Here is a 62,561-nt window from a genome sequence, read left to right as displayed (position 1 = left end):
TGAGTTTGTTAACAGAAATCAAATTGATCTAGCGTTGCTCCTTACTAAAGATGGGCATGGTTTAGTGATTCGTGCTGGTTCATCCTTTGGATGAACAAGTGTTCAGTGGTTCCTAGCCCTGCCTCCTTTAGTGGGCACCCACTCAGAGACAGCGCCTTAGCTTCCCTGCCCTGCCTCCTCCAGGCACTGCCTCTGAGTGGGCAGTTGCCAGAGGAGGCAGGGCTGGGAAGTGCCAAACACCTGTTCAGCCAGAGAACAAACCAGGACAAATGAGCAGTTTGGGTCCATCTCTACAGTTGCACAAGAAATGCTACCAGAACTGTCCAGCAGTCTTCCCCAACTTAATGTCCATCTAACTGGGAGATGATGCAAGCTGTAGTCAAGCACATCTGGATGATGCCAAGTTGGCGGAAGCTGCTGAAAAATCAAAGCCAGGATCATCCAATAGTCATGTGTGACATCCTAGCAAATACCCTGGTTTTGATGGGTTGCTTTAGGCTTCACTGGTCATGTAAATATTCCAGGTCTGAATGATGCAATTGTATTTGTTTACCATGTAGAATGCTATGAGTGAGCGTCTTCTTAGAGCCTGTGCAAAAATATCCATGAATGAGCTATGAGCGATTGCCAAGCAAATCTCTATATGGGCAGCGTTTCACCCATAAAATACTGAAGAAAATAGCTTTTTTCTGCAACCCTTATTTATTTATTTATTTATTTATTTATTTATTTATTTATTTATTTATTTATTTATTTGTTTATTTATTTATTTATTTAGATCCCGCCCATCTGGTCTGGTCGACCACTCTGGGCGGCTTCCAATGAGGTGTCTACGATAAAACATAAGAATTTTACAAACAGTCCACAACACATACAATAATAAAACAAATAATAAATGAAAGAAAAAATAAAGAAAGAATTAAATATTGACAGGAGGGAAGGCCTGAACATACAACCATGTTTTTCGTTGACTCTTAAAAGTGCTCAGCATAAACAACCCTTAATTTCTTTTTGCATGTATGGTGAGAAAAGGAGTAGATATTTCCATTTAGAAAGAGCAGGTGCAAGCAACAAGAAGAACATTTTTAACAGGAAGGTGAGAGAAAAATAACTTGTAATGAATGAATCAGTGCTTAAGTCCTATTTGCCCAGCTCCATGGGTTCAACAGGGATAAGATAATCAGCAGTGGCAAATAACCACAGATTGAAGGCTTCCTTTGGGGATTTCAGGCTACACATGACTTTATACACCAGTTGTGTGCACCCTAAAATCACTTTTAGGTAAAGGTTCCCCTTGACAATTTTTGTCCAGTCGTGTTCGACTCTAGGGGGCGGTGCTCATCCCCGTTTCCAAGCCATAGAGCCAGCGTTTTGTCCGAACACAATCTTCTGTGGTCACATGTCCAGTGCGACTTAGACACGGAACTCTGTTACCTTCCCACCGAGGTGGTCCCTATTGATCTACTTGCATTTGCATGCTTTCGAACCGCTAGGTTGGCGGGAGCTGGGACAAGCGACGGGAGCTCACTCCATCGCGTGGATTCGATCTTACGACTGCTGGTCTTCTGACCCTGCAGCACAGGCTTCTGCGGTTTAGCCCACAGCGCCACCACATCCCTTAAAATCACCTTTAACTACCAGCAATTTGTCTTTGATCAGCAGCAATTTGCTGATGACGACGACATCACTACTGTTGCACGTGCAGAGCTACACAGCAGGATTTCACCCAATATTTGGTTGCTAGTGGGTATTGTATCAAGGCGGTGAGCTTTCCTTCAGCAGTTCATCAGCCATAATCCTATGGAACAGCACAGTCACCCTGAGGAAATAGGCTCAGCTGAATGGTTCCTCGCAACAGGACACAAGCACTCAGCTGGGTTGAACAATAGGTTTATCTAGCCCTGCATCCCTCTTTCCCACAGTGGCTTCATGGATAGGGTTGCTCGGTCAGCAGCATCTTGTTCCTGGAGACCAAAGCCTGAGACCGTAGGCAGGTCTTGAGCACAGGTGCAGGGTCTACCACCACTGCTGGACATGACTGTCTCTGGGTCGGGGAGTTGCACAAAGTAGAAATTTTGTGATTAATCTAAAGTCTAATGGGTGAATGCCAGCAATAGCAGTAGCAGTTCTGGAGTCTGCAAGACTGAGCATTCTAGAAATGAACACAGACATTCTTTTTCATTTACATCACTGATCACCCTTTCAATCTAAGCATTCTTTCAGATGCTATGCTCAGATCTCAGAAAGCTTCTTCTTCTTCTTCTTCTTCTTCTTCTTCTTCTTCTTCTTCTTCTTCTTCTTCTTCTTCTTCTTCTTCTTCTTCTTCTTCTTCTTCTTCTTCTTCTTCTTCTTCTTCTTCTTCTTCAACTGCACCTCCCAGAAATTACTTTTCAGAACACAACTCCCTCCACCAACATTTAAATTCAGAAGCATGACTTTCCCCAGACCTCAAGCTCTGGGTGGTTATACCCGTATTTTTCCGTGTAAAAGACACCCCCGTGTATAAGACACCCGCTGCTTTTCTAACCCAAAATTAAGAAATCTAAGTGGGACTTAGCAAGTGGAGGGGAAAGCAAGGATCAAAGCCCTGCAGGATCACTTTGATCCCTGCTTTCCCCTCCACTTATTTTTGTTCTCTCCTCAGCTTACTCCTTATACAAGGAAAAATATGTTATATTGCTTACCCCATTCCTAGCAGGGCGAACTGAGGAAGCACCTTCCAGTCATCCTTACCAGGGAGCTCCAAAATGTAATTAAATAGAGGTACGTAGAACAGTCCAGGTCTTGAGAATTGACCAAGAAAAGAGCATTGTTAGAATTTTGTAGGCCATAGCTTTGGGTGTGTCAGTTTAAACTCTGATCGTGTATAGCTGTGTTGACTGCTGTTCTTGGCATTGCACAAGGTGGCAAATTCCAGAAGAGTCCAGGATGATCCTGGATACCAGACAACTCTGTCGGGAACATACCCTGCACTTTATAATAACGTGCACTCTTAGGAATGCTACAGAAACTCTGTAACCCAGGGAGGCCTGGTTCCTGGACTAGCTTAATGAGCTGTAGACACTTAAAACTGTTAATGTTCTGAACAGGATCTCCATGTGAATGCTGAACTTATACTTTCTGGACCAGGAGAATCTTAGAATATGAAAAGATAGTTTATTGCTGAAAGTTTACATGTATGTTCCTGCTCCAATACTCATGGGAAAATGATAACATAAAACTTTAACTGTAGTTTCATTTAATGGTGCTGCTGGAAAATCCACAGATACAGTATATTACACAGGTGGCAATCTTGCAAAAAGTCTTTTCAACATCAATGCCTGATTTATGGAATCCTCTTTGTAGAGAGACTGATGCAACATGAACATTTAACAATTGTTATGGTGGACTGGGCATGTCCCCCCACCCCAAAATTACCCTTTGAAATCTTTAAACCTTTAATTCTATGAATTTTGTCCACTAGTTTTATTTTTAACTTCCTCTTTGTGCGTTTTTTTAAAAAGAAATGCTTGTATTTCAATACTTTATTTTAGCCTTATTTTTTCCAAAATGTTAAACCATTATACAGACTTTATATATAACTAGCATCCCCATTTAAGGGAGGGGATTAAATATTTTAAATACACAAACACCTATATTAATGATTTTTGTGCCATCTTGGCTAAAATTCAATGAGGAGAAACTGGTTATTAACTCTTAAATAATAACTTTTTCTCCACCTCCTCCCACCTATAGGGTTTTCATCTGTTTGTATTCGATTTGACCTTTTAAAAAAGTTTGGCCAGTTTTTTAATGTTGAGAAAATGTCATGCTGGTACTTAAGTTTATATGTTATTATTAGGTATGAAATCATCTTTTTTCCCCTCATTTGCCGAAATATTTAACTGAGATAGTTTCTAAACATTTATTTGTTCATTGTTGCACATAGCTGATGAGTGTGATCTGCCCTGAAAATATTCTTAATCATAAAACAGAATACAAATTCTTAGATACACAAAGTAGAATATCAGACCATGGACAGCTCCAGAGTTTTTGATACTTTGCTCTCTCAAAATTGAAAAACTTTTTAAAATCAACCCCTTATAGCTCACTGTAACTGATAATGAATGCACCAAATTCCACATCAGTGGAAAATATACAAGACTATAAACTTTTTCCTTCCCCTTTTTTTGCTTATTTTTCAAAGCCCTAGATAGAAAAAGATTTTGTGCACCAAAGCTCATTACTATCTGTAAATATATTTACTCAGCATGAAAAATAAACACCAATCACTGAAGTGAGAATAACTGGTCTAACTGGAGTGGCTCACTAGCCTGAAAAGGACAGATAACACTACAAAAGGAACATAGGGCCCCTGGTAAAAGGAAACACTCAGAAATACAACCGAAGGTGTTGCTGGAAATATACTACACTTCTCTCTTGAATTGCATGGGTTTCAGCATAATGGTTTTGGTTACACATTCCCTCCCCCAACAAATATTCCACTAAATTAAAAAATATTCAGTAAATACTGTACTGCTATTCATCTCCAGGAAGTGACCTGAGCAAAGTGGATCTTGGACTTTCTGAGCTCCTGTTGTTGGAAGTGCAGCTGTTCCTGGTCTAACAGCGGTAGCCCAGATGGTTCCCTCTCCTGGCATGGTGGTACCATGTGGAAGCAATGGAGGGTGCTGGATCATGCCAGGAGGCTGATTTGGCTCAGGGGGAGTCATGATGGTGTGCTGCTCAATGGAGCGGGGAGGAGAGACCACACCTCTGCTTTCCTCCCCTGAGAGAGGCTTTTTCTGTCCTTTCGCTGCGTGTGTGTGTATGTCTCTCTGTTAATAAACTCTTTCTGATTTGTAGTTAAGTTTTTGGGGGCAAAAGAATGACATATGGATTTTGAACTACACAGGGGTTCGGTACCCCTAACTCCATTGTTGGTGAAAAGAGAAGTGTAATGACACAATAAAAGAGAAGGACTTCAATTTGAAATATATAAGGTGATGCCTTTATTAGACCACTAAAAAAAAATATGAAACAACCAGCAAGCTTCTGTGGACCAAATCTACTTCTTTAAGCCATGTGTTGATATTGCAGAAAAATTATTATAAATGAGAGTCCAGAAATTCATGGCAAGGTACAGCAAGTTCGGACACGGGCTGCAAACAAGCTTTGGGGGTGTGTATGTGGTTTCAAACTGGTGAGACTGGACTGGAATGTTCCACTCAGTTCTTCAAATAAAGAACTACCAAAACAATCTTGGGAGATGTTACATAAGTGGGTAACCATGGGTTGTTCAAACAAAGCAAGAAAGGAGTCAGCAATTACATAAGCATGTCCTGATGCCATGCATGGGGTCGAGCATAAAATGGAGGTGCATCAATGGTTGTCAATTATTTTGAAACCAATTACAGCTGAACTACAAGCTGCTGAATGCTGGTCTGAGTTATGCTGCAGGGTCAAACGTTTGCCTTGGAATGGCACATTTTTTTCCCCACAAGATAACAATCTGCTTTCATTAATCATTCCCTTAGTCTTCCCCTCCTCTTCTGGGTTGAAATCAAAAGAAAGTAACAATACATAAGTGGGTAAAGAACCAATTAGGTAACATGAGGGACAGTGTGGAGAAAGGAAGCGTTAGCAGGACCTGATGGAGGAAGGAAACACATGCGCCTTCATTCTTAGAGAGACTTAATTGGGAGTAAGTTATGTTGAAATAATTGATGCTGACTTCTCTTCTGAATAAACTTGCTGCTGCCCAGGCTGAATCCCATCTGAAGGAAATGAGGAAGTGAGTAGGCCCCCTGCGAGCAAATGTTTCAAGATGATTCTGTTTATAACTACGGGTTCTTCGCCTTTCTGCAAACATTAGGCCCTTCTATCTTGCCTGTCTTGAATCTATATAAAAGACAAAGCTAGGAAAAGGCCTCTGTTTAATCTTGAGCCCTCCAAAAACCCCCAGCTGAGGATTCTGAGATTTATAGTCGAAAATGCAAGAGTAGGTGACGCCTTTATTAGACCACTTGAAAAAATGGGACAAAGATCAAAGCTTTTGTAGGACAAGTCTACTTCTTCAGGTCACGTACAGCAGTGGTCCCCAACCTTGGGCCTCCAGATGTTCTTAGACTACAACTCCCAGAAGCCTTCACCACCACCTCTGCTGGCCAGGATTTCTGGGAGTTGAAGTCCAAGAACATCTGGAGGCCCAAGGTTGGGGACCACTGACGTACAGTAGTGATAATCTGTGGATAGTGCAGAGAAATTCCCAAAAAGTTATGGCAGGTAACACTGCCAGGTGTGCTTCTTAGAGGTGAGTTGAAATGGCCTTGTGTGCCATCTGTTGAAATGGCCTTGTGTGTCATCTGTGTAGTTCCAAGCTTCACCCTTGTTAGCATTTGGCTGGAATTTTCTGCCCAGCTCTCCAAACAAATGACTGCCAAGCAAACTGCAGGTACTTCTCCCCATATATATTGCTGGCTTTTGAGACTTGGGGTGCTGGGGAAAAGGCACCAAGGTAGCAGCCTCTGTCATAGTGTTGGGGTTAAAATTTGATGTATTCACCAGGTAAGAGAATTTAATTAAAACTAAATTGATGGTGTTACCTGGTGAGTATAAGCAGGCGTTGTCTTCAGTTTGCATTCCCGCTTGGCTGATGTCAAGAGCCCATGTCGTCCTACAGGTCACGGGTGGCCACTGACAGTAACTTTCACAGTTCAGACCAGGTGAAATGCAAAATGTTTCCTTTCCAAGGTCAAGCAAAGTCCAAAATATAACCAAAATTTATTAACCTTTTCAAGGCCTAAAAGAGAGAGCACACGCAATCTGGGTTGGAACATGAACTTCCTAAAGCTGTTTGCAGCATGTACCATTTTTGACATCTGAACACGGAGTAAAAGCTCAATAATTGTTGCACAAATATTGCTTTCCCCATCTAACAGTTTTCCAGATGGATAGCTGCATAAATCTGTTGCAGCACAAACAGGAACAATTTCTGTTGCAACTTAAAATGTAACACATTTATTATATTGTGAGTTTTCATCATGATGAGGTGAGATAAAGTAAATGAAAGTTTACACTATACTGTAGTAAAATATTTGGACTTTAAGATGCCTCAGAATTCTTCGTTGTTGCTGCTTTTTCTCAACTGCAGGGAAGTGGAATGTGTGCTTTGCAGAGATGCGTGCAAGGATAAGTGTTCCGGCGGTCAATTCCCACCCCACCCCCCGGAACCAGCCTGGTCCACTTACCGGGCTCTGTGCTGCTGGTGCTTCCCTGCTTCTCACTGCAGCCAACTATTCCAGCAAGGAGGTAAGAAGACACGTCTCCCTGCTCAGGTGCTGAGCAGTCAGCTGCAGGGAAGCGCCCGCAGGACTGCGCCAGTGTTGTTGGATGCAGGTGCCACACGGAGCCTGTGCTGGTTCTGGGGGAGGTTGGGAATGGACCGCCAGGACACCTGGCACATCGCTACTGGGAAGCTTCCTTTTCAAACAGGAAGTTACGCCTATCCAATCCATGAGGCCTGCCAGCGGGGCCTCCTTTCGAGGTGAACACAATTTAGGTCTCCATCAGGTCTGGCAGGTGGGACTCCCAGAATAGAGAATTATGGGATTTGTAATCCAAAATGTACATCCCTAATGAAGGGTTGAATGCACAGTTCTTGTATTTTCTAATTCCACTCATAATTTGAATGGAGATACTGGTAGTCAGAGTATGCCACTTCTGCTTCTTAGCATCACAGTTCATGCAAAGCTGGTGTGTGAATTTTTTTTTTTTGTTCCAGTCAACATTCCCTCTAATTTTCAGCCCTGCTGGGTGAGGTTCCGCCCCTTTCTTGCATGGCTCCACTCCCCTCATGCATGTGAGACTCTGCCCCCCCCCGCCAGGAACCAAAGAGGCGTAAACTTTTGCTGTGGGTGCATGGAGGAGGAGTCCTATGTGGAGGGGATGGAGTCATGCATGCTGGTGCACCCATGCACCGTAGAGGGAACTTTGGGCCCAGTATGTTACTGTGGCTGGGACCCAAAGGCACTCTGATGATCTCTGCAATTTTTTTCTTAATGAAAAACACTTAGTCTCATGGCAAGCAGATGAAATTCAATGACACTGTTTGCAATACAGTGATGCCTCGCAAGACGAATGCCTCGCGCAATGAAAAACTCGCAAGACAAAAGCGTTTTGCGATTTTTGGTGACTCACAAGACAAATTTTTCTATGGCCGTGCTTCACAAGACAGATAGGAATGCATTAATTAAATTTCAATGCATTCCTATGGGAAACCACGCTTTGCAAGACAAAATTATTGCAATACGAAACAACTCACGGAACGAATTATTTTCGTCTTGCGAGGCATCACTGTACTTTGGATGACAATACAAAATGCCTACACTGTAGATCCAATTTGGTGTAGATTCTCTGTTTTTCATGATCCAGGAGGCCTAAAATGTCCCATCCTGATAACTGAGAGTTAATTTTAAAAGTATGGAGGGTTGCACAAGAGATATGATTGTGATTAATCAAATTGTGATTGGGCAGCTGGGTTTCCAAGGAGTAGAACAGAATGATGTCTTTTCCATTGGCTTCCCAGGATCAACTCCTACCTCCTGCCTCTTAGACACCATTGGTCAACTGCTCAGCCGTGGGAGTAGAGGGGAACGACCTTTCTACCAGCCTGATTTGACCTGTTCATCTTTACAATATCTCTCACTGGTCAACTTCAGTTCTTCTGTTGTAAAAGAAAGATAGGATTTAAAACAACAATGCTATTTTAAACTCTTGGTTGTTGTTGTTTTTTTTTTAAAAAAATACTGTAAGCCACCTCGGTTCCTTTCAGGAGAAAGGTGGGGTATAAATAAGTTTGTTGTTTAGTTGTTAAGTTGTGTCCGACTCTTTGTGACCCCATGGACCAGAGCACACCAGGCCCTCCTGTCTTCCACCGCCTCCTGGAGTTTGGTCAAAATAAATAAGTTAGATAAATAATAAAGAACGAAAATATCTATATAATTGCATTCCACTCCCTCTTTCCCAACTGGCTGAATAACATCTGTTCGGTGAGTCCTTCAAATCTTTCATGCTGCTACACCAATGAAAGTTAGCTAGGTAAATTATACTAGTGGCCTTTCGCTAATGATTTGGTGGCGGCGGCTGCCACCGCTCCTTAAGTCAATTTCAAATCAATACCTGACATTCAGCCAATCTCACCTTACCTAACCAGGAGTTACGGAAACTTTAACTCTTGCTTCAGCCTATTCTCTCTCAGTTCTTTACCATTTAAACCATTGCTTCTGGCCTTCTCCTCCTCTACTCATTCCTCCAGAGCCCAGCACAGACGTGACATCCACTTTTAAGATGAATTAATATCATAATATATAGAAGCCACCCATAACTGAGCAGTAGTAGGTTGATGCTCTGGTTTCTTATTATGGATGGGCTCAACTTGTCATTACACTTGATTACTTCTGAGGTAAATGTTCAAGCTTTACCTTTGCCTGAAACCCAACACTCATGTTCTAGTTTCCTTTTCTTATGGTGATGCTGGCTTGGTTGTTGTGTGTGACACAACCTCGCTCTTCGAATGCCCCTGTTGTGTTGGGTCACTGGATTTGGGTGGGGATATTAATTTTCCACAAAAATGCCTCCCCCCTCAACAGAACATCACTCTGGGACATTGCAGGAAATTTACAATGACCCTGTTGCCCAGCATCGCTCACAGCCCTGTTGCCTGCCATCAGGTCAACTTTGCCAGGCCTTCCCAGTCTTGGAATGGAGTCCATCAGAACCCTTTCTGCTAAAGAAGCTCTCAGACTCATTCTTCCTCAGGCTAATTTCCCAGGCCCCTATCGCTTCAGTTCTGCTCTTCCTTTTTAAAACTCTTCTGTTCACCTTTCTTTTGTAAGCAAAGCCATAACTGGAGATTTCTCTCAGGACCCCAATCTTTAGAGGACACAACAAAGGCCGGGAGAGAGGGGAGACCCTTAGGGAGAACGTGGCCCTGAGAGCTGGGGAATATGAGGGAGGTGCTGGAGGTAGAGAAGGAGACCTTATGAAGAGAGGAGAGGGAGAAGGTAGAGCAGAGAGTCCAGACTTGGGATGGCTACCTGCTGTCCTGGTAGAGGAGGTTGAAGAAGGGACCTGGGGGGAATTCCTCGGAGGAACCAGATGAGGGATTCCAGGGGGAGGAAGACCCCACCCTGAGTCACCAGGGGAGTGGGATTACATTTACAAAGAAGACCTTTGGACTGGGGCATCGGTCAGCTCTGAGTACCTAAAGGGAAGGCAACGAAGCATCTCAATCCCCAGCCCCATTATTGGGAAGAATGGAAATAAGGAGCAAGAGACAGTGTCCCCATGAACCCAGATGTGTGTATGGGGGAACTGACCATCATCCAGGTTCGACCATGCTAGCAGGAGTGTCAGGGTCAAGACACTTAGACAGAGGAGGAGGAAAGGAGCTCCCTTTGCTGCAATCAATGTGGACATACTGCCCCTTCTTATTGTAAGCCTTGTAGTTTTGGCCAATGTGGAGTGCCACAATAGGAAAGAGTGGATTAGCAGCTCTCGGACTCTGACTTACGGGAAGTGAAGGGAACTACCCTTCCCTGCCCCGAGAAGTCACTCAAACATTTATTTGTACTGCCAGCTAGGGCTGGTGGGGCTCACACTGTGTATTTACATCTGAAGAAGTCCATGAAGGCTTATAAGAAATATAATCTGTTAGTTTTTAAGGTTCCATAAGAACAAGCTACCCTCCCGCAAATAGACAAACAGGTGTGTCTGTGTATGAGTAGTCGTCTCAGCTTTTACTGGTCTGTTACCTTTCCATCAGCCCTAGCTACCATTGCTAACTGTTAGATCTTACAGGAGTTGTTGCTGAAAAATTTAAGAGGAACCTTGTTAAGGAAGACTTAACATAAATGCAGCTGAAGAGTGCATATTAGTATTATACGCAAGCCACCTACTACTACCCACTTCCCTTCTCCATTAGAGCAGCAAAGGTGAGAAATACTGTATGTGGTCTTCCAGCTGGTATGGGGGCTACAGTGCCCATCAGCTCCAGCCACCTTTTTTGTCGTTGTTTAGTGGTTTAGTCGTGTCCGACTCTTTATGACCCCGTGGACCAGTACATGCCAGGCCCTCCTGTATTCCACTGCCTCTCAGAGTTGGGTCAAACTAGCCACCACCGCTGTTGCCTTTCCATTGGACCATTTCAGCAACGTGGAGAGGGGGGATCTGCTGCTTGGGTAACAGCCTGTCCTCCATATCACTTTACCCAGGCTTCATGCTCAGGAGAGGACACTCCTCGATTCAGAGCATGTTACCATAGTCTCTTGAGACTGAAGGATGCCTAACCAAAGCCACCACAATTCAAAAGCATAAATTCTTCGGTGGTCAGCCTTCTTTATGGTCCAGCTCTAAAGAAGGCTGACCTCCGAAGAATTGATGCTTTTTAATTGTGGTGCTGGAGGAGACTCTTGAGAGACCCCTGGAGTGCAAGAAGAAACTTATCCATTCTGAAGGAAATCAACTCTGAGTGCTCACTGGAAGGAGAGATCCTGAAGCTGAGGCTCCAATCCTGGCCATCTCATGAGAAGAGAAGACTCCCTGGAAAAGACCCTGATGTTGGGAAAGTGTCAAGGCAAGAGGAGAAGGGGACGACAGAGGTTGAGATGGTTGGACAGGGTCATCGAAGCGACCAACACGAATTTGATCAAACTCCGGGAGGCAGTGGAAGATAGGAGGGTTGGCGTGCTCTGGTCCATGGGGTCACGAAGAGTCGGACACGACTAAACAACAACAACAGCCACCATAGCCAATGCAGAGAAATGATGGGAATTCCCTCCCTGGAGGGGCACACTTTTGTGCGTGTATGAGTCCAGTTATGTCAGAACTGACTTGTGGCGACTCTGATAGGCCTTTTGCACTCCCAAGTCAACGAAGAGAGGACTTTAGCTCTAACAGGATCTTTACTGAACATGCCTAGAGGCTGCTCTATATACAGTACAACAAAAGGGCAACTGTAGCGGCTTCAGATTACTTGTTTCTGGCAGGAGGCTCAGATCGGGGAGCGCAGCCACCCAGGGAGAGGCCCTAAGAGGACCCCTTCCTTTCCCCAAAGCCTGAATGCCGTATCATTTGCCTTGCATTTAATTGAAACTTCGGGGGGGGGGAAGAGAGGTAAAACCACCAGCCCGCGTTCCACGGCCAAGGGAGGAAAGTCCCGCGCGCACCCCGCCCCGCCCCCTCCTCTCCCCGCGAGAGCCCCGCCCACTCACCCAACCCGAGAAATTTCCCAGGCTGCCCTGCGCTTGGAGGGCTCCGCTGAAATTAGCCTTCTGTGGGAAGAGAGCGTTTTAAAAAAATATTTAAATGAAGGGGCGGGGCTTAGGGCCTTCCATCTAAGGACGAGGAAAGGCGATAGGAGGAAAGGGAAGGAAAAAAATAGTCCCGCCTCCGGCTTGGGCCCCGCCCCTCCTCTCCCCTCCTCCTCTTCCCCACCCGCTGGTCTGGCGGCTCTCAGTTGCCGGCTTCGCCACTCGCGTGACGACGACGGCGACGGCGCTGCTGTTCTTGCCTGGGTCCCTCCTCCTCCTCTTCCTCCGCCGCCGCCGCTGTCTCGTGCCGTGGCCGTTGGGGCTCCGAAAGCCCCGCTCGCTCGCGCCTTCTTCTTCTCCTCCTCGTCCTCCTTTTCCTTCTCCCGCCTCCTTCATGGCCAACTACATCCACGTGCCGTCGGGCTCTCCGGAGGTGCCCAAGCTGGACATCGTCGTCAGCGAGGAAGACCCTTCGGGCCGAGGCGGCGGCGGCGGCGGTGGAGGAGGCGGTGGTGGTGGCGGCGGCGGCGGCTTAGGGTACCGTCACGGAGCCCTGCAGTTGCTCAGCCGGCTGAGGCCTGACTGGAAACCCGAGGAGGTGACGCTGAAGGTAATGGAGGTTGCGAATGGGGGGGGGGAGGAGAGAGAGAAGAGAGGCGGCGGGAGATGAGGAGGGAAGAATGGGAAAGAAAGAGATGAGGCAACCCGTTTGCTCTGAGGGGAAAAGAAAGGGGGGTAAGGGCCGGTCCTGGTGAGGGCGGCGGTGGGAGGGGGGTAAGAGGGGCCAGCTATGGGGCTTCGTGGGGATGAGGAGGGGAAGGGAGACGGGGAGGAAGAGGCGGCGGGGGTTGGGTGGGGAGGGGGGGGAGACGGGGATGACGAGCAGCCATTGTGGCGAGACGACGGGAGCGAAGAGAAGGGAGGAGCGGCGGCGGCTGCCGCAGCAGCTCCCTCTCTTTTTCTTTCAGCTTTTACCTCAGAGAGAGAGAGAAAGAGAGAGGTGGGGGAGGGAAAGGAGGAAAGGGTTCGTTGGGGGGGGGAGGCGGTGGTGTGGGGAGGAGTGCCAGTTTCTATTCTGGTACCACAGCCCGAAGGAGATGGCGGCGGGTGGGGAAGGGGATGTGCGGAGAGGGAGGGGGAGGCGGGAACACGTCTCTCTGTGTGTGTTGTGAGTGTGTGTGTGAGAGAATGAATAAGCGGAGAGGAGTGGCCCGCCGCTTTCCCAGAAAGCACCTCAGGCCTCTCCGCCGCGCCCCCCTCCTCCTCCTCCCAGCTACAGGCACCTCAGCAAGAGGAATAAGGATGCAACCTGTGCCTTCATCTTGATCGTGCTGTGAAATGGCAGCGAGAGGGGTGGGCGGTGGTCGTCGTCCTCGTGGGGACACGCGCCTTTCGTGTCTTTCAGCCTTGCTCTTCTCCTACACTACAGTTTTATTTTCAGGAGGGCGGCGGTGGCTTTGTTCGATCGCAGCGGCTGAAAAAGTTGGGATTCCTTCCCTACGTCTCTCTGTCCTCAAGATTTGTTTGCTCTAAATAAGTGATTCCAAACCTTTTTTTATTCTCCCCCCCCCCCTTCTATAATAGCCAGGTAACTTGCAGACCTGCCACGTTTGCATATAAAAGCACACTCAAGGCGATAAAGTCATCCCTTCTGGAAGGGAGGAGAAAACAAGATACAAGAACCTGCAACTTACTTTAATATCCCTCTTTGAAAGGTCTGGGAAGAAATTGTTTAACAAAGGGCTACACACATACAGTATAAGGTGTACCGCAATCCCTTAGAAAACATTTTGCAACCTCTTTGGGGATCCTGACCCCTAGGTTGGGAAACATTGCTCTAAATGAAATGGGAAGTTTGAGGGGTTGCTTTGAGTGCCATACTTTGGGAAGGCAGAGTATATCTCTGATAAATAGTATGTAGAATGATTTATTTCTGTGTGTTCTGCCCTACAGAACAGTCCCACAGTTATAGGCTCTGGAGGTAAAAGGGGTGGTCTGCAGCAAATGAAGCATTTAAACCACCTTGAGTCATCTTGACAAGAAATGCTGGATATAAATATTTTTAAAAGCAATAATAAATATAATTTAATTGTGGACATTTGGTTCTCTGCATTTTCAATGAAAATTTTGTAAGCACAGAAATGTTTACCCAGAGTGATGTGAATGTTGAGTCCTAGACAATCATACTTGTCTGTTCATCATGCCAGTTTTGCTTTGCAACTGGATCTGATTTTTATCATAAAAACTGTTAAAATTTGGATGGTAGGAGAGAAGTACTTAGTCTCTTCCAGAGTTAATACTGCAGTTGGTCTTCTTTTCTCTGACGTAAAATGTCGATTAATGCTTTCAGCTCATTCCCCTTAACTGAGCATGGGAGCAGATTTAAGCTGCCACATTTGCTCCATGAAGATATGGTGTTGAAACTTCATGTGTTAGTATGGCCTGGAGCAAAGGAAATTGAATTTTGGCTTTTTGCAGTGTGAAACAGTGTGCAGATATAATTGTGTACTCACATTTTTTCTTCTTCTCATATCTCCACTTAGTCCCGTTTCTGTTTCTTCATATAAAATGTTTTTGCAGGAATGGACTCAAAGAGGTGACCATATGTTGAATATTAAATATGCCATGTGACTCAAGTTGTATTTTGAAAGTATTTGAAATGAACGGTGTGCACTAATCAGATTGAGAAATACTGGGAAAACACAGCAAAATGGCAAATAAGTGTTAGTACAATCAGTGGTTAGTGTAATAATGCAATCATTAGTCAGCATTGTCAGTGACAAGCAGAATGACAATAATATATATATATATATATATATAGCTTGAGAGCATGGACTGGAAACTTAGGAAGGTGAGAGCTACCTGATTTATGTTATACCCCCGTCCTATTTAGTAATCTAAGCAGCAAGGGAGAGACTAGCTGACTAGATAAAGGGTGTGGTAAGTGTTGCAGGAAGCCATATTTGCAGTATATCTTAATTTGACAATTGCAAGACTTTCTTGAAAAAGCCCTATCTTCTGAACTCCAAGATATTGGCAGTTACAAGTAAACTAGTCTCCACATTCTGTTCTTGGGAAAGTGCTGAAGCGTGTTATGGCATCCAAGCTCCAGGAGTTCTTGTGTGAGACAGGTTATTTAATGTCATTTCAGTTCAACTTCAGCCCTGGATATAGGACAGAGACTGCTTGGGTTGCTTTGCGGACATACGCCATGAACTGCATAGGGGAGTTCACTATGTGGGTTCTGCTAGACCTCTGTGGTTTTTGCTACCATTAATCATGAGCTTTTTTCCAGCTCCCTTTCTGGAATGGCAGCTCCAGTCCTTCCTAGGAAAGTGGATCGGGTACTCCTGTTCAACAGGATGGATGTTTGCCTATGTAGTCCTTCAGTGGACTGTCTTGTTCCTTACATTTTTTAGCATAAACAAATCACTGCGAAAGCTTGTCTGGCAGTCTCATACCGCTAGTATTCTGGTAACACCCACTCTGTCCCTCCTTTCTGTATAACTCCCAAGGATCAAGCCCTTGTTTTAACCAAATTTCTCATATCAGTAATGGACTGGATAAGAGCAAATAAACTGAAAGTTCATCCAGGCATGACTGAAGTACTCTTGAAATTGAAATATAGATCTACTAGATGGAGGCATGTTGCCTTGAAAGACTCAGGTTCATGTCTTGGATGTACTCCTTAGGTGACCCCTAAGACTTTTCCCATGGCCAGGATTGTTTATGGAGTCAGTGATGATCTGTCAGCTTCTATATAGTCCCAGGATGGCCCAAAAAGGAGAGAATCTGTACCTAAAATACCATGGAAAGGATCTCCATAAATCGAAATTGACAGGAGAACATATAGTTATTGTTGTATTGTAGGAGCCTTTGAATGATTTTGGTTTTTTTTTTTTTTTACTTTCTGCTCATTATTTGCTTTATTTTTAAATACATCTGAAACAAGAGAAGTTAACTTTTTAAGAACAAATATTTAAAAGTTAAATAGGTAAGAGGTTAAATAAAGCAGATAAAATGGTCTGTAACAATAGTAGGGACGAAGTGTTTGTAATTCTCAGATTCATAGTCCGAGGGTTTACCTAGAATGTCCCAAGCAGAACTCTGGGACTGGGAGAAAAGAAAGAAGGCAAAAGACAGGTCTTCTACCACTGTTTTCTGTTTCACAACACACACTTTGGGTGGAAAACAAGGGAAAACTTCGCTTGTACTGCTTGTTGTGTATTTACTCACTGCTTCACAGGAAGGTGAAGCATATAGCTTCACCTATAGAATCTAATAATAGTGAGGCTATAATTCCCATTAGGACGGGAATTGCGAGCTCCGCTGGAACTACATAGAAAGCTGGACTAGATTAAGATGAAGGATGAGTGAAAATTGGTTGAAGAAACATCAGTAATTAAGACCTGCAGATGACACCATTTTGCTGGTGGAAAGTAGCGATGACTTGCAGCAAGTTTTGTGAAAGTGAAAGTGCCAAAACAAGACTTCAATTGATCATTAAGAAGACAAAAATTATAACTACAAAAGAATTATACAATATTGGCAACAAAGAAATTGAAATAGTTAAAGATTTTGTATACTTTGATTCGATCATCAATCCTATTGGAGACTGCAGTCACGAACTCAGAAGAAGGCTGAGACCAGGAAAAGGAACAATGTAGGAATCAGTAAAGAGCAGAGCAAGTACAGTATATGGATGTGTTACTGAAGACCAAGACCTAAATCATTCACACTCATGTATTTCCAGTCATCACGTACGGGTGTGAAAGCTGGAGGAGAGCTTTGCGGATACTCTAGACCACTGGTTCTTAACCTTGGGTTACTCAGGAGTTTTGGACTGCAACTCCCAGAAGCCTTCACCACCAACTGTGCTGGCTGGGGTTTCTGGGAGTTGCAGTTCAAAAACATCCGAGTAACAAAGGTTAAGAACCACTGCTCTAGACTGCCAGAATGACAGACAGGCATGTCCTAGATCAAATCAAGCCTGAACACTCTGGGAGTGTAAATGACAAGACAGGCTTTGTATGAGATGGAAAAGAGAAATGCAAGGAAAAGTTGAAGGCAGCACAGAGGAAGACCAAATATATAATCGATTGACTCTGTAAAGGAAGTCACAGGCTTGAGTTTATAAGAGCTGAGCAAGGCTGTTGAGGACGGGAAGTTTTGGAGATTGCAACTTGATGGCACATAACAAATTGGAACAACAAAGGACTGTGAGATTAGTAGTTTTTGAGAGCAATGATGTATAGAAACGAAAAAGCAGAGAGACAAACATGTTTCCATAGAACCTAGCAGCTCCCACCCATTCCTGTTGCAATGGCTGCAGAGAACATGCTGGGCATTAGCTTATGTACTGAAACTCCTGTGAGGACTTGGATTTTTTTTTCTTTTTTGGCTACAGATGTCGTAATTCTGTCTCTGTGTGTGGTGGTCTGTATTCCTAGAGATTTGTGGTACAGTACTGTACAGTAGTTGTAAAAATTCCTGTGCTTAGTAGTTCTGCAGCAACCTCTAGTGTCTAAAGGATGTAACTACAGGCCTTAATGAATACCCCAGCCATATTGCAGCAGTTTGTGTCATAGTTTTTGTTTTCTCTATACATTAGGGTTTTCATATGTAAAACAAACCAATATTGCTTTCATGCATATTCTACATTGTTGCTGAATCTGCTACTTCTATCAGCATTATGAGGAGAACTTTTCATTGTGTTCCTTTCTCACTGGTTTTCTTTTTTCTTTTGAACTCTTAATATTTTGATTAAAATACCACTGTGCTAAGACAGTAAGTAGAATCCAGTTGCTTATGTTCAGTGATTTGAGTGCAGCATCAGTAAGAGTGGCAAATTGCAGATAGGTGTCTTCATTTGTTTGGTATGGGCTCCAGATCCCCAAATTTCTATCTGGGAATTTCATCTACCAGACCCATCCCTGAATTGTGCACACCTGAAGAAAGACTGGGTTGGAAGTCTTCATGGCCTAGGATAGGCTGAGCTCCAACTTTGTTTGCTTTTAGAAAAGGAAGTTGCCCTCGTGCTCGCTACGGACTGAGCATAACTGTAAAACCTTCTAGCCTAGCCTAAGATTTGGAAGCCAAACAAAAATAAATGCAGATGCCTAATTGCATTAGTTAAGAAGTTGCCCCTCAGTCACATGTCTGCTTTGAGTGTAAAGACAAATAGCAACTCCTACAAATCAGTAGAATCCTTGTATCCATGGGATCAGTTTCTTCAGTTCTACTTATCCATTGGATAGCTTAGTGGTTTAGGTGTCTGGTTGTGGTTGCAATTCAATTCTCCCACTGTGCCTCCTGCAAGTAGAGCCAGCCTGTGTGGCTTTGAGCAAGCTGCATAGTTTGAGGGTACTCCCAGAAGAAGGGAATGGTAGGCTTCTCTACCTGGAAAATGCTGAAAAAAGCCACAGAAAGTCAGAACTGACTTGATGTCACATGATTATTATTATATATATTATTATATATGCAACATCCAAAGTGGCAGGTTTTGTGGCCTTTGTCCCACCTTATATGTTGTTTATAGGGTTTGCTAGTACTGTATATGCAGTTTCAGGCATTCATAGTAGATGGTGAATTGGATCCCCGTGGTTATGGGAATCCTACTGTAGTATTGTTTGTGCTGTTGTAGTTAGACCATTGTATGCAAACAATAGCCATTAGCTCTTTGCATTAGAAAACATTGTTTTTTTCCTGGAAAATGTTGTGCTGTCAAGCTTGGATACTGAGACCAAAGACTAATTTGTAAAACCATTTCCATCCCACAGTCTCATGAAACTGGTATTCCAGAGCAGTGTACACTCAGTCTAGTAAAATTGTTAGTATAAACCAGCCTTCCTATCTTGGTATCCTCCATCTATGTGATGAAGGAGTGTTATTCAGACCTCAGATTTCCAGAGGTTTCTCCAGAAGTAATACATAGGCTTCCTAATTGCTGGAAAGTTACAGAAGTTTGGTTTTATACAAAACAGGTTCTTACTAAAAACTTCAAAGTTGTTTTTATTCTGTCTGAGAAAACAGAGCAGTCTTTATATTATTCAGACAAGAGAGACTATTGCTAGCATATTGATGTCATTCATCCGTATTTTCATAGTTGTAATTTTTGAAGTACTGTGTAAGTACCCTCTACTTACGGAACGGTGGCTGCAGGTCGAAAAGTCTGTAGGTCGAATCTCCTTTGACCTACAATGCATTGAAAACCAATTAATGCCGTAACTGGCCATTTTTGTTCCATTCTGGTTTTTTTCTGGTCTGTAGGTCGATTCTCCGGCTGCAAGTCGAACCTAAATTTTGCGGCCAGAGAGGTCTGTAACTCGAAAAGTCTGTAAGTCGAGGGTCCACTGCACCAGTCTGCACAGACATTAAACAAAATGAAACAAAAACAAACAAAAAAATAAGAGAAAAAAAGACAAAAATGTTGTGGCATCTTAAAGACTGCTATAAATGTGAGCATTCATGGATGAAGTCCTCTTCCTCAGACATAACACTATATGGCAGTCATTTATGCATAGCCCCATGACCTGATGGGGATACAGAGGAAAAAATTACAATGTTTGGTTAGTATAGTAGAGACAACTTGCAAATTATGTGATTTAGTGTCAGGGTGGACCAAAATCATTTTTAATCAAGTGGAAATAAATCACAATTTAAATAAAAAGTCATTTTTAAAATTTAAATCAAGTCCACCCCAGTCAGGGTGGCATTTCACACTTGTTAATGACCCAAGACTCCTGATTGATACTCAGTTCTTTTAAGTAGATTTCATTCTATTTGAAGCTTTGTTGTTTTAAAAAGTAACAATGTTTTTATTTTTGATAAAAGAACATCATGCTGTGGATCAAGCTATGGATGTTTTCTCTACCGCCATCAGGTCATGGGGCCATGTATAAATCATTGTCATATAGTCTCACTTTTACATCTGAATAAGTGGACTTTATTTATCCATGAAGCCTCACGTTAAAACATAGCAGTTAATCTTTAAGGTGCTACAACATTTTTGTCTTTTAACATCTTTTTTGTTTTGTTGTTTATTTTTCATTTAATCCAGGTAAGGCTATGGTGTGGTTTATATTTGGCAGAATGATGTTTGTGATTACATTCATGGTAGGAGATTTAAACCCACCTCATTGAGCCAGCTACTATAAGCTGTTTCTTGGCTATTAAGGTCCCCTGTATGCCTACAACTCTGGCCCCCCTCCACACAGGTCTTGTCCTAAAAGCACATACAGTGATGGTTTTCAGCCCTTTGTTTCCTGATTGCAGAGGAACCTTATACGAGGGGTGGCATTGTGCACAAACAGGGCAGAACCCTAACGAGTGAGGCTGAAAATTAGAGGGAACATAGGTGGCTGTTGCCAAAAGATGGAGTTGATTATTGTGTAAACATTTTGAATCAACATACGTTATTGTTCCTTCCCAGGTATTTACAGATGGCATCACCAATAAGCTTATTGGCTGTTATGTGGGTGAAGAAATGAATGATGTTGTCCTTGTTAGAATTTATGGAAATAAGACTGAGCTGTTGGTTGATCGAGAGGAAGAAGTGAAGAGCTTCCGTGTACTGCAAGCCCATGGCTGTGCACCACAGCTTTACTGTACCTTCACTAATGGCCTGTGCTATGAATTCATGCAAGGCGAAGCACTGGATCCAGAGCATGTTTGCAGCCCTGAGATATTTTGGTAAGCCCTTCAGCACTTCTGAATTATTTTTGATTATCTTGTTTCCTCAGATTCTTCTTAGTAGCTGAACAGTAATGTAAGAGTCATCGCCACTCTACATCTTCTTTTGTCTTGCTGATGGTAGATGCCTTTATTGTAAATTAATAAATGTTTGAGTAAAGGACAAGCCTTCAGCATAAATACTTAGAGTAAAAACCTTTTTGTTTCTTTACAGTGATAAAACACTAATGAAACCCAGCAATTCTTCTGTTTTCTTGGCTAAAACACTGGCCTACATACTGGTCATGTGGTTTAAATATTGTCACTCCCTTCTCTGTGACATGCTTTTCTCACTGCTACCAAAACCATTCACAACTTTCTCCACACAATGGGTCATTTCTCATCAGTTTTCTAAACTAGTTTTCTATTGCTTCTTTATCTGGAACAGTTGAAAGCACTTTTGATTTTGCTTACTCTAGCTTTGTTCTCTATCTTCCAAAATATTGCCATTATTAACCTTTTTCTCCCTGATAGCCATCCACTAGAACCAAAAGGTTCTTTTTTAACACGTTATCCCTTGCTCCCATCACTGTATCTGGAGCTCTTCTAGAATTTTCATCATGCCACATCTGCCCTTTCAACTGTGATGTTGTGAAACATAATGCAATTTAATATATTCACATAACAATGAAGTCTTAATTCATTTTGTTATGTTGAACTCAATTTTGATAGTCTTACGGTTTGACTTTTATCAACAGACCTATTTAGTCATCACAGAATCCTATTGATGTTTAAGGTATGCATAATTTGGTGCAGGTGATTGCTAATATACTGGGGCATATCCTTTTTACTAGTCTGGGGACAGTACCTAATTACAGAACCAAGATGTGTTCCAGAACTTCAGCAGTTAGTTAAGCAAAATGTGTGCGAATACCAGTAGGATTTTGACCGTTACAGGGTTGCCACTTTCTGGAAAGTCAGGGAAATGGATATTGGTCAGGAAAAGATAGGGAAATTGGTCTGAAGTCAGGGAAATTGTGATTAAAATATATTTAAGCCAGTGGATTTTTGACCTGCTGCTGCAAGAGCATGATCTGTTCTTGTGGCAACTGGAATGCGGAAGTAGCAGAATACAAGTAAAACTTAATGATGCCCTTTCCCAGTTCCACCTTTTCCTCAGCTCCATCCCAGCAACCATCCTAATGTGTTTGTTGAGCCCTGTTCCTGCATGATTTACAAGGTCTGTCTGTAGCATTTGCAAAGCAAGGATAGTTTAAACGTTTAGCAAGATACAGTACAAACTTTAAACATCTGCTTTCATCCCTACCTGCTAGTACTGCATTTAAATTACATATAGAGATAAGCATATTTTTGGGTCATTCTTATGTATGGAATGGACATTTTGTCTCCTGCTAAACCCAGCGCAGAGTTGCAAATGAATTTTGATTCTGTTGGATTTCACAGTCTCCCATGCATAGAGGTTGCAAATGAGAGTTGTCTGCTTCTCTAGATTGCAGAAATTATCTGCAAGCATTTAAACTCGACCTCTTTTCTTGCTGCTGATCTGCTTTGGAAAGTTCCTACTTGCTAGAAAACAAATCTCCTAAGTCTTTGTGTCAGGCCAGTGGATTCTGTGTACAGCTGTATCTAAAACCACATTTTGAAGAGGCTTCTAAGGGGACGGTGTGGTGGCTGGATTTCAAACATCATCCTGACTTTGTTCTATGGCTGTCACCAGTTGCTGGAGACAAATGCAAAGGTTATTGTAAAGTGTACTACAAAACCTTTGAACTAAGTAATAAGGAAATTAGAGCTTTGGAGTCTCATGCATAAGGACCATTACATCAGAAGAACTTGAAAATTAAGTTAACAGTGCATCACAATATGTTGAGGTTCAAAGCCTAGTACAAGCTCAGGTAGTAAAACCAGAGATGGTGAAGAGACAGCCTCTGTGAAAACTGGAACAAATGATCAGAGTGATGAAAATGTCAAAGAATTACCTACCACACAAATTAGTATGGCTGCATATATAATCAAGGACTGTGTTAGGACAGCAAAGTGTCCGTCTGGGCTTTGCAACTGGTGATTAGGAAGATGTCATTTACGTCTTATAACAATATCAGTGGGTTATTCAAGTGAATGTTCTCAGATAGCCAGATAGTTCAACAGTTTCATCTTGGAAAAACAAAAGGAAAGTATGTTGTTGCTTAGCACCATATTTCTGTGATCTTTTACTGAAACAGTGCCAAACAGTTCTTACCTGTTTTGATGAAGCTTTGGAAAAGGTGGTTCAAAAGGGACAGATGGATTTAGTGGTTTGTTTCGGGATGATTACTGTCATAAAGTTTCTACATGGTATCTGACTAGTGTTTTTCTTCAAACTCCTACTGCTGAAGACCACCTTCAGATGTTTCAAGAAGGCATGTCTTGTATATCAGTTGCAAAATTATTGCAAGTATCTATGGATGGGCAAAATGTAAATCGCCTTTTTCTGAGAAAACTAAAAGAAGAAATTAAAACCAAACTTGACTATAAAATACTACACTTGGAGTATTGCATACAGTTCTGGTTGACGCACCTCAAAAAAGACATAGAACTGGAAAAGGTGCAGAAGACAGTGTTTGGGACACCTTAGAGAAAAGGCATGAGGGGCGACATGATTGAGATGTATAAACTATGCAGGGGATGGATAGAGGGGAAGCTCTTTTCCCTCTCATGCAATACTAGAACAAGGGGACATCCACTCCAATTGAGTGTTGGGAGAGTGAGAAAAGACAAAATAAAACATTTACCCAGCATGTTGTTAATCTCTGGAACTCTTTGCCACAGGATTTGGTGATGGCATCTGGCCTAGATGCCTTTAAAAAGGGGGATTGGACAGATTCCTGGATGAAAAGTCCATTGCAGATTACAAGTCATGAAGGGGAGGTATACTCTCCAAACTTAAAATGAAGGTACCTCCAAATGCCAGATGCAGGGGAGGGGTATCAGGAGACAAGTATCTAGTTGTTTTGTGTGCTCCCAGAGGCATCTGTTGGGGCTACGGTGATATATAGAAAGCTGAACTAGATTGGTCCCTGGCCTGATCCAGCCGGGCTTATGTTCTTATAAAGGAGAAGGAAAAGAATTGATTAACTTTGGAACTTGTAGCCTTCATGTACAAGGGCCTTTTAAAACAGGATTGCAAGCAGTGAAATGGGACCTGAATTCAATCTTGTGCAACCTGGATTATCTATTCAATCATTGCCCAGCTAAGAGGGCATCATACACTGCTATGACTAGAAGCAACTATTTCATTTCTCCTGACGTTTTGCTCCACTAGGTGGTTGGAGAATGTTAAGTGCCTTGATAGTGCTATGACTGTTTTTGATGACATTAAGAAGTATGTGAAAGAAGCAAAACTTTACAGTAAACATGCAATTTGTATAAAAGCTGCAATGCAAGATCCACTCATGAAGTGCAAAATGGCTTTCATGAAAACGATTGCTGGAGATTGAGCCATTTCTGCAAAGGTTTCAAAACCAATAACCATTGGCACCTTTTTTGTATGAAGAACTTTGGAAGCTAATTAAGACGCTAGTGAGCTGTTGCATATAATCAGAAAAGCTGTGACATGTGTCATATGGTTCCCAATTGTTAACAGTTGACATGAAATTGAGAACTTGCTTGACAGAGGCAAGGTTGACATTGGCTTTGCAGCAAAGAAACTATTGAAGAAACTAAACTGAGTGAACATCAAGTGGCCAAGTTTTGCCTAGAGTGTTGAAACATGGTAGTAGCTGTTGTTTGAAAGTTGAGAGAAGTCCTTTGAAGTTCAAGATTGTGCGTGGCCTATCAGCATTAGATCCTACTATCATTTTATACAAGCCAAATCTTGGAATCACCAGAATAGGGGCTGTTGTTGAAGCTCTACATGTAGCAAATCAGATCAATGAAACAGTATAGGAAAAATCAAAGCAACAGTACACTATTTTAACTACAGCTGCCCTCAAGGAGTTCAAGGCTCAATTTCAAGCATACAGTATATTGCAAAACAAAATGATGAAGTTGGACTGGATATGTTTTACAGTGGTATTTTGATGTCCAGTTTCTCAGACCTGTGGACTTTTGTCAAAATGTGCCTTATTTTGTCTCATGGTAATGCTTCTGTTGAAAGTTGATTTTCAGTTAATAAGTCACTGTTAATTTGGAACTTGCATGAAGAACTTTTTTCATCTTTTTGTTCTTTAAAAACTGATTGTTTGTATTCTAGTTTCTAACTTGATTATTACGGCAATTTCAAAACTAAGTTTTGTAATGTGGCTTCAGAGAAACCATTTTAGATAGAATATTTATATAATTTTTAGCATAGTTTTAAAACAATAACAAAAATGTTATGTGATTTGTTCGCATTTAGAATTTACTTAAATTGAAGTTTGTATCCTGGTGTAATTTTTGGTGCAGTTATAAAACAGATGTTGCTGCAGTTAATGTTTAAAGAAGCTGATATTAAATCTCTGACAAATATTTTTGCTGTTGTGACTTGTGTACTTGTAGAGTGGAACATTTCATTAAGACTTGCATTAATGCAACACGACCTATTCATTTTTAAACTTGTGGTTATATTTGAATGTTGGTCAGGGAAATGAAAAATAAAATTTCAGTGGCAACCCTGCCCTAGTCTGACTCTTTAGACCACTGAGGAGTATATGTGCGGGCTTTGTATTCATATATGAATATGAAGCCTACTGGCAAAGGTGGCCTGCCCGATTACCAGACCACTTACCGCATGGCACATGTGGCCAGCATAATCTGCTGTGCCCTCAGTTATAAGCCTTTACCAATCTGAAAGTAAGGTTGGAGATAGATCAAAATTGGGACACACCACTGTACCTCCTAGCAGTATGGTGGTCTTCTGGATATGGCACTACACTATCTGCAACTGCTCTCCCTTAGTGATACATGAAAGGATCTTGCTTTTATCATGTTATGTAGTGTATGTAATCATCATTATTGGCCATCAATATCTTTAACAGATTGGTATAGTCCCCTTTACAGTATTCTGAGTTGGTGCCCAATATTAATTTTATGGCAACAAGTTCTATAACCTGGGGAGGCTCTCTGAGTTGGGTATCGGTGGCTTGGCTCTAGCCTGGCTCCGTTCCTTCTTGGAGGACCACCCCCAGAGAGTGCAGCTTGGGGAGAGTATTTCGGCCCCATGGAGTCTCAATTGTGGGGTTCCACAGGGGTCGATCATCTCCCCAATGCTGTTTAACATCTATATGAGGCTGCTGGGTGGGGTCATCAGGGGATGTGGAGCATCGTGCCATCAATATGCTGATGACACCCAGCTCTGTATTTCCTTTTCACCAACTGCAGGTGATGCCGTCCTGTCCCTCCAGCACTGCCTGGGGGCTGTACAGCAGTGAATGCAGGAGAACGGGCTGAGGCTGAACCCAGACAAGACGGAAGTTCTGAGGGTGGGTGGCCCTGTGGATGGTGGCTTGGGAAACTCCCTCATGTTTGGGGGGGGGGTGGCCCTGGCCGCAAAGAGTGTGGTCCGCAGCCTGGGGGTACACCTGGACCCGATGCTCACCATGGAAACGCAGGTGGCATCGGTAGTCCGTACCGCCTTTTTCCACCTTTGGCGGATTGCCCGGCTGCAACCTTACCTAGACACGGGGGTGCTCACTACCTTAATACTTGCGCTCGTAATTTGTAGATTAGACTACTGTAGCGCTCTACGTGGGGCTTCCTTTGAAGCTGATGCGGAAACTTCAAGTGGTGCAGAATGCAGCGGCCAGACTCCTTACTGGAGTGAGAAAATACCAACATATCTCTCCTACTCTGGCCATGCTGCACTGGCTGCCCATCCATTTCTGCATTGACTTCAAAGTGTTAATGCTTACATATAAAGCCCTAAATGGTTTAGGACCTCGATACTTGGCGGAATGCTTACTCCCAGCTAGTTCTACCCGTGTCACCCGCGCGAGCCAGGAGGTGAGGCTGAGGAGCCTGACGCTGAGGGAGGCCCGGAAAGAAAGAACTAGAAACCGGGCCCTCTCGGCAGTGGCTCCTCATCTCTGGAATAACCTACCTCCGGAGATTCGCGCTACACCCTCGCTGGATACTTTTAAGAACCAACTAAAAACATGGATGTATAGGCAGGCCTTCCCTTCCAGTTAATTCCTGTCCTCTTTCCTTTTTTTTTTTCTCTTTATTTGATATATTTTTATTTTTCCCATCTTATAGACTCATTTAATTAATTAATTGTTATAATTTTTAAAAGAATTTATCCTTATGTTGTAAGCCGCCTAGAGTGGTCAAAATGACTAGATAGGCGGGGTATAAATACAATAAATAAATAAAATAAAAATAATAATTTTAAAGGTAATATGCTTGGTGTTTTCTGTCCTTAATCTCCTATAAAGACTATAAATACAGTGGTGCCTCGCTTAACGATGTTAATTGGTTCCAAAAAAACCATCGCTATGGGAAAACATCGCTAAGCGAAACACCATTTCCCATAGGAATGCATTGAAAACCGGTTAATCCGTTCCAATGGGAACGGATTGCCGTCCTTAAGCGAAAATTGCCATAGGAAACATCGCTAAGCGAAACAATGTTCCCCCATTGGAATGCATTGAAGCCTATTCAATGCATTTTAATGGTTTTGCGATGTCCGTTTTTGCTATTTTTAAAGTGTCTTAAAATGTTCAAAAACTGTTTTAAATGCTTGGCATCGTTAGTGCACCTTGTAAAACCTTTGCAAACTTAATTTGGCTTTGTTTTGACTCTTCGTTAATGTTTGGTGAATTTTTTCTCCCCCATTGGAATGCATTGAACTGTAGGTCACACGGAACGCTGTTACCTTCCCACCGAGGTGGTCCCTATTAATCTACTCGCATTTGTATGCTTTCGAACCGCTAGGTTGGCGGGAGCTGGGACAAGTGATGGGCGCTCACTCTGTCATGTGGATTCGATCTTACGACTGCTTGGTCTTCTGACCCTGTAGCACAGGCTTCTGCGGTTTAGCCCACAGCGCCACCACATCCCTATCTTAAGATTTGGCAAATGTGGTGTTGAATAGCGTCAGTAATCTCTGTCTTTAAGGCTACAGTTTGCTCCTATAGCTGCAGTTTTTGAATTCCTACAAAGCATAATGTATTGAATCAGTCTGACTTGAATGACTTTGCTGACTCTCTTGCCTTCCTTGCTGTGACCTCAAAAATATCATTCAAACAGATTGTTCTGTGCACGGAACAGAAACTTAATAAATATTTGTAATTATCATGAAGCTTTATTTTTACACATTGTCAACTTCCATTTATTGCAGTCTAATAGCGAGACAACTTGCTAAAATACATGCTATTCATGCCCATAATGGATGGATCCCCAAATCTAACTTGTGGCTGAAGTTGGGAAAATACTTTTCTCTTATACCAACAGAATTTGCTGATAAGGAGTTACAAAAAAGGTAGGTGTCTACACCTGGGATGGGAAACATGTTGCCCAGGGATGGGTAATCTCATCTAAGCTAAGAACAAGTTCTATTTTGACTGGGAGCCCAAGAGCTAAAAAAGTGAAGAAAGTTTCAGTACAATCCTACACCCCAAAACAGTGGCAAAGATTCCAGCTGCATTCCCATCTTGTCAGCAGCAGTTTGAGTCCTTGTTCAAAGTTGTTCAGTGGTTAACTGTTTGTAGGATATGTTTTTATGTTGAAAACAGTTAGCTTTGGTAGATTTGATTGATTCCGGAAATCTTGATTGAGACTAAATTCTTGGTTGCTGACTTCTGAGCTGGCACTGTTACTGCCAATCAGTTATTTTAAAAAATGATACAGTTACAACCATTTAAACCTAAAATATTCTACTGCTTAATACTTTCATAAAGCTGTGCTGTGCTTTCCGTGTGTTCAAGCTGTTGCCTGACATGCAAACAATTGAGCTATGCTGGTAAGAAAAAGGTACACATGGTAAGATAACGATTTGGCTCCTTCCACTTGGCTTTGCATGCTCTCACGATAACTTCCCCAACTGCTGGATGCAGCAACCTTTTCACTTTCTGAATTGGAACGTGCTTCCTCACTTGGGCTTAAAGTATTTCCATAATTTAAAATGCTAGAATGAAAACAGACATTTACCCAAAGGTAAATGCAAAGGTATTCTTGTCTCTGTGCCTCATGAATACAGAATTGTGTTTGCAGTTTCCTTTAGAATATTCTACGTCCTGAGTATTTTGTGGCAGGACCACTCATTTAAACTTCTTTCTTTTCAAATTTGAAAGGTTTCTAAGTGATATTCCAAATCCTCAAGTCCTTCAGGAGGAAATGGCATGGATGAAGGAGAGGCTGTCTAACTTAGGCTCCCCAGTGGTACTTTGTCACAATGATCTGTTGTGTAAAAATATCATCTACAATGGAAAACAAGGTAGGTATTGAACACAGCTGTAAGTAACATTTAAGGGTTATTATGTATTACCTAATACACAGCAGTAATTTGTGGTGGGTGGTTAAGTTCAATTGTGCTTTATTTTGAATACCTTCTTATTGCTTGTAGTTTATCATTTGTTGTTTGATGCAACGTTGCAGTGCTGTAGCAGCTGTTGTATAAAATATTTTAATAACTGTATTTTATTTAATACTTAAGGGTTTGCAGAGAATAAGGATTCTGTAATAGCAATCTAATATTCTACTACAGTATGTTGACAGTAGAAAGTTCAGGACAAAGTGTTGTCTTAACTATCCTTGATCCAAACTTATTCTTTCAACAGCCTTGGGAGCAAATGTCTCCAGGTTACTGTATATTATCTCTGTATTCTGATTTGTCAGATATGTTGATGACACCGAGGAATTCTTCATGGTGAAGTATCTGGAAAGATACTTTCCAAGGCTCTGTTTATATCCTGCTGATGAGGTACATAGGTATCTTTAAAGTTGAAAATTTGTTTGTAAATATATTTGAGGTTGGAACTACTCTGGAAATGGGCTAATTAGATTTAATTTTATTATTAATTATTGACTTTCTAAAAAGAATGCTGGGTTCTAAGAGTAGAATTATCTGTAACTTTAGTTCCAACATTAATTGCTGAGTTTGGTGATACAATCAAGTTTGGCTATTAAATGATGCATTAACTAGTGCAAGTTATATACCAGCCTTGGGAATGCATGCTTCCTCCTTCTCCAGAGTGATTTTTCCTCTCTTCATGGTGTTCATCATGGTTTTTGTGTTGCATGTGCACAAATTCAAGTAGTCGCATTATAAACCAAAGTTATGAAAGCATGGTATGAAATTGAGGAATGATGTTTACATATGAACATTGCTTTTTTGATTGTGTGACTTAAATTATAATTAAGAAGAAGAGGGAAATATTCTTTAGAATGTGAGGGAGTGGTGGAACATGCATTCCTAAAATGTGGGTCTGATTTCCAGGGAGCTATTATTGTCTCACTCTTAGTGGTGTCTCAGTGGACTCAAACTGGGATGTTTATATTGCAGAGGAAGTAGCACTCGGGTCCTACAGAAAAAAAAGTTTCAAAGAGTGTTATGTCTTGAAACAGATGTTTGATTTATTCAGCAGTAAAGTTAAATATGTGACCATGAATAAATGTTTGGTTAGGCAGATCACACATATAAGCTACTCATTATTTTGCAAATAGTTTTTCTGCAACTTTTCTTCATTGCTGATGAAGCAGACTCTTAGGATACCTAGGCTGTCATGTGCCTTGCATTTTGCTAGCCCAAATACATTTGTAGTAAAACATGATTTAACCACTTTGTGCAGAAACAAATACTTCGTATATGTACCATATTTTTAAATATGTTTTGCACAGTTAAAGTTTTTAATTGTTTTTACAGTGTTACATTTCAATTGATCAAAAACTTCCCAAACACTTTTACTGAAGGGACACGAGTGGAATTGTGGCTCATCCCATTGATCCATCTGTGAAGTTCCAATCCTGGCCAGAAGTTAATACCTTGTGGTTCTTCTGCTGCAGTGTCTACTTCCACTGATGTGTCAATTATTCCTGGGAATCTGTCAATATTGCACACTTACAAATTGATTTTAAAGTCCCAAAATATGTTTGGGAGGAAATGTAAATGTGCTTGATACAAATAAGAATTACTTAGATCTGAGGAGAATGACTATTCTGTAAGGACCCTTTTCATGGTGGAACTTTTTTATTAAGTGCCATGACAAAATTCAGAATTAAACACTCAAAGTTTCAAGGCTTGACATTTGCTCGTTTGAAACAAATCTGTCATTTTCTTTTGTAAACAGAGTGGAGAATAAATCAGTGAGAGCAGTACATCATTTAAGAGCATTTCTACAAAAACCAGTGTGTGAGTGTTTAGCATTTGGGAACAGGGAGGGGGAGAGGGAGAAATCTCAGTTTGGAAAATTGTTTGCATTAAGTGTATGTAGTAGCTAGACTGTATCAGTTAAAGATAAAGTGTTTAAGGATTGCAGCACAACACATACACAGTAAAGGACAGATGTCAAGTGGCTATGTTTCTGTGTGACAGTTATAGTAAATAAATGATGGACATTACTATCATTTGCTAACTCTCACTTCATGACATCTTGTGAATTAGCCCTAGTGGTGCTTAATTTTTCTGAAGTGCAGAAATGTTGAGCATTGCTTTAATCTTGGAATATGTAAATCATGAGTAATATACTAAACTGTGTATTGTCTTGTACTGGACAACAATGTTTGTAGAAGTGGTGCAAGTATTAAGAGGAGGAATTAACTTTTGCAGTGGAAACTCAGCTTTAACTTTAACTTAAGCCAGACATGAAGTAGGATACAAATTCTTAAATGATATTTTTAAAATATTATTGATGTGCTAAAAACGTTTTGCAAGCTATTTGATTAAGAATAAACACATTTCAAGGATGCACTTTACTCTCTCTTCTGGAGCAATTCTCCTGAATTCCTTTCTCCTTTTGACTACTACCACTTAGAGCCTTTAATTTATGAATGCAATCTTAGGAAGTAACTAATTATGCCACTTTATCAAATTTCCTTTTTATTTCTATCTCTGTTGAAAATGGGCATCTGTTCCCTGCTCAGATCTTAAAACTATACAGACTTTGCTTGATACGTTGGTGATGCCATCTGTTTTGAACTCTTCAGGAAAAATTGCAGATATACAGTCTGTTCTGTCTTCCCCCCCTCCTCTTACAGATACATTATGCCTTTCCTCCAACAAGCTCAAAGTGGTTTCCCAGCTTTCCTTCCCATCCAGTTTATCTTCACTATAGTTGTGGCGCCTAATGAGTTTCCAGTTTAGCACTTCAGCCAACCATATCATGCTGGCTGTTCTTAAAGAAACATTTACCTTGGCTTATTAAATGATTTGCCACATTTGTGCTAATCATGTTCCTTTCCTTTCATGAACGGGTTATCTTTTTTCTAGAACGTTGTGTAAAGGCTCGGTATAGAGTTGAGTATTCAAAAATTGAAATTGTACCAATTTCTCACAGTATTTGCATGGTTAAATATATTAAGTTAAGCATCTTATCTTACTCTTGGATAATGGCAGTAGACATTCTGAAAGTTATTTTGAAACATTTATTCTCTAGCTTAAGTAAGTAAGTAAGTAAAGTTTTATTATGCGGTCATAGACCTGATTATACAAATATAAAATACAGAAAATAAATACATAGTATAGTATAAAATCGTTCTATCGCATTTTGCAAATTGTCATAGCTGAAAATAAAAACTTAGCCACGAACTGTGTGATTGTTTGATTCTCTCCAGACAACAGAAATTTCTCAAGCTTAATTTTTCATTATTGTGTTTATGAATTGTTTCCTAGCTTGGGCCAGTCTCTCACAGATCTTACATTTTTTAAAAAACAGTTCATTCACTTCACTGGAAATTTGATTCTGTTTAAAGCACTCTAGAAGGTGAAGCTGCCTTTCTTAATTTAGGCCACTGGTTTTGAGGACATTGAATATATATGCAGTTTCTGTAATTGATACCTATCATATCTATAAACAAAATAATATTTGCATCTAACTCTAGATTCCAGACTCTTAAGAAGCAGCAGTGGAAACTTTGTCAATTCATATTTAATTGTTTCCAGAAAGAAAGTAGTGTTGTACTGCACTATTCTCTGTAATTTCTGCGAAATGCATTTCTGTATAATTTCTATGGTTAATCCACTTGCTATCTTAGCTAGAGTAGGTTCATTGAATTAGCTTGATGAATTTTACTCAGCACTTACATTAATCATTTTGATTCATAAGCCTACTGTAGATGAATTTGCAATCAAACTGTATCATTCTCTCTTACTACTTTGCACTTACAGATTTCTTATTCTGACAGGCTACGTAAAAGCCATACTTCTGTAGAATAGATTGTCCAAACTTTCACTAAATGTTCTTAAAATACCTGTTAACCTCCAGTGCATTGCTGAAATCAAGGAGAATTCCATGTCTTTAATTCATCCCAGGATATCTCTCATATTACACCTGAGATGTAGAGTGGAGAGTTGCAGTTGGAAGGTGGAATTGGACAGAAACAGCTTGTGATAATGTCTCTGCCATATTGCTCCCTAAACCTCTGACTCCACATATTAGGTGCTTTCTTTACCTATTGTTTATGAAATTGGTTAATCTAAGTGGCATTCTGTATGTTTCTTCAAAACCATTTTCTCTAAGTATAGCTTTATTCATATTTTAATATTATTTTCTTATAAGTGGTATATAATAATAGAATTGTAGAGCTGGGAGGGGACCGCAAGGGTTATCTAGTTAAACTTCCTGCCAGTTTAGGGATTCACAGCTAAATTGGTTATCCAGTCTTCTCTTCATTTAAAAACTGCAAATGAAGCATCACCTTCCAAGGTAATTCATTCCACTCTTGAACAGGTATTGCTATCAGAAAGTTCTTCTTAATGTTTCATGTTTCAGTTAATTTTAAAGCATTGTTTCAAACTCATTTTCCCAAGGACCTGAGGATCCAAGTCTTATGAGAAAGAATGGCTTTGCTTCATGAATCCTACTTTGTAGTTTATTTTTCAAAAGACACAAAGAATAGTTGGCTTAGACATTGATAAGGTTATGTTTATCTATAGTCCTATGTCTTTGGAGTCCAAAATAAAAGGGAGCTGTGCATCTTGAAGATTTGTATTTCTTGCAAAACCTAAATTTAAGGCTGAGTTCCACTGTAATGTGAGTCTGGAAAAGGAAGAGCAGTGAAATGCAGAACTTTTCTATTTAAAGTTTTGTGTCTTATCAAATATGAGTTTGCCAAATTTTCTTCATCTGCTACAGATTAGGTATGCCATTGTTGCTGCCAAGTGGCGGCGTGCACCGTGCTACTTAAAGGCACTGACTGGAGGTTTATCGCATCACTTGTTCGCATGCACCTCCCCCCTAGGAGAGCACGGAGCCTGGTAACAGCCTCATCTGTATCTTAGCTTCATTTTCTTACTTTGTAAAACTGTTAATTATAACTGGAAGTTAGCATTTGAAAAAAGCAGAGGTTAGCTAATGGTGATATCAGCACTGTAGACATATATCCTAAAACATAACTTGAGTGCAAAAAATGTTTATCTTAAATAACTGTCTTAATACTTCATATATGCGGGCCTCTCACCTGCCATCTCTGTTGTCTTGTTTTTTAAATGCAAACATTTGGTTAAATGTATATGAATGGGCTGCTTTTAAAAGTTAGCACCATTGTATGGCTAAAAGGCATTAAAGTGGAATTGGGTGTGGAGTTTTTATTGATACATTTTATAAGATTGAATTGAGTGGTTTAGGAAACAGTGATCATTTAGAACATAAGAATTTGTTTCATCATTTGCCTTTAGGGTATAAATTACTCTTTGGCTTGTTTATATGTATGTTGGTGTGGAAGACTCCATAGAACTTAAAATCCTGAAATGTTCTAAATACCTTGTTTACAAGGCTTTAAGAACACAACTATGCTACATACATGTATTATCTTCATCTGTTAACCATAACTGATTCATGGAAAATGTAGTTGTGGCAAGAGTGCAAAAGAGGTTAGAAAATCTTGGCCCTCACATACAGCTGTTATTCTCAGGGTTCTATTTGAAGATGGAGAGGCTAGTTAATCTATGTAGTGTAAACAAGTATTACTGGCAACATGTTCTAGCAGTGGGAACACCTAAATACTTACACTGACACTGCACCATGTTTAAACAAAATGCTGTTTACTACCACACTCTAGCATATTTTCACTGATAGGTTATTAGTAATCTTTGCCATCTGAATGTAAGGTATACACGTTAATTTGGAACACCTGATTTTTAATTAAAATCTGAGCACATTAATATCTGAAAAGGAAAATGTAGATAATTATCTCTGAATACTACGACTTATTAATATGCAGGCTTTTTGTTCTGATTGGAGAAGTACTTGCTTCAGAGAGTATGTGCGACAAAGTAGATAAGTAGTAAATTCTTACAGAATGCAATCCTGTAAAAAGGAAGCAATGGCTGTAGACAGAAATACAATATTGCATACCATCCCTCATGGAAAACTGCTTATAAGGCATATTTAAAAATGCCTCTAAAGATGCTTGCTGATAATACAATAGCATACAATCAGTAATTCTCATTATTGGAGTTTGAACATACAGTAATTGATGCCCGTGGTAGGAAAGCAAAAGTGCTGTTAAGATTTTAATCTCCATTTAGTGGGTATGGTCAAAGCAGTTATGAATGTCTATCTTTAATAATAATGTCATTGTGTTTAGCAAAAACACAACCTTAATCCTGGAATGTCTTAAATATGCATGCAACTGACCACATCAGACTGGAACACACTGGCAGATATTAAAAGGAACAGTGAAGATTCAGGATATTTTCCCATATTTACACTTAAAAATTCTATTCTTTGTGTCTCGTGTAGGTGACGTTAAGTTCATTGACTATGAGTACTCTGGATATAATTACCTGGCTTATGACATTGGGAACCACTTCAACGAATTTGCAGGTATTTTAGCAATTTGTGCTACATGTGTGAGAGATTTTGATTGCTAGAGGAATATGGACCTCTTTTCCCTCCTCTGCTTCCCCAAGAATTTTTAACAGAAATGTGCTTATTTAACTTTCCATTTTATCCCTTCTCAGTGCATCTTTGTGTTTGAGGTGTGGGAAAGACTACTTGTGGTTTGAAATACATTAGGACCCCCATATCCACTAATGATTGGTCCCAAGGCCCCTTGTGGATGCTGAAAACCATGGATAATAGCAAAAGCTATATATACAGTAAGGGGGGGGCAAGAAAATATATTTTTATATGTATTACCAGAACTGGCCACTAGAGGTTGTCAGAGACCATGCTATATACCGTATTTTTCGCACCATAAGACACACTTTTCCCCCCACAAAACAGGGGTGGAAAGTCTGTGCGTCTTATGGAGCGAATAAAACATTATATTTTCCTGTTTTCCTCTCCTAAAAAATTGGTGCGTCATATGGAAAGGTGCGTCTTATGGAGCAAAAACTACGGTATTCTTCACTAACAAGTATTCATAGCAGGGCCTCTGGCTCCATCTAATGGCCTGTTTTGGTATTGCATATGACAATTTTTTCAGGATTTTTTCTTTTAATATTTTAATATTTTGAGAATGTGGATAAGTGAAACTGAAAACCACATCAGTATCACAATACATGGCAAAGGAACAGCATATTTTAACTCATAACCTTGTTGCACACAACATCCATAAAGTATGTTCTTATGTTAGAAGTTGCAATTTGGGTTGTCAGCTGTCTTGTTCATCAGAACTTTTATATATGTTTTGTAAGAATGAAAAAAGTACAAAAGAAGCCCTGTTAATGAAAACTCACCAGTTTAGGTTAAAAAGGTAAAGGTTCTCCTTGTTAATTAAGTCCAGTCGTGTCAGATTCTAGGGGTTGGTGCTCATCCCCATTTGTAAGTTGAAAAGCCAGTGTTGGTCTATAGACATTTTCCATGGTGACCTGGCAGGCATGACTAGACACAGAACTCTAAATTAAACAAAATAATGCTTGCAGACATAGCTGTGATGTACACTATGTGCTGCACAAGAAATATATCTCTTAAGGTTTTTTGCTTTTTGTGAAATAATACTTTAGGTTAGATCTCTTCTGGCTTAGTGTGCCAAAATAAGTACAGTGGTGCCTCACATTACAATGTTAATTTGCTCCAGTGAAATCACTGTAGAAGGAAAATGTCGTAATGCGAAAAGAAAAAACCCATTGAAACACATTAAAACCCGCTTAATGCGTTCCAAACGGCTGTAAACTTACCGTCCAGCGAAGATCCTCCATAGGGCGGCCATTTTTGCTGCCTGTGCAGCAAGGAATCTGCCCCAGAAAACAACGGGGGCCATTTTGTTTACCCGGCGGCCGTTTTGAAACCGCCAATCAGCTGTTGGAAAATCGTTGTTTTGCGAAGAATCGGTTCCCAAAGCCGGGAACCGATCATCGCAAAGCGAAATTCCCCCATAGGGAACATTGTTTTGCAATCGCAAAAGTGATTGCAAAAAGTTCATCGTGATACGGTTTCATCGTTAAATGGGGCAATCGTAAAGCGAGGCACCACTGTAACTTGATTTCTGTATTTTTATTGGTAGCTTTGTGTACTATAATTTCCTCAGTGTTCCTATTGGTAAATTGTTGAATGTCACAAATTTAGATTTTTAGGCATATTGGTTAACAATTAAAATATAGTGTGATACTGCAGAAATGCATAAGCTTTCTGGAAGTGTTAAGTTTTCTTGTTTTCTCTTTTCTTTTTAAATACTGTTTTAGGAGTCAGTGAAGTAGATTATAGTCTCTACCCAAGCAGGAAGCTGCAAGAGCAGTGGCTGCGAGCCTACCTGGAAGCTTACAAGGAGTATAAAGGATTTGGAACAGATGTCACTGAGAAAGAGGTTGAGGTGCTTTATGTACAAGTCAACCAATTTGCCCTGGTAAGTTGAAGATTTGTGTGATGTTTAGACATTCCTTTTACATATAATTTCTTTACCACTAAGTATATATTCTAAGTAATACACAATACCAGTACAAACTAATGTGTAAACATAAGCTGAAAACAAGCCCCCTTTAAACTTTCCATTAAGTGCTTAGTGTCTGTGGTAGGATTTTAAAAAGTAAAATAAAGTATTGCTAGGCCAGTGGTTGCCATTTTTTTTAGTTGCAATCTTTTATAATAGTCAAGGAACCTGTGAACCACCTTGCCCACCACATTTGCATAAAGAGCCATTTTTAATAGAGTAAAACCATGCCTTCTCAAAAGGTAGAAGCTTCTTTCTCTGCCAAAGGGCCTGTTTCTCATAAATGCATATACCTGTACATGTTAACTTTAATATCTGACTCTAAGGTCAAGAAAGAAATTACTCAATAAAGACAAAGACAACAGTATAAAGATATAAAGTGTCCTTTGACACACACACACCAGAAAATACTTTACAATCTCCTTGGAGATTCCAAACCCCCAGGTTGGAAAACAGTGTGTTAGACTTTTGTTACCTGGCTGTCTTAATACCAAATCCAAACAAGCTGTGGTATGCAGTCTGTGAAAAGTCATAGGGATATGTACAAAATAAGGTGATGATGGTGTTGAAACATATGTGGTACACCGGCCATTCTAAACTGGGGGACATTCGCAAATTTGAAGGGGCCTCAGATTGAAAACAGTTCTTCACATACCACTTTATAAGGTTCATTATTGGACTTACACAGTCCTGGGGTCAGGAGAGCCTTTAATAATCACTGCATGGGTTTAGATAAGGCTTCCCTGGGGCAAAATGGAGACCCAGGGAACCTGAGAGCAGGAGATAGGAAACTTTCCATCAGTTTCCTAAATTCAATATTTTTACCTGTGCCCGATTTGGGTTACGCTGGCACAAAGCTATGCCTATAAGATTTTGCCCAGCATGTAAGGGGATATGTTAGGTAGGAGAAACAAAAATTGAATTGTCAGTAATAAGCAGAATGATTAAGAAGTGCATTCTTTATGTGGCTAAGGAAGATGATGTTGGCATGGTAATGATTTAATAGTGCTAAATGGGTTTTTTTTTTTTTTTTTTTTTTTTTTTGAATCTTATTGCAACTTTGGTCTTTAAGCAAATGCTACAGGAACCTATGTCTGTCTCTAGTTTGAAGTTTTACCAGGAAAACTTTTAAGCATTAAACAGTACTTTTAGCATTCTGGAAAATTGCTGTGGCAGATAACGTAGAACCAGGATTTCAGCCATTGTGAAGATTGAAGACTGGTTTTTCAGTGAAGTTTTATCCATAAACCTCACTGTGTTTCCAAATAGAAGGTGAAGAATCCAGATGCTTAAAGTTACACCAGTGTAAATCAGATTTGGGTCTGGAAATAATTAATTAAAACTAATTGAAACTTCCTATACCCTCTCCCTCTTCATGTTCCGAGTCTCCCTAGGGCTTTCTTTTGTCCCGGGGAAGCCTTTGGAAGCCTCAGTACAGGAGAGAAGCCTTTAATAGTAAAAAAACAATTTTAGTGCTGTCAGCTGGTGATGATTTTTGACTGTTAAACACTGATATCACAAATCATTAGGTTCCCAAAGTCTTCTCCAGGACAAAAAGAATTCCTAGGGCATCTGAAAATGAGGGACAGGAGGTTTTCAATTAGTTTTAATTGTTTCTGTCACGGGATTTGGTTTACATCAGTACAAAGTTGTACAACAAGATTTTGCCCTTGGGGTTGGAACATTTTTTCCAACTCCAACCGAATCCCGCTAGTACATGTCGTCTCCGGAGGGTACCTTGCGGCAGAAAATTTGTCCTTGCTCTGTCATAGTTGGCCACTTGTGCTGCAGTTCTTGTTGAAGAAAGCAAATGCATTTTTCAGAATCATAAAGTAGACCTTCTGTTATGGGAGTCCTCTGTGATTTTCCATTGAGAATATTGTAAGAGTAACCAATATTGTGCAGTTGTTATGAACTCAAATAGTAAGTAGGTGCTATAAGATCCTTCAGTTGCTATATGTACTCAACTGTTCTCTGAATACGTTGTCCGTTATGATAGTACTAATGAGATGTTGGATATAGACGTTTTTGTTACTTATCATTGATGTTTGTTTCTCTCCGCAGGCCTCTCATTTCTTCTGGGGATTGTGGGCCCTAATTCAAGCCAAATATTCCACCATTGACTTTGATTTTCTAGGGTAAGTATCTAAGACTCAGGAGAATGTGTGCAGGATTAAAGTGTGTGTATAGATATTTGTTCCACATGTATCTTTTCAAGGGAGGTCGACTGTTAAGTTTGAGATGAAGTATTTTAGGTTAAAATTATCCATAACTGACTGTTTCTAAGATAGAGGTTTCATATTGATAATATTTTACAAAGTCACTGCTTGAAAACTTTAAAATAGTTTCTATCATTTAATTATTTAACATGTGCTGGTTTTGTGATACTGCCTCACTTCAACCTTTGTGTGGGTAGACCCTTTTCTAGTGTAACCTACTGTATTAAGCACCAGGAATTCAGCTACAGTGATGCCCCACATAGCGACGATAATCCATGCAGCAAAAACCGTCGCTATACAGATTCGTTGCTATGCGGGGAAAAATAGCCCATAGGAATGCATTAAAACCCATTTAATGCGTTCCTATGGGCAAAAAACTCACCTTAAAGTGAAAATCCTCCATACGGCGGCCATTTTCGCTGTCCGGTAAGCAAGGAATCCGTCCCTAAACACAGCGGGTGGCCATTTTTATAACCCGGCGTCCATTTTGGAACCGCCGATCAGCTGTTCTAAAAACATCGCTATGCGAAAATCGGTAAGCGAAACAGCATACCGATCATCACAAAGTGATTTTTTACCATTTAAAACATTGCATTGCGATCACAAAAAAAGTCGCTATGCAGATTCGTTGTTAAACGGGGCGCCCGTTAAGCGAGGCACCACTGTAGTTTGTAAGAACCAAGATGCTCACTGTGTTCATTTTGGCCTTTCACTGGATGGAATGTCTTTGGAACCTAGATCAATCAGTCCCTAGCTGATTTATTGTGGCTTATTTGTTGTCTGATGAAGAACTATTAATTGTATACAGTATCCACATATCACAGCTGAATTGGACAGTGATTTCTTAAATATGCCAGACATTAGTTATCCACTAGATGGCAGGAGAAGCTAGAATTAACTGCCATAATTTTATATTGCAAAATTATAATAAACCATGTAACAAATAATGCAGTGATTGATTTTATATTTCTGTTTCCTCCTAATAGGTATGCAATTGTTCGTTTCAATCAGTACTTCAAAATGAAAACTGAAGTCATGACATTAACACTTCCTGAGTAACAACTGGAAACTGGTTATCCACATTTGATAAGATTCCTTCCTGTTTTTGTTCTGAGTACAGATAATGGAAAAAGCTAAATCTTCGTTAGTTTTGTAATGTTCCTATGGTGTTTTTTTCTTTTCTTTTCATTGGTTCTAAACAACACTCTTTTAATGTGAAACCTAAAATGAAGATCTTACTATGTTGTAGAAGGAGTAGAGAAACATTAGATTTGTAAAACATAGGGAGAAAATATTTAATCCTTTCTCTTGTAACTTTTAACATGGTATGTGAATTATTTATTAGGAATGTAACATTCCATTGCTGCTTTTCATAAGTTGTCTTTAAGGGAGGAGGTGTAAGGCTATAAGGTTTTTGCATCTCACGTTACATTTGCGTAATCAGTATAAAACCATTCAGTGGCAAATTGTACAAAATCTACCAATTAACAGGAGCAATTTGCACTGAAGTGTGTGTCACATATACTGATTAGAGAATTAGGACAGATCAGACAAAGTAATTTTCAAGCTGTTACTACTTCAGGCTCTGTCTGCATACTGCCCCAAGGGTGGGTTTGCCATCCTTGTATTAACATACAGATGAACAACTGCAGAATCTTGCATACATGCAGAAGGAAACTTGCTATCATTTAATCCCTGAATAAGGTTTAAATTGGTAGAAGACAGCTTTTAACTTCAGATGTAAGCTTTAAAATACCACAGTTCCAGAGTGTAATGTCACTTCCTCCCGTAAGGATTTTTTCCAAACACTTTGAACAGTTCAACATATAATCTGGCAATAGACATGTTTATAAGATACTGTAGTGAAGCCAACGGGATAAACTGCTCAACAATACTGTAGTGTTTCAGAGCAGAACTGTACTGTTGAAGTTAACAAATTGCTTAATCTTTTTTGCTCTTGTAATTTTCCTTGCCTTGATTTCTTGTCTTGAGTCTTTAAACCTATTTGTTGCTAGACTGTCTGTTTTCTTTGCCAGATGATGATGAACTAACTCATTACTCGCCAAAAGCTTCAAGGTTAAAATATCATTATTGAAATATATGGTGTTTGAAGAGTAAGGAATTGATCATGGACATATTTTTCTTTTTTTAAGCTATCCTACCAAGAATGGTTTGAATTCAAAAATGTGAAATGAAACAAATGTTTACTCAGTGTGTATGTGTGCGTGTGCGTAAGTGTGTGTTTAAGAATGGGGAAAAGGCTTTAAACTTTGAGAGTCACTGCAGTGAATTGAATAGTTACACAGCTCTATTAGTCTGAAACGTTTCAATTTGGTCACTTAAGTGCCCATATGTACAAAGTCTGTGTTTATACACAGTGTAATCCCAAATATACCTTAAGTAGAAATATTATGGGGAGCCTGTTGCACAGACTCCACAAGAATATTTATTCAGAATTATTTTATTGTAGTGTGTAAAATAAACATCTGCTAAAATAAGCCTGCCTTGTTTGATGATACATGCAGCAGTTAACATGGATGGAAAGTTCACCCCAAAGATCACTGAATGGTCTCTGTTTAATGATACAAAATCTCATGATTTTACGTATATTTTAGGTGTAATTTTAACAAGCCACTGTATTCACATACCCCACACAGGAGTGGTTCCATTAGGCAGAGGAACCAATAATGGAAAGTAGACTGCAACATCGAACTTAGTTATTCTTAAAATTTTAATACTACTAGTAAGCTATGGTAGATGCATTTTAAAGCACTTATTGGTGTACTTTCTTGGCAGTTTGTCTTGTTTAGTGTTAAGCTAACTCGTTAGAGGGGAAAATGTATTTTATCAGGTAAAGGATGTTTCTAGAGCTCTAGAAAATTCAAACTGAAATCACTCCTAAAAATTGAATTCAGTTTTGTTCTTTGCCTTCATTTTAGCATATTATTTAATCCATAGCATTATAAAATAATCAGTTCAAGGTGGTATGTTTCTAGAACGAAGTGGCTTCAAATGTTCACATGTAGAGAACAAAAATATGCACACTGAAATACTGGAAGTATATGGAATACTTTTTAATGGCAGTTAATTTGTTAGTTACATGAAACCTCTTCTGAGATTGACTAGAGAGAGGAGGATATGCAGGTGTCTCCTGTATTTCTAATTGTATGTGCTGAAGTTCAGTTGGTAATTTTCTGGAGCAGGGGGAAGCCAGGTTGTTGTTTATGCTACTGACCGAAATGTTGCTGCTTATCACAGTAAGTTGCAGCTAGAGGAGGCCATTGAAACAGTGAGGATTGGGTGAGTCAACCCCTTCATAAAATCTGCTGATTCAGATGGGCCTTGTCTGGTTGAGACTTACTTTAGTGTAAGTTGTAAGTAGAACAGGTAATTCAGTGGAACTTGCAGACTTGACTCATCAAATCCCCCGTTTCAGTGGGCCTACTTTAGTTGCAGTGTACTGTGCTAAGCAACAGGCTGGGCAAACAATTTTGTTATTTTTATAAGCTAAACTTACTATATATAGTAATTATAAACTTACTGTTCCCAGCATATTCTGTAGAAAAATGTTTTGAACATCCTTCATCTATTCTAAAACAATGTTACTAATGCTGCAGGTCAGGTTAAGAAAGAACACCCTATTTTGAAGACCAATATGTGCAGCTTAGGCTAGGGAAATGATGTAATATCTGTGGTTGTATCTCTTCATTTGAGACTATCATGTCCTCAGTTTCTACTGAGTTCATGAGGTGGCCTTGTAATTTTGCATTAATTTTCCTCAGTTTGTTCACATTTCTTGAATACTTGAACTCTTTCTTTTCTGGAGCTATAGAGACAACCTTTTGTAATTTTGGTTGTAACTTGCCAACAAACTTATCTGTTGCCTTTTCAGCTAAAGATTCTGAATGCCATCACCCATGATGCTAGTAGAAAATGCTACAAACATAAAGAGGGTTATTAGCAATGGCATTCAATCCTGCATAACATCAGCCTACAGACCGTAGTGGCCTAGTAGCTTTTGTAAAGCAGAATTGTGTGATTTTTTTTCCATTTGGCAATCAGACCAAGTTAACCATCATACCTGATTGATCCAGACATCATAACCTCCAAGGTAATAATGGTGGATTAAACATTGGAGATATGTATTGTTTTGAACTCTGGCCTGGGGTTCTCATTGTGAATTATGTAGAAGGGGTAGCTTAGCTTGTTGATTTATGGTAACCGGGTCTGACTGTGTATATAAAATAGTGTAAATAACCATTTGTAAATTAGTGTGAATTGTATGGTACCTTGCATTTAAGAACTTAATGTATTTCATTGTATTCTCCTTTTGTAGAAATTTTGATGCAAAGAAAACCTAATTCTTGAGATGTGCTAACCTCTTGTTGTTAAATTGACCACAATCAAGGGGAAACCCCATTGAGAAACAATAGGATGCAGTATCTAGAGATATACATTAGATTTCATAATGTATCTTTCTCCTTGTGCCTGTAGTGTCTGCTTTCATGTTTGCAATAACTTCTGAGAAAAACACCAATCTGAAAATGAAAATATTACCACAATTACGGGCTTTAAATGACAGTGCCCACTATTCTTCTAAGCCCATTGGATAATTAGAAGAAAATGCGCTTTATCACTTGAGATAAGTAATGAATTTCTGCTCTGGGGCCAGCTAAATATTGCAGTTTGTTAGTGCATAGATAGATGGCTTTAGCTGAAGAAGCTTGCACAAGTTCCTTTCTTGGAAAATAGAGACTCTTGTGCAGGAAAGAAAAGGATCAAAAAAGCTTTTTTAGATAGGCAGGGCTAATGAAACAAAAATATGTTAATAATATGAACCAATCTGTGTTTTAATTTGGCATGCCCCTGCAGCAGATACACAGTGAAATGCTAGAAGAAAATGAAATGAAATGTTTATGTAAAAAGAGCCTTTTTAGAAGAACCTCTGTTAGTATTTAGCCTGCTAAATGTTTAGCTGTTCCTCCTTTATCCAGGGTTGTGTATCCTCTGCCGCATTGATTTTCTGAAGACGAAGCAAAAACGTTGTGCAATCCATTGGGCTGGGGGAGACGTTTTGAAGGTTGTTAAAATTGCACACATACAGGTTTAGTCTATTTTTCCACTACAACATAATCTCTGGGATCACAAGTCTCTTTAAACGAATCCAATTTCTTTGCTATGGCTTCCATCCCTGTACTCCTTGTCAATGGTAGCATGTGCATTAAAGAACATGTATTTCAGTCTCCTGAACTCAACTTTTGTGTTTATTTAATCATTAATTTTGATTTCCTCTCTACCCCCTCCTCAAAATAAAATAGGCCTTGAGCAGTTAATTTCTTAGTGTATCTGTGAAGCTTGAAAATGTCTATAGTAGAACAGTGAACAGTTCTATTTCCACTTAATTTCAAATCCCCACATTTTCCTGCTGGGTTCAGTTTATTTAGGATTCTCAAAGTTATGGGCAAATAAATTGCCTGTTTGTATGGAATGTAGACATTTTTAACTAGCAGCAAGCTTTGACTTAAGGAGCAAGACTCAAAGGTAATCATGCATGGCCAAGTAAATATTGGCATGTAGATCTTCGGAATGGAAAAAGTAAATATAAAAAATACTTACACATACCTGTAACAAAAAAATTTGATGGCACATTTTTTTCAAAGGTGTTTTAGCCAGTTAATATATAATACCATAGTGATGAAGTAGTCTTTCTGTTTCCCAAATACAGTGGGGTCTCGACTTACGAACGGCTCGACATACGAACGTTTTGACTTACGAACCGCTCTCATAGGAATATATGGATTTGACTTGCGAACTTAGATTCAAGTTACGAACTCTTTTTTTCCTTTTTTTAAAAAGCTAAGTCATTTTAGGTTAAAAGAAAAAAAGAAAAAATATCCCCCTCTAGTGGCAGAAGGCGGAATAGCAGCTTCCCATTAATTTCTATGGACGAAAAGAGCAGATACGGATTAAATGGTTTTCAATGCATTCCTATGGGAAATGCAGATTCTACTTAAGAACTTTTCGACCTGAGAACTGCCCTCCAATACGGATTAAGTTCGTAAGTCGAGACCCCACTGTAGAAAAATGCATATGACATATGGCTGCCACCTCTTACATGATACTCTTAGGTAATACTCCTCCCCTCAAACCTGGCCACTTTCTCTAAAAGACACATGTTTTATTTATACTGACAGTTTAAAAATTGCTGTGGAGATCTTCAGTTTTTCTCATAGAAGCAGAGCTACTTTTTAAAGAAAATGAATACATATTTGCTTAGTTAACATTGAAAAACAAAAGACCTAAGCACTTGTGTGGGAGTCTACAATTTTGACAACCTTTTTGAATTTGAAACTTAGATTTTTGACTGAATGGTCTTGGAGATGCTCATTCTTTTTGACCTGGCTCTTACAGATTTGTTGGTTACTGTTAAGACACTTCAATGACTTGTCAAGCAGTGCAGACTTAAAATTGCTGTAGACATTGCAAATGGTGGTTGCAGTAGTTCTTGGGACACCAGAGGAAAATCTCGATGATAAAATGCAGCATCCAAGATAATAGTAAATTACTGACTCAACCTCATTAATTTCTGTTGGGTGTTGAGTATAGAATGGTTTCTCAATGCTTTCTGGAATGCCCTGTGTATACAGCTGTCCAGTTTCAAAAATAGGCCATAATTGTATAAGGCTGCTTTATATCTGTTCAGTTAGTCTCAGCACTGAAAATCTTCTGGTACCTCAGTTCAGTTTGGCATTTAAGAGTTCATTGGTTTCATCTTGAGTCCTACTGTTTCTATCTCTCTGATAACAGCATATCAGGAGCACTTCCTATGACTTTTATCATCCTGTTACAGTTTTAATCCTGTGTCTGTTCTGTCCAATCTTGTCCTGTGAAGGGTTTGCTTGTCTAAGGGAAGGATAAAGTAACCTCATCTGTATGTTATAAATGGGATTAAATTGTGCATTCTGTTCATTGGCTTGTACTGAAGTGAAATGTTTTTACTTTTAAGCTAAGCATTGTTGAAGCTATGTAACAAGGCCTTTTACCATTGATTTCAATGAAGGAATGTATCTTGCAAAGAGATTTATATTATGTAAATAATTCAAAATTGGCTGTAACAATAAAGCTGGTTTCTAACTGTAGTACAGATCTTTGTTCAGATAATTTGTTTGACAGTTGTTTATAAAGTCATTGGCAAGCCATTTTCAAAGGCAATAGTTCTGCAGTAATAGCAGCCATCATACATTAAGTCATCAGATATAACTCTGTTCCATCACCTTACCGAAGTTCTAAGTTGGAAGCAGTATTAATTAATTTTAAACACTCAGATATGCAGTAAAACAAGTCTATACACTGTACTTTTAGAGAAATTTTGATTTTCTTATGAGATATGTGAATGTAAGAGCTGTACCAAATAAGCACAGTTAGTCCAGAAAATTTATAATGATCCCTCTTCATTATTTTTCCCACTTGGAAAATGGGGAGCAGATGAGTCTCCCAGACTTCCCTTGGTTGACAATCCCTCATAAATGCTCCATCCTGTTCTTCCTCAGTTCATGCACATGAAAAGATGTGGGATTTGGCAAGATTACTTTTGCCTTTTTATGAACACTTTATTGCTTTGTAGTCAGTTAGGCTTTACAGCCTTGAAAAATAGTAATTGGCGTCTAATACAAGTACACGTAAACAGTTCAAAATGCTTAAAATAATACAATAATAAGCATTTTACATTTTAACAAATTTTTAGTTTGATCCATGAGCGCATTAGAAAGTGGAACCATTCAAGTTTACTCTTCAGAATTTAGAAAGCTGCCTTTTACCTAGTCAAAATAATTATCCATTTAGTTTAGTCTTCTATTTATGAAAATTAGTTTTTAAAATATAATTGCAAAAGGATAACGGTAAAGGGGTGGAGAGGAGGCTAATATCTAATTAGGGCTAGGCATATATTTTGACACTAGCTGACTGTTCCCACAGAATTTACTCAGAATTGATATCTACAATATGTGTGTGTCTAGTAAGAACATTGTAACAATGTATCCGAAGATTCTCAGTCACGTCAGTCAAATATTACAAGGGGCTTCCTGAAAATTAAGAGCTGTTTGATGATACTGACCTCTCCTGCTATGGAAGTGTTTAAACAAAGCTTAGAAAGACCAACTGGAAGGGATGCTTCATCTGTGGATATCTTCGTTCTTCAGGAGTTTGGATTCAATGATGCTTGAGGTATTTTCCAGATTCTGTGAGTCCTTATTGTCCCTTCCTGGTATGTGGGTGTTGGAGGGAACAGGAGGCAGCCCTAATTCTCCAATAACATGGCTGAACCTACAAATGCAGATACCTGTGAAGATTCTCAGTCAGTCATCCAGGTGAGGTTATCTGGAAGTTGAGTCATGGCAACTTGGCTCCTTTCTTGTTAGGTTGAAATGTTTCGCTACTCACCCGAGTAGTATCTTCAGTCTGAGGAGAGTTGGTAGGAGATCCCTGATATATCCTCCATGTTGGTTTCATTTGCCCCTGGTTTGAATAGGCATTCCTTTTAACAATGTCATTCTAACCTGGAGAGACAAATCTTAGAAAAGCTATCATAACAGCATACAAGATCCAGGTCGAGATCCCTGCCCACCTGTTCATTTCCAAGGAACGAAAATCCAGCAAGAAGACACCACTTGGACATCCACCCATCTATATACTGCAAGGAAGCATTATTTGCACTCCATTACCAATATATCTGTGGGATGTGGTGGCGCTGTGGGTTAAACGGCAAACCCTCTGGACCGCAAGGTCATGAGATCAGCAGTTCAAATCCACGTGTTGGAGTCAGCTCCCATCGCTCGTCCCAGCTCCTGCCAACCTAGCAGTTTGAAAGCATGCAAAAAATGCGAGTAGATAAATAGATACCACCTTGGTGGGAAGGTAGCAGCGTTTCGTGTGTTGTTGCACTGGCCACATGACCATGGAAACTGTCTACGGACAAATGTTGGCTCTACAGCTTGGAGACGGGGATGAGCACCGTGCCCTAGAATCAGACACGACTGGACAATTTGTCAAGGAGAATCATTACCTTTACTACCAATATATAGCAGAATGCCAATTGCTTTGTAAAACTAACCAACCAGCCGATGGTGTCAATTTTTACTGACCTGGTGGTCTAATTCTGGGGACCTTTTGGTAAGAATTAGAATTCTTTTCTTTCTGAAAAATCAGTGTCTAATGACAGCTTTACAGGGCATATCTTATGGCAACAGGATTTCTGACACTGTTGGGGCATCATCTGACTGCTATCTTCAGGTAGCAGCAAAACGACAATGCTTCTCTTACCTGGTCTTTCTAGTTGCTCTCATGAAAGTCAGTGTGGTATACATTGGCTGCGCTGCCCTCTCTTTTATCCCAATGAGCCGCACAGCCAAGATCTGTAATTGCCTTGTTCCTAATGTTGCGTAACTGTTAGCAAGACTCAAGCCAAGCATTAATGAATTTTACCAGAATTTCATTTTTTAATGAGCATCATTAATCGTTAGTCAGGCATGTTCCAACCCACACTTTGCAGAAGTGAGAGATTGCCAACTGTGTTGTGCTATAAAAGCAGCATATTTCCTCCCAGATTTCCTTATGAAGTGATATTTAAAACTATCTTATGAGATAGATGCATGTATATTTGACTTTTCTAAATGTTTAAGAGGATGTTGGCCTGATTCGACAACCCTTGCAGCAGTTAGGTTTATAATACTAATGCTCTTGGCTTCAAATATATGATCATGATCGTGCTTTAACTGGAACCAAAAAGTTATATTCTACCAGCCTTCTAGTAGCTTTTTAAAAATATATGTAAAAATATATGTGCACAGGAAATAATGTGAAATTTGGCAGAACTGCCCAACTGCTAAAGAATCCAGGGAATATTAGTGTTCTTTAAAAACATCAATTCAAGTATATTTACAGTGTCCTGGGTATCTGTGAGTTAGGTATCTGGCCATGGAGCCAGAGGTTGTGTCCATGGGTCAACACCCTACTATGCTTCCCTGGAGAAGAGCCAACCTGTGTGATGGACAAGCTGCACCATCTCAGGGCACCCCCAGAAGTTGTTGGTAGTAAACCAATTTTGTGCATTCTCTACCTAGAAAACCCTGAAAAGGGTCGCTATATTGACAGCATAGAATTAGTATAACAATTATTGTCAAAGTGTGTTACAGTGTATAGCCATCATGGTTCATAGACTTGTAGTCCTGGAAAGGAAATCCCAAAGGTCATTGAATCCAATCCAATGATTAAAAAGAAAATCGACAGCTAAAATACCCTTAATGGATGGCTATCCAACTGTGGTGTGAAAATTGCCAACAAAAGAGTAGTCATCATCTTCCAAGGTAGTCTGTTCCATTTTGTACAGCTCTTATTGCCAATAGGTTCTTCCTAATGTTTAGCTGAAATCTCCTTTGTTGCAGTTTGAGTTCATTACTCCAGGTCCTATTCTTTACAGCTACAGCTAATAATAATCCATGTAATACTCCTTCAAATACAGGTCCTCAGATCAGCCTTCCCAAACCCAGTGCCCTCTCCATGTTGTAGTTTGGCACATTGGCAGGGCCCCTGTGTTGGAGAAGGTAGCTGATCTTGGTTCATGGCTTCCAAGTCTTCTCAACCGCCATATCAAGAAAGAGCCTAACCCAATAGACCAGACCAATGATATACCTAGTCCAGCAGCCTGTATTTAACAGCTGCCATCCAGATCTCTATGGGAAATACACAAGCATGATAACAATGCAATGCCTTCTCCCATTGTCTATTCCTTCTCTGTGATGTGGCATACTGGTGATCAAGAAGGTTCTTAGTAAACCCAATAAAACTATCTGTGTTTTTTTAACATCTTTTTAATTTCTAATAACTATACAAGGTGGTATAGTCATATATTTCAGAATTACTATCTTAATCTATTTCATTTTGAACATTTATAATATTTATAATTCAGTGTGAGGGAGAATCAAAAACAATGCAATGTAAATACAGTTTCAGACTTGTCAACTATTTAAGCAACTCAATGCAACTGGAAAATGGTGTATCTTATGTCCTCTTTAACACCTTACTCCATTTAAAATCAAAGCAGAAACCCAGGGTGAGGGCAAGCTATCCTTGCATTGATCTCTGTGATAGTGAAGTGGAATGCAAGTAGCATGACACTGGAGGCATTCAAGAGAAATTTAGACAACCACCTGGGAGATGTCCTTTGATTGAGCAGGGGATTGGATTCAATGGCCTTATAGGCCCCTTCCAACTCATATTATTCTTTGATTCTGTGATCCATATAATCAATTAAAAGTTTCTTCATAAGCTCAGTTGCCACAGTCTATTTTTACAGTTCAAGAGGGAAGTCCTCATAATCCTGGTCTCGAAGATAAGGGGTCCTAAAATCATTTTAGTGGATGACTCTCTTGGAAGTCATACTTTTTCATCTTATCCATTAATCTGTTAAGACTATTTGGGACAGATCACATTTAATCGGTAGCAGTGCTGCCAAATATTGTAAGCAAAAGGCTTGTATCAAGCAATTTGAAATGTGCAATGCTTGGTTATGTTGCTGTGACTCCTGCTTCAGTTGCCTTTGAAGAAGGTGTGTTCTGAGGGCTTGAGGACTGCTATGGGGTGGTTTGGATGCAGGCAAATTTCTAATTGAACGAATCAAGGACTCTTAAACACGAGGTCAATATTCTGCTCCTCCCCAATCACCTCTGGTCATGAAAGAGATGGTAAGTTTAAGAATGTCACTGCTAATGCATGATGAGTACACAGAAGCTATAAACACAGTACAGGGAAGCATAGAGGAAGGACAGAGATTGGGCTGGAACAAGACGTTTCGTGCCACCCATCATCAGGACCCAACCCATGGATGCCCATCAGCAACGAACAGAAAAGGAAGCAGAACACAAAAGGTATATATGCCCCGTCTGGAATGGCCCTTACTTAAAAAGCGTCTTGTGAATAACATTTCAACCCCACTGTGACGAATGCCCACATCACTCCTGTCACTCATAGCTGGAGCTCATTTGCACAAGCCTATGAGAGGACTGGAGAGGCGGGATCATTTGGTCAATTAGTCAGTGAGTTAGAGAAGGAGAGTGCGAGGTGTAAAGGAGAGAGGTTGAAGAGCAAAGAGAGATAGAGAAATAGAGAGAACTGTTATTAATAAAGATAAACTGGTTAAAGTGAATAAATAAAGCAAATGGTGATTGAGTGTGTAACAAAATATACGAGGTTTCAGTGATTTTGATTCTATACAATGATTAAAGAACATCTGTGATTCAGATTCAACCTATTATCTTTTAATAAACAAGTTATGTTGGCAAGTGTCTGATTAAAGTCTTTTACAGTGTGGATAAGGGGAAATCCACTGGTGGCAGCGAAGGAAAGAGAGAACGTCACCAGAGTGAATCCTTGCTTTTGGGGAAACAAGCAGGGGACACTGGATGAACGTCATAGCAACCTTTAGATCTTTCCATTGCCAAGAGGTGTGATATAATAGACAAGAGTGCTGGACTGGGATATGGAAGAAACAGACTCAAGTCGCCACTGAGCCATGAAACTCATTGGATGATCTTGAACCAATCACTCACTTTCAATGCCACAGGGATGTTTTGGGGGGAAAGGAGGAAAGGGCGAGGAGACCCATGTGCATGTCACTCGGGTTGCTGGAGGAGAAGCAGAAAATGAATTTAACTAATACATCAAATCAATGCAGCTATCAAAATGGCTTCCCTCCTGGTGGACACCCTCCTCAATTCATTTGGTGGAGAATCCTGGAGTGGGTTAATAGACAGGGGGCTTTATTGTTTTGCTTGTGTTCTTTTCTAAAACACCATAGATGCGTTTGTGACATTGCATTCACAAAATTGTCGTCAAGGCCCCTAGAATTAAGAAGTGAGAATGTCCTTGCTCGCTTAATTCGAAACACTGAAAGGTGGTCGTGACCTTGTGCGTTTGTCAACCAGAGCTCTTTATTAGGTATAATTACTTCATTCTCTGAGTGAACAGAAACATAAAGCGGTTTTAATTCTTCTCTGATTTAATTAGGTGGCACCCTGTAGCATTGTGTACCTTTGGAATGCTTTAAGGAAAGGTTTGATATTCGCCCCACATTGCTATTGTCTTTTGATTTCTGTACGATGACTCAGGGGTCAGCAGGAAAGAGAGAAGATGGGGGTCAATGAGCCAATGGCATTGACACTTTCCATCTAATTGCAGCAACTGATGCCTTTGATGTACTGTGGTATCTAAATATAATGTGATACTGCATATAATCAACCATTTTCCTGCCACAATTCGTTTTTCAAAAAGCCTTGATTTAGAATGAGGGTGGGTTAAATATAACATACTAGTTATATGTAGGCAGTGGGCGCATGTATGCATGCACACTGCTATTTTGGCTCCTGGAGGCGTTCAGGAGCCTTTGCTTTGGGGGCGAAAGTCGGACGCCCTCACAGCACTCGCACACACACAAACACACACAAAACTGTGGCAGCTACTGGGGACGAAACTTTGAATCAGATTTTTTTTAAAAAAAAATTGATCCAGTTTTGTTTATGGCAAGATTTGTCAATGAGAAACAAACTGTTCAGCTAAAAGGAAGTGCCCTTATTCTGGTTTTTTGGATGACTGTGCTTATCTGGGCAATGCACACACATCTGGGCTGTCTCAGTTAAATGTGCCCAGGGCTTAGAAAAGTTACTTCTTGGGATTATAACTGCTCACGTCGCCTAGTTAACATAGCTACTGCATTGTCTCTTCCGTTGAGGAAGTGAGAATGTCCCAGAACCCTTTGCTTCCTCCCCCAGCTCCACAAATCCTACGTTTTAGGATTTTAACGCATGTGCTGCTACCGCTGTTGCTGTTTCTGAAGCTACACTCACCTCCCTCTGCTTCCCGCAGAGTGAGCCCTTTTTATGAGAGACAAAATGAGGTGTTTGCCTCGGGTAGCTGTTTTAAGATGCCATGAATGGGGCAGCCAAATTATAATCACTTCACCTGCCATTACTATGTTTTACTGCAAAGAAAAGCTGCTTCTCGAACTCTTTGCCTCAGGTATCAAAGTAACCTGGCAAGGCCCAAGCCTGAGAAACTGGCTGGCTGGCTGAACTCCCTGTTTCCTGGTATCCCTTGGAGACTAAAATGCTTTAGGGTAGTCCCAACTCTCTGACTGGGATTTTCTCCATCTTGGATAAGTCTCACGATTGATCCCAGCCAATCACAGATCTGATAGCAAAGCTTAGTCATTCAGTTAGATGTAGTGTGGAAAATTTCTGGTTTAATGTCAACAACAAACTATGCCCCCCTCTTAAAGTCTACAGTGGTGCCTCGACTTATGAACGTCCCAACTTATGACCATTTCGAGTTACAACCAGCTCTGGCCGCAAAATTTCACTTCTACTTGCGACTGAAGTTTCCACTTACAAACAGAAAAAGGCGGGAAATTCAAATTGCTAACTGTTGGTGGTGAAGAGGCTGCTTCTTTGTAGCTCTTTCACCCCAGCAGTTAGAGTGTGATTGCAGTAGGCTTGGGACTGCCTGGCTTCTGCTTCTGAGCGAGTGTGTGTGTTTGCAGGGAGACTTGGGACTGCCTGGTAAGGTAAAGTGATGCTTTTTGCTTTTAAAAAACTGCCTGTTCTGGATTGGTTTTGCAGGGTGGGTTTGGGCTGGGGGGGGTTATGTTTCTGTACTGTGTTGTTATTTTGTTTTTTGGTGTTTTTTTTTTTGCAGCCCCAGAGCCTTCCAATGGGGCTTGCTCTGTTGTTGTTTTTTTTTAAGCCCCAGTGCCTTTGGGGCTTGCTCCGTGGTTTAGTTTTTGTTTTTTTGCAGCCCCAGTGCCTTCCAATGGGACTTGCTCCGTGGTTTATTTTTATTTATTTATTTATTTGTTTATTTGTTTGTTTGTTTGTTTGTTTGTTTATTTATTTATTTATTTATTTATTTATTTATTTATTTATTTATTTATTTATTTATTTATTTATTTATTTATTTATTGCAGCCCAGTGCATTCTTATGGGGCTTCCCGTGTTTTTATTTTATTTTATTTTTTTGAAGGGTTTTTTCCCCTTCTGGAACGGATTAATCACATTCCAATGCATTTCAATGGGAAATTGTGCTTTGACTTATGACTCTTTTGAGTTACATCTATCTTCTGGAACCGATTATGGACGTAAGTTGAGGCACCACTGTAGTTAGTTTTAGTCAGATTTATGTAATTTTACTTCTAGCATACATTCTCAATTACAGTTGGAGTTATTCGTATCCATATACAAATACCCCCACATAGGTGGACATAACAAGGGTCCAGACCCCTGGGGCCGTACCGTCCACTCACCTTCCACTGTTGTCGCAGGCTCCGCACTCCCTTCCTATCACTCTGGAGCTCACAGTCTGTGAGCCAGTCTTCGACCTTGCAGCGAGGCCCGTCCTCTCATCTCCTGCCAGGAGTGGCTTGCAGGCCGTGAGCTCTGGAGCAATAGGAAGGGAGCGTGAAGCTTGCAGCAACAGCAGAAGGTGAGTGGACGGTCCAGCCCCAGGGGGCTGGACCCTCCTTATATCCACCCATCTCTCATCTCAAAAAAGAGTCTCTTGGTTTAGAAAGAAGAAAAATGTGCTGTATCATATTTACTTACAAAATCTTCATATCAGAATACAAACAAAAACAATCTCACTCATTACATTGTATGAAGTATCTTCATTAGTTTCTTCACTCAGTTGACTGGTAACATAAACACTGGCGTTATTAATCCTCTCTTTAAATTAATTGTTTTAAATTGAAATTTGTAATTTTATGATTTTATATATTTTTGTATTGTTTTGTTTGATTTCGTAAGCTGCCCCGAGTAGACATGGTCTAAAGGGGCGGGGTAAAAATCAAATAAATAAATAAATAAATAAATAAATAAATAAATAAATAAATAAATAAATAAATAAATAAATAAATAAATAAATAAACAAGCTATCTCTAATACAGACATTGTTAAACATTAACAGACTCCAATATAGCTAAACTGACACTGAAGCCTGATTGAGATAAAAAGGCGAGGAAAAGAATCTGAGGTACAGAAGGAAACAATTAGCTACTCTTAGTGATTGACATTCACCCAAAGTCCCTCCCATCTAAACCTCTTAAAGGTGCAATATTCAGGTTGGTATTCCAACAGATACTGTAAGTCACATGATTGATTCCACCCAATCATGAATCTGACACAAATATTCGTATTCATGACCAGAGCACAGAGTGCTACTCCTGTTCTCTGAAGATGCCAGCCACAGAGACTGGCGAAATGTCAGGAAGAACAACCTTCAGAACAAAGAGCCCGAAAAACCCACAACAACCAATCTGACACAAAGTCTGTTCATTCAGTTAGATTTGGTACTGTAATGTTACCACTTAGGGTAAAAGTTAGTAACTGTATCTGGTCATTATTACTTTCCCTTTCCTGCCTGTTTTTTATGTCATGTATTGCTTTCAAAATACTATTTTAATTTAGGGGTGCTGCTCATGGCCTTCAGTGGGATGCCTGCCCCCGAGCACCTAAAATATTTGTATTCCCAAATAAAAATGGTCCATCTCCCATCGTTTCTGGGGGCACGATTTGCCATATGAAACATAATTTCCCTCAGGGTCTTTTCTATGCCTCAAATAAAAATAAATTAATAAAATCATAGTTTCTGCTGAGTATATCGGCAGGCTTATTAAGTAAATATGGTGATTTTTTTTTAAAAAAGCACAGACTGTAACAATGATTCCCCCCCCCCCTAAATACATCAGAAATCTCTCAGAAAAGGGAAGCATTTCCCCTCCACACCCAGTACGTTAAAAACATTAACAGAAAATAGTTGTTTTGCCTCAGAGGTTTTTCCGTTGGCTAGTGGAGATGATTCAACACATCTGAAGTGGGAAGGCATGCAGAGAAGTTGTTCAGGCCACCGCCAACATTATTTTCTTCTTTCTGTTCTTCGACTCTATAGGAACAATGAAGAAAGCCTGCCCGTCTGATGGGGGAAGAGGTCGAGCATCTTATCACCTGCAACGGAGACTCATTTCATCCCACACTCATTAACAAACACTTATTGTCTCTCTGTTTGCAGCTCATTTTTCTTTATAATGCGGAGCAAATCTGTGGCTGAAAAGTTGGGGAATGCAGAAATTAAAGAGGACTTAGGAGAATTTGGCATTAGAAAACCGCACAAGTGGAGGAAGGAAGGAAGGATGCACATTTTGATATTCATTAATAAGAATACATACAAGAAATAGTTCAGCTGACCGGTGATCATTTGAAATTTGCCCTTCACGAATGGAACTTCTCTGCAAGGGAGAAAATTGATGAACATAGCTCTAATGTGACACAACACAATGACATAACCCAATTATGATAGAAATAAACAAATTTATACCAAGTTGGACATCAAAGGGCACATATTAATAAAAGGTTGATTTAAAACGGGCAGATGCTTAACTATTGAGGAAATGACATGGGAGTGGGGAAGTCTTCACTATTGCCATAGTTTCAATGGAATTTGGAGTTCCTCAAAACTTATTTTGATGCTCCTTTTCTATTCTTTTCTATTTGGTTTCTATCTCTGTAAAGTTTTATTATTGGCTGTTTTATATATGTATATTTTAATTATTTGTTGATTGTTAGCCGCCTAGGGTGGTCCTGAGTTGGCTAGATAGGCGGGATATAAATAAATAAATAAATAAATAAATAAATAAATAAATAAATAAATAAATAAATAAATAAATTACAGCATGTTTTAAATAGCTTATTAAAAACTGGGAAAGAAGGCACCTGGCAAACCTATACTGGTAATTTATTTCAAAGGTATGGAGCCACAATTGAAAATTCCTGGTTTCTCATAGTAACTTTCTTGAAAAGTTACATTGAATCAACAATTTAGTTGTCCATTTGCCCAAGCTGGGAAGATCTATTGGAAGCTCATGAACCCTCTTGCAATGTCATGATTCTTAGGAATCTGATGTAATTTGTATACTTGGCTTCTGCATGTTCATCCCAATTCATGCTCATTTATCAATTATCTCCTGTTGAGAGGCATCTCCCACCTAGGTCTACCCGTATCACTCGCTCTAGCCAGGAGAGGGGTATGAGGAGCCTAACGCCGAGTGAGGCCCAGAGAGAAAGAACAAGAAAGCGGGCCTTCTCAACAAGCAAGCAAGCAAGCAAGCAAGCAAGCAAGCAAGCAAGCAAGCAAGCAAGCAAGCAAGCAAGCAAGCAAGCAAGCAAGGAAACAACAACAACAACAACAACAACAACAACAACAACAACAACAACAACAACAACAACAACAACAATAATAATAATAATAATAATAATAATAATAATAATAATAATAATAATAATAATAATAATAATGCTTAGTGTTTTAATTGCTGACAGGTACAATGTGGTCTTTTCTGTGCTGTGTGCACCTGTACCTTCCAACTTTGCTACCACAGAGGTTGGGGAGATTTTGTTTCTTTGAGCAAATCTTCCAATTTTTTTTTTTAAATTAGGGGACAGGGCATGGTCGAGAATCTCACATATTCCCACCCTGCCCCAGACACCCCTTTAGCCTTACACAGGTTCAGGTGTAATGCCTGAACAGAGCTTAACTCTGGCCAAAAGAAGTGAAGAAGCAAATGTTTCTGTGTAGCAACTTTCCATTACATTCAAGGAGCACTCTTACCATTAGGAAGAGTAGTGTGGCTGACTCACACAATAGAAGTTGAGAGGCAGGGGATGGCAGCACTGAAGCGATGCGGTACGTGCTAGGTATCCTTTCCTGATGCCCCTGAACTAGCTTGTTATCTTAAGGTGTCATTGTGGGGTACTCTTATTTATTTATTTATTTATTTATTCATTCATTCATTCATTCATTCATTCATTCATTCATTCATTCATTCATTCATTCATTCAACTTATATGTCGCCCACTCGAAATCTCATTTTAGTGGACTTCTCTCTGTAAAATTCCTGGGGTTGCCTTTCTGCCCTTTCTTTTGGACAGTAAAATACCTTAGGCAACACTGGCTAATAGAATACATCATCATCATTTGATTTATATACCACCCATCTGGCAGCCAGGGCTACTCTGAGCAGTTTACAACAGATAAACAATAGAATAACGAAATAATACATATACAAAATAATAATAATACAATTGGGGCATCAATTAGATATAATAAAGTGCAGTAAAAACAAATACAGTGGTGCCTCGCATAGCGATGATAATCGGTGCAGCAAAAATTGCTGCAAAGCGATTTCGTCGCTATGCGATATTAAAAATCCCATAGGAATGCATTGAAACCCCTTCAATGCGTTCCTACGGGCTTCAGACTCACCTTTAAACGAAAATCCTCCATACGGCAGCCATTTTCGCTGACCGGTAAGTGAGGAATCTGTCCCAGAAAACAGCGGGCGGCCATTTTTTTTACCCGGTGGTCATTTTGGAACTCCTGATCAGCTGTTAAAAAATCATCGCTTTGCGATGATCGGTAAGCGAAACAGGGTACCGATCATCGCAAAGCAATTTTTCCCTATTTAAAACATCGCAAAAGCGATCGCAAAATCTTCGTCGCTATGCAATTTCATCGTTAAACGGAGCACCTGTTAAGTGAGGCACCACTGTACAATACAGTAAATTACAATTAAAAGCATAAAATATAAAAGACTAGAAGCATGGGAATGTGATGGATGATATTTCCGCAAACCCTGTTGTATCATACGCTGTTGTTTGTTCAGGGAAGGCCTGCTTAAATAGACAGGATTTTAACAGCTTTCTAAAGGTGCCCAGTGAAGGGGCCAGGCGGACTTCAGGTGGAAGAGAGTTCCTTACTTGTGGAGCTACCACCGAGAAGGTAGTTGTTTTCCGGGCCACTCTCGGGGTCAGAACTCTCAACCGCCCTGCCTGGGACAATCTTATAGGGTGGGCAGATCTAACTGGAAGGAGGCGCTTGGCAATCTTCATTCTCACATTCCAGCTCAGTTGACCTACATGCAACACAGAAGGTATGTAGCACGGTAATGCATATTTCAGTAAGATCAGCTGAGGGTTGCAGGACAATTATAGAGCATGAGGGGTATAGTGTGTTCAATTGCATATTTGGATTGGGCGATCTGTTGTTATACCCTTCCCAGCTTTGAAGTTCTCACAGTGTCCTTGGGTTGAACTTTCGCCTGTCCAAGAGCGTGGAAAAGTTACATTTGGAATTACAATTCCCTAGAATCCCATGGGAACTATGGGAAATGAAGTCCATCAACATAACACTCCCAAGCTGTGAGCTTACCTCACCAAGCGACTGTATGTCTTCCATATTCTTTGAACATGTTCCACCCTCTTTCTCCTCTTCCACCTCATACAGCGGATAATTTCCTTGCTCGAGATGGAAAAAAAGGCTGAAGGTACAACAATGGGAGGAAAACACGGTTGCTGTGCATCTATGAAACCTTGGAGGACGCAACACTCTCCGGGTGACTAGCTTAATTGGATGGGCAAGTTGGAACTAAAATGGCAAGGCATTTCCCTTTTTTTAAAAAAAAGGCTAGGAAGTTTCCTTTCCCCTTTTTCCATTGCGTTTTGTTCTTTAACGAGGTGAGTTGGACTAAGGAAACCGTGGCCTTGAATGCTGAGAAGTTAGGATTTCTTTAAATCAATAGTGAATAGATCACACAATACGCACACAATAGTATACAAAAGTGGGGAAAGCTGCAGGGGAAAGCGTAGGAGTCAAATGAATAATAGCTTAAATAGATTGGCTGGGGTAGCAATTGCTACTTTCGTTACTTGCCTGGTGATTTATTTTTAAATACAAGAACCCTATGCCTTATGTCAAGCTGCTTTTGAACTCCCACTGAGCTTCCTAGGGGCGGGGACAGGGCATAACCGTGCGTTGAAAAATGGCTCTCCCAAGTCCTGTTATGGAGACCAAACTTGGCATGTTTACCAGAGGCACGAGCAGACTGAAGAGAAAATAGCATCGCTTATCGATTCCATATTCAGAAACCAACCAAACTGGCTGTTGAGTCTTGAACCGTAAGGATGGGGAGCGCCATCATACTTGAAGACAGCAAACTGAACCTAAAGCTCAGAAAATGTCTTTTCAGACTTGTTGTTGTTTAATCATTAAGTCGTGTCTGACTCTTCTTGACGTGTGAAGGCAAGAGGAGAAGGGGACGACGGAGGACGAGATGGCTGGATAGGGTCACCGAAGCAACCAACATGACTTTGACCCAACTCCGGGAGGCCGTTGAAGACAGGAGGGCCTGTCGTGCTCTGGTCCATGGGGTCACGAAGAGTCGGACATGACTTAACGACTAAACAACAACAACAACTTTGCTTTCATCAGATGTTTGTGGACATTGGTAAAATAAATCATTACTGTGATATACTAGTCAGAGTGCTGGTCAAGTGCTCAGGAGTCTGGGGTTCAAATTTCTGCTTAGCCACAGGAACTCACCAGATAAGTCATTCTCAGAATAACCTCACATGCCTTGAAATGTGCAGAAGTCTATAGGGCAGCTTCTTCTTCCCATTTACTCTTGCTTGAGGAGGAAAAGTGTCTTAACTGTTGATCAGTTTCCTTTATGTGGAGTCATCCCAAGACATTTTACTGCCTAAGGCAATGAACAAGGTGTTAGCTCTCCCATGTTTTTAAAAAATGTGTTTGTTGCCTTTTATCACAACTGTCCTCCCATAAATTCAAGGTGGCACACATGGTGGTCCTCTTCTCACATCTGTGCAACAAACCCTATTCCGCAGGTCAGCTAACAGTATATGATTGACCCCAGATCCCACGAGGAGATTCATGACTGAGTGGATATTTGAACTCAGGCTTCCCGAGTTCTAGCTTTTGGTCTTTTTGATTTGGACACAGTGTTTGATCTTGGTAATGCGCCTGTTGCCAGGACATTGTTTATTCCCTGGAAAATTCTATTCTTTCTGCTCACTAAAGACAAAGGGATGCTACGTAAGTAAGGTTTTTCTGCTTGCATCTTTCATCTATCACATATTTTTCTCCCTCCACCTTTTTAACCAGAGGAGGGGAGCTTTTATCATCTCTCCTTCCGAACCTACTTGAATCTTGCTAGATTTTGAAAGATATAAACGTGGCTTTCCACTTAATGACATTCCTATACTTATTACCCATTGATTGACAAGTTTGTGCACCCTGCTGTTTCCCTCCCTACTGCTTATTTTCTTTCTTTCTTTCTTTCTTTCTTTCTTTCTTTCTTTCTTTCTTTCTTTCTTTCTTTCTTTCTTTCTTTCTTTCTTTCGACAGCTGGCAAATGAAATTTCATTCCTGTTATCTGCTCCTCTCATCTTGGCTAAGAATATTCCATAACTGCTTGTTTCTGCCATGGGGA

General features: G+C 40.2%; 1 protein-coding gene across 1 annotated transcript; it reads left to right on the top strand.

Moving 5' to 3' along the window:
• Window positions 1-12,457: 12,457 nt before the first annotated feature.
• On the top strand, window positions 12,458-47,322 carry ETNK1 (ethanolamine kinase 1). The gene is made up of 8 exons (XM_072999719.2): window positions 12,458-12,900; window positions 20,722-20,981; window positions 28,276-28,416; window positions 29,228-29,370; window positions 35,834-35,917; window positions 37,720-37,880; window positions 40,029-40,102; window positions 41,170-47,322. Exons 1-8 carry the CDS (start codon window positions 12,685-12,687, stop codon window positions 41,240-41,242), a joined length of 1,152 nt encoding a protein of 383 aa, XP_072855820.1. The 5' UTR covers window positions 12,458-12,684; the 3' UTR covers window positions 41,243-47,322.
• Window positions 47,323-62,561: the final 15,239 nt, after the last annotated feature.

This window comes from Pogona vitticeps, chromosome 5, assembly GCF_051106095.1.
Source record: "Pogona vitticeps strain Pit_001003342236 chromosome 5, PviZW2.1, whole genome shotgun sequence".
Lineage (NCBI taxonomy): Eukaryota > Metazoa > Chordata > Lepidosauria > Squamata > Agamidae > Pogona > Pogona vitticeps.
This window is presented reverse-complemented; position numbering and strand designations above follow the sequence as displayed.

What these genes read in the sequence shown, in the direction of transcription:
- ETNK1 (XM_072999719.2), top strand. Translation starts at nt 12,685, where the DNA reads ATGGCCAACTACATCCACGTGCCGTCGGGCTCTCCGGAGGTGCCCAAG. An exon ending in TGCAGCCCTGAGATATTTTG is followed by an intron (nt 20,982 to 28,275) that starts GTAAGCCCTTCA and finishes CATTTATTGCAG; the next exon opens with TCTAATAGCGAGACAACTTG. An exon ending in CCACTTCAACGAATTTGCAG is followed by an intron (nt 35,918 to 37,719) that starts GTATTTTAGCAA and finishes ATACTGTTTTAG; the next exon opens with GAGTCAGTGAAGTAGATTAT.